The sequence below is a fragment of the Lolium rigidum genome, chromosome 4 (assembly GCF_022539505.1).
Source record: "Lolium rigidum isolate FL_2022 chromosome 4, APGP_CSIRO_Lrig_0.1, whole genome shotgun sequence".
In the NCBI taxonomy this organism is placed as follows: Eukaryota; Viridiplantae; Streptophyta; class Magnoliopsida; order Poales; family Poaceae; genus Lolium; species Lolium rigidum.
Genome location: NC_061511.1, coordinates 145,744,563 through 145,816,651, shown reverse-complemented (window position 1 = coordinate 145,816,651; position 72,089 = coordinate 145,744,563). Strand labels below are relative to the sequence as shown.

General features: G+C 45.0%; 1 protein-coding gene and 1 non-coding gene across 2 annotated transcripts; both read right to left on the bottom strand.

Annotated features, from left to right (window-relative positions):
- Positions 1–18,745: 18,745 nt before the first annotated feature.
- LOC124708610 (aquaporin NIP3-1-like) lies at positions 18,746–23,512 on the bottom strand. Its single transcript, XM_047240292.1, has 4 exons — positions 22,755–23,512; positions 19,572–19,997; positions 19,429–19,490; positions 18,746–19,343 (listed from the first exon to the last, which is right to left on the bottom strand). The coding sequence occupies exons 1-4, from the start codon at positions 22,968–22,970 to the stop codon at positions 19,148–19,150; spliced, it is 900 nt and encodes a 299-aa protein (XP_047096248.1). The 5' UTR covers positions 22,971–23,512; the 3' UTR covers positions 18,746–19,147.
- LOC124650793 lies at positions 20,176–20,396 on the bottom strand. The gene has a single exon (XR_006987207.1). It is a non-coding gene; the product is annotated as a small nucleolar RNA U3 (small nucleolar RNA).
- Positions 23,513–72,089: the final 48,577 nt, after the last annotated feature.

Here is a 72,089-nt window from a genome sequence, read left to right as displayed (position 1 = left end):
GTTTGGAGCCGCCGCTATTTGCAGATGTTGTCGATTTGCGTCCGTAATCGCGGGAGGGGGTGGAAGGTGGATTTCACTCCTTGGCCCTTGAGGGATTCGTTGTGCTGCCTGCGCGTTAGCGTGCCCTGCATATCTGTTCAACGCCTGAAAAGTTCGACAATCCTTCTGTAGATGTCCTGACTGCCTCTTCCCATTGTTGTCGAGATAAAAATGCATTTGACATGGTCCGTTCATCATATCTTCGGGAGATATATATGGCCTCTGGAACCTTGGACCGCTATTTTGTCTGTTGGGACGGGAGCCGTCCTTGTAGTCGCTACGCTGCTCACCACTTTTTTGATAATCATCTCGATTGTTTCCACTGCTATTTCCTCGAAATACAGCCGATATTTGGCCAGGAGCATCGTGATCTGAAACTGTCGAGGAAACCGTCGCCTATTTTGAAAGTTTCGGCTGCGGTCCTCCTCAGGCGACCTATGCCTCTTATTGTGAACAACATCTTCTCCATCTGCCTACTGATTCGCTATTTCCATCAACGCTGATATTGTCTTTGGGTTGGTTCTTCCCAAATCCTCGACAAAGTCTCTCCTTCGAATACCAGCTACAAACGCATCTATTGCTCTTTCGTCAGATATGTTCTCTGCCGAATTTTTGATTATATTCCACCACTGGATATACTTTCTCATTGATTCGTCGTATTTCTTCCTGCAAGCCCTTAACTCCTCCAATGATGCTGGTTTCTTGCACGTGGATCGGAAATTCTTCACAAATATATCCTCAAAGCTTTCCCAGCTGTCGATAGATCCCGGAGGCAGTTTCTTTATCCATGATCGTGCGGCTCCACTCAGGTGTACTTGGATGCTCTGCATGGCTGTTGCTCTGGTTCCACCTATCAGTTTTACTGTCTCGAGATAATCAACTAGCCAGTCCTCGGGATCTTGCAGGCCATCAATTTTTTTGAAATTATCGGGCAACTTAAATCCTAACGGAACTCTGGTTTTTCGAACTCGTCTCGTAAAGCACGGGAGTCTGATACGTCTCAAACGTATCTATAATTTCTTTTGTTCCATGCTACTTTTATGATGATACTCACATGTTTTATACACATTATATGTCATTATTATGCATTTTCCGGCACTAACCTTGACGAGATGCCGAAGAGCCAGTTGTTGTTTTCTGCTGTTTTTGGTTTCAGAAATCCTACAAAGGAAATATTCTCGGAATTGGACGAAATCAACGCCCAGGGTCCTATTTTTCCACGAAGCTTCCAGAAGACCGAGGGAGAAACGAAGTGGGGCCACGGGGCGCCGCCACACTAGGGCGGCGCGGCCTAAGGGGGGGGCCCGCGCGGCCCTAGCGTGTGGGGCCCCCGTGCCTCCTCCGACTCCGCCCTTCCGCCTACTTAAAGCCTTCGTCGCGAATACCCCAGTACCGAGAGCCACGATACGGAAAACCTTCCAGAGACGCCGCCGCTGCCAATCCCATCTCGGGGGATTCAGGAGATCGCCTCCGGCACCCTTCCGGAGAGGGGAATCATCTCCCGGAGGTCTCTTCATCGCCATGATCGCCTCCGGATCGATGTGTGAGTAGTCCACCCATGGACTATGGGTCCATAGCAGTAGCTAGATGGTTGTCTTCTCCTCATTGTGCTATCATGTTAGATCTTGTGAGCTGCCTATCATGATCAAGATCATCTATTTGTAATGCTACATGTTGTGTTTGTTGGGATCCGATGAATATTGAATACTATGTCAAGTTGATTATCAATCTATCATATATGTTGTTTATGTTCTTGCATGCTCTCCGTTGCTAGTAGAGGCTGCGGCCAAGTTGATACTTGTGACTCCAAGAGGGAGTATTTATGCTCGATAGTGGGTTCATGCCTCCATTGAATGCTGGGAGTGACGACAACCTCTAAGGTTGTGGATGTCTCTGTTGCCACTAGGGATAAAACATCGATGCTTTGTCTAAGGATATTTGTGTTGATTACATTACGCACCATACTTAATGCAATTGTCTCGTTGTTTGCAACTTAATACTGGAAGGGGTTCGGATGATAACCCGAAGGTGGACTTTTTAGGCATAGATGCATGCTTCGGATAGCGGTCTATGTACTTTGTCGTAATGCCCTGATTAAATCTCATAGTACTCATCATGATATATGTATGTGCATTTTTATGCCTTCTTTATTTGTCAATTGCCCAACTGTAATTCGTTCACCCAACATGCTATTTATCCTATGGGAGAGACACCACTAGTGAACTGTGGACCACGGTCCATTCTTTACATCTGAAATACAATCTACTGCAATACTTGTTCTTTACTGTTCTTCGCAAACAATCATCTTCCACACAATACGTTTAATCCTTTGTTTACTGACAAGCCGGTGAGATTGATAACCTCACTCGTTACGTTGGGGCAAAGTACTTTGATTGTGTTGTGCAGGTTCCACGTTGGCGCCGGAATCCCTGGTGTTGCGCCGCACTACACTCCGCCACCAACAACCTTCACGTGTTCCTTGACTCCTACTGGTTCGATAACCTTGGTTTCTTACTGAGGGAAAACTTGTTGTTGTACGCATCACACCTTCCTCTTGGGGTTCCCAACGGACGTGTGTCTCACGCGCCATCAAGCATATTTTCTGGCGCCGTTGCCGGGGAGATCAAGACACGCTGCAAGGGGAGTCTCCCACATCCAATCTCTTTACTTTGTTTTTGCCTTGCTTTACTTTATTTTATTTACTGCTTTGTTCGCTCTTATATCAAAAACACAAAAAAATTAGTTGCTAGCTTTACTTCATTTATTGTCTTGTTCTCTATATTGAAAACACAAAAAAATTAGTTACTTGCATTTACTGTATTTAGTTTACTTTATTTACTACTGCTAAAATGGGTACTGTTGAGAATACTAAGTTGTGTGATTTCACTAGCACAAATAATAATGATTTCTTATGCACACCTATTTCTCCACCTGCTACTACAGCAGAATTCTTTGAAATTAAACCTGCTTTACTAAATCTTGTTATGAGAGAGCAATTTTCTGGTGTTAGTTCTGATGAAGCTGCTGCCCATCTTAATAATTTTGTTGAACTATGTGAAATGTAAAAGTATAAGGATGTAGATGGTGACATTATAAAACTGAAATTGTTTCCTTTCTCCTTAAGAGGAAGAGCTAAAGATTGGTTGCTATCTTTGCCTAGAAATAGTATTGATTCTTGGACTAAATGTAAAGATGCTTTTATTGGTAGATATTATCCTCCCGCTAAAATTATATCTTTGAGAAGTAGCATAATTAATTTTAAGCAATTAGATAATGAACATGTTGCTCAAGCATGGGAGAGAATGAAATCTTTGGTAAAGAATTGCCCTACCCATGGACTGACTACTTGGATGATCATACAAACCTTTTATGCAGGACTGATTTTTTCTTCGCGGAACCTATTGGATTCAGCTGCTGGAGGAACCTTTATGTCCATTACTTGGGGGGGGGGGGGCAACAAAGCTTCTTGATAATATGATGATAAATTACTCTGAATGGCACACGGAAAGAGCTCCACGAGGTAAGAAGGTAAATTCTGTTGAAGAAACCTCCTCCTTGAGTGATAAGATTGATGCTATTATGTCTATGCTTGTGAACGGTAGATCTAATGTTGATCCTAATAATGTTCCTTTAGCTTCATTGGTTGCCCAAGAAGAGCATGTTGATGTGAACTTCATTAAAAGTAATAATTTCAACAACAATGCTTATAGGAATAATTCTGGTAACAACTATAGGCCATATCCTTCTAATAATGGTTATGGTTATGGTAATTCTTATGAGAATTCTTACAACAATAATAGGAGTGTACCCTCTGGTCTTGAAGCCATTCTTAAAGAATTTATTAGTACACAAACTGCTTTTAACAAATCTGTTGAAGAAAAGCTTGATAAAATTGATATTGTTGCTTCTAAGGTTGATAGACTTGCCTCTGATGTTGATCTTTTAAAATTGAAAGTTATGCCTAATAAGGATAATGATAATAAAATTGTTACTACAGCAAACGCCATCCAAGTTCGAATTAATGAAAATATTAGATTGATGGCTGAATTGCATGCTAGGTGGGAAAGAGAAGAAAATGAAAAACTTGCTAAAGAGAATAATGTAGCTAAAGTTTGGACTATTACCACCACTAGTAATGATAATGCTTCACATGTTGCTACACCTCCTACTATCAATGGTAAAATAATTGGTGTTGGCAATGTTTCTACTCCTAGTGCAAAGCGTGCAAAATTGCCTGAAACTGCTAAAACTGCTGAAACTGTTTGTGATAAAACTGCTGATTTTTTTTAAAATATTGGGGACAATGATTCCATTGCTGTAGATCATAATGGTTTAGATTTTGATGATTGTCACATCTCTGAAGTTATAAAGTTCTTACAAAAACTTGCTAAAAGTCCCAATGCTAGTGCTATAAATTTGGCCTTTACAAAACATATTACAAATGCTCTCATAAAAGCTAGAGAAGAGAAACTAAAACTTGAAACCTCTATTCCTAGGAAGTTAGAAGATGGTTGGGAGCCTATCATTAAGATGAGGGTCAATGATTTTGATTGTAATTCTTTATGTGATCTTGGTGCAAGTATTTCTGTTATGCCTAAGAAAATCTATGATATGCTTGACTTGCCACCATTGAAAAATTGTTATTTGGATGTTAATCTTGCTGATAATGCTATAAAGAAACCTTTGGGGAGGATTGATAATGTTCGCATTATGGTTAACAATAACCTTGTCCCCGTTGATTTTTGTTGTCTTGGATATTGAATGCAATGCATCTTGTCCCATTATATTGGGAAGACCTTTTCTTCGAACTGTTGGTGCTACTATTGATATGAAGGAAGGTAATATTAAATATCAATTTCCTCTTAAGAAAGGTATGGAACACTTCCCTAGAAGAGAATGAAGTTACCTTATTATTCTATTATTATAACAAATTATGATGTATTAAAGGAAGGTAACCTTGACAATACTTGATTCACACTTTCTGCGCCTAGCTGAAAGTTATTAAAGAAAAGCGCTTATGGGAGACAACCCATTATTTTACTTCTGCACTTTTGTTTTATATTTGAGTCTTGGAAGTTGTTACTACTGTAGCAACCTCTCCTTATCTTTATTTTATTGCATTGTTGTGCCAAGTAAAGTCTTTGATAGTAAAGTCAATACTAGATTTGGATTACTGGGCAGAAACAGATTTCTTGCTGTCACGAATTTGAGTAGAATTATCTGTAGGTAACTCAGAAAAATCTGCCAATTTACATGCGTGATCCTCAGATATGTACGCAACTTTCATTCAATTTGAGCATTTTCATCTGAGCAAGTTAAGTGTCCCAGAAAAATTCGTCTTTACGGACTGTTCTGTTTTGACAGATTCTGCCTTTTATTTCGCATTGCCTGTTTTGCTATGTTTGATCGATTTCTTTGTTCCATTAACTTTCAGTAGCTTTGTGCAATATCCAGAAGTGTTAAGAGTGATTATGTCACCTCTGAATACATGAATTTTCAATTATGCACTAACCCTCTAATGAGTTTGTTTTGAGTTTGGTGTGGAGGAAGTTTTCAAGGGTCAAGAGAGGAGGATGATACAATATGATCAGGAAGAGTGAAAAGTCTAAGCTTGGGGATGCCCCCGTGGTTCATCCCTGCATATTTTAAGAAGACTCAAGCATCTATGCTTGGGGATGCCCAAGGCATCACTTCTTCATCGACAACTTATCAGGTCACCTCTAGTGAAACTATATTTTTATTCCGTCACATCTTATGTGCATTACTTGGAGCGTCTGTTTGTTTTTGTTTTTGTTTTTGCTTGAATAAATTGGGATCCTAGCATTCTTTGTTTGGGAGAGAGACACGCTCTGCTTTTTCGTATGAACACATTTGTTCTTAGCTTTATTCTTAATGTTCATTGCGAAGGTTGAACTACTTCATTCATTGCTATATGGTTGGAAACAGAAAATGCTGCATGTGGTAATTGGTATAATGTCTTGAATAATTTGATACTTGGCAATTTTTGTGCTCATATAGATCATGTTTAAGCTCTTGCATCATGTACTTTGCACCCATTAATGAATAACTACATAGATCTTGTTAAAATTTGGTTTGCATGATTGGTTTCTCTAGAGTCTAGATATTTTCTGGTTAAGGTGTTTGAACAACAAGGAGACGATGTAAAGTCTTATAATACTTACAATATGTTCATATGTGAGCTTTGCTGCACCGTTTTATACTTGAGTTTGCTTCAGACAACCTTGCTAGCCTAGCCTTGTATTGAGAGGAATTCTTCTCATCCATCCAAATCCTTGAGCCAAAAACTATGCCATTTGTGTCCACCATACCTACCTACTACATGGTATTTTTCTGCCATTCCAAAGTACATTACTTGAGTGCTACCTTTAAAATTCTATCCTTTGTCTTTGCAATATATAGCTCATGGGAAAAATAGCCTTAAAAACTATTGTGGTGAAGAATATGTACTTATGTATCTTACTAGCAAAAGTGCCCGTGCGTTGCACCGGGAGAAAGAAATACCATTATGATAAGGTGTTGCCAGATAGGTGGGCTTCCTCACCACCATCGGGGTGAGGATTTCACTCGAAGTGGTAGGTTGGCGGCGCGAGGATTTCCCTCTAGCTAAACTGGATGGCTCGTCGCTGTTCGCCGGCGTGAGGATTCCACTCCAGCTTCAGCTTGATGATCTTGCACCATCGTTGGTCTTCTCCTAAGAGGCTTTTCAAGCGCATGCACACACGCGCTTCATCTCCATGGATGCTCTCTGCGCCCCTCTCCTCTCCACCTCCACCATCTCCGTGTGCTTCATGGCGCGCGCGACGACGCGTGTGCTACTCTCAGCGCCCAAAAAATTTAGGCATATAAACTGATGGATTTCGTTCTATGAGAGCGAGGTGGGACTATTAATTTCCTGTCTTAGCCAGCGCCGCGATATTTTTGGCCAAAAAAGCCCAGTAGCCTGTTCGCAGCCCTCTCGAGGGAAAGGATGAACCGGTAGCCTGGCAGAACGAAACGGTACAGTGGCAATTTGATGTATTATGGGACTTGGTGGGAGGGCAAAACGGTCCAAAAAAAAGCGTTGACGAAACTTTTTGGCAGAAACCTTAGCTCCTTTATTATTAGGTATAGATAGGACAATGCCCGCGCGTTGCCGCGGAAGAGGAAAATATATTAACTTTAAAATACAAATCAAAAAATTGTTCTAGCAACATGGTAGAATAAGCTAAATTGTTACAGTTTCACAAATAAGAAAGCTTATAAGATTACTGTAGAAAAAGAACAAAAAATGCATACATAAACCTGAAAAGATAATTCAGATCAATGAGATGGATCATGAACAATGTTAAAAAAAAGGGGGAAGAGAAAAACCTCAACCGGTCCAGTCCAGCAAGGCCAGACCCCAGCTCCAAACCCTAGCTACAACCGGTGCTACCTCTGGCGTTTTTGCGTTCCCAACCCCGTCACCGGCACCTTTTCATTTCCCTCCTTGCTCCTTTTTCTTTTCCCACGCATCCTCGACCAGGATAGATCGAGCCTTCTCTTCTCTGAGCTCCCCTTCTCCCTTCTTTGACCCAGTTTCGGGATGTCGAACACTCGAACTTGCGTGCACCATCGAGGCGTCCATTCTTCCTTTCAAGTAAGTGATGTCTACGCACGCTTCTATTCTTGTAGACAGTGTTGGGCCTCCAAGAGCTGAGGTTTGTAGAACAACAGCAAGTTTCCCTTAAGTAGATCACCCAAGGTTTATCGAACTCAGGGAGGAAGAGGTCAAAGATATCCCTCTCATGCAACCCTGCAACCACAAAGCAAGAAGTCTCTTGTGTCCCCAACACACCTAATAGGTGCACTAGTTCGGCGAAGAGATAGTGAAATACCGGTGGTATGAATAAGTATGAGCAGTAGCAACGGTGCCAGAAAAGTGCTTTGCTGTCCAGGATCGGCGTGTGGTTGATGGTGGTAATATTGCGAGCGAGTATAAATGCGGTAGAAACGAGTAAACAAGCAGCGATAGCGATATTTAGGAACAAGGCCTAGGGATCATACTTTCACTAGTGGACACTCTCAACATTGATCACATAACAGAATAAATAGATAGATGCTAGACTCTACACCCTCTTGTTGGATGATGAACACCACTAACTGTGTAGGATTACACGAACCCTCAATGACGGAGTTAACAAGCTCCACAATATTCAATGTTCATATTTAAATAACCTTAGAGTGCATAACAGATCAACATAACCAAACCAAGTACTAACATAGCATGCGCACTGTCACCTTCACACTACGAAAGGAGGAATAGATCACATCAATACTATCATAGCAATAGTTAACTTCATAATCTACAAGAGATCACAATCATAGCCCACACCAAGTACTACACGATGCACACACTTGTCACCATTACACCGTGCGGGAGGAATAAACTACTTTAATAACATCACTAGAGTAGCACGCAGATAAATTGTGATACAAAACACATTGCAATCATAAAGGGATATAAATAAGCACTTCACTATGCAATTCATAACGAGTGAATAAGTATTCTGTGAAATATAGCCTAAGAGACCCACACGGTGCACACACTGTCACCTTTACACACGTGGGACAAGGAGTCTCCGGAGATCACATAAGTAAAACCCACTTGACTAGCATAATGACATCTAGATTACAAGCATCATCATATGAATCTCAATCATGTAAGGCAGCTCATGAGATTATTGTATTGAAGTACATAGGAGAGAGATGAACCACATATGGACAAGCGCTGCTAACGAATAAACTCGATCCGTTTCTTTTGACGTGTTTGATTCATATGGACGAATATACCAGCACGTTCGGGCGTTCGGCAACGCGGCATCAACTGCTCCGGCCCACACGAACAGCCCAAATTCTGATCCACGCGGGATGTGCTGGCCTGGAGCGGGTTCGCGGCTTCGTTCGTTCGATGAGAGAAGAAAAGAAGAAACATAACGAACGAACCGGTATGATGGTAAAAGTGTGTAATATGCATTTTGGTGGGAGGGTAAAACGGTCCAAAGAAAAAGCGTTAACGAAACTTTTTGGCAGAAACGTTAGCTCATACGGACCAAACCGAGGAAACGCTTCTCCCTTTATTATTAGGTATAGATTTCTTAATAAGTTGCTTGTTGAGCGGTAACCATGTTTCTGGGGACGCCATCAACTTTTACACCTTTGTTGAATATCATGTGAGTTGCTATGCATGTTCATCTTGTCTGAAGTAAGGGCGATTTTCATGATCAAATGGTTTGAGTATGCATATTGTTAGAGAAGAACATTGGGCCGCTAACTAAAGCCATGATTCATGGTGGAAGTTTCAGTTTGGACAATTAATCCTCAATCTCTTATGAGAATTTTAATCGTTGTTGAATGCTTATGCATTAAAGAGGAGTCCATTATCACGTTGTCTATGTTGTCCCGGTATGGATGTCTAAGTCGAGAATAATCAAAAGCGAGAAATCCAATGCGAGCTTTCTCCTTAGACATTTGTACGAAGCGGCATAGAGGTACCCCTTTGTGACACTTGGTTGAAACATATGCTATGCAATGATAATCCATGTTAATCCAAACTAATTAGGACAAGGTGCGAGCACTATTGGTATACTATGCATGAGGCTTGCAACTTATAAGATGTCTTATACATAACACATATGATTTATTACTACCGTTGATAAAATTGTTTCTATGTTTTCAAAATGAAAAGTTCTAGCACAAAAATAGTAATCCATGCTTCTCTCTGCGAAGGGCCATTCTTCTACTTTATTGTTGAGTCAGTTTAATTATTCTTTCTATCTTAGAAGCAAACACTTGTATCAACTGTGTGCATTGATTCTTAAATGTTTACCTATTGCACTTGTTATATTACTTTGTGTTGACAATTATCCATGAGATAAATATGTTAAAGTTGAAAGCAATTGCTGAAACTTATATCTTCCTTTGTGTTGCTTCAAAGCTTTCTACTAAGAATTTATTGCTTATGAGTAACTCTTATGCAAGTCTTATTGATGCTTGTCTTGAAAGTATTATTCATGAAAAGTCTTTGCTATATGATTCATTTGTTTACTCATTATCTTCATCATTGCTTCGAATCGATGAATTCATCTCATATGCTTTACAATAGTATTGATCAAGATTATGATAGCATGTCACTTCAGAAATTATCCTTGTTATCGTTTACCTACTCGAGGGTGAGTATAGGAACTAAGCTTGGGGATGATTGATACGTCTCAAACGTATCTATAATTTCTTATGTTCCATGCTACTTTTATGATGATACTCACATGTTTTATACACATTATATGTCATTATTATGCATTTTCCGGCACTAACCTATTGACGAGATGCTCGAAGAGCCTGTTTTCTCGCTGTTTTTGGTTTCAGTAAATCCTACAAAGGAAATATTCTCGGAATTGGACGAAATCAACGCCCGTGGTCCTATTTTTCCACGAAGCTTCCAGAAGACCGAGGGAGAAACGAAGTGGGGCCACGGGGCGCCGCCACACTAGGGCGGCGCGGCCTAGAGGGGGCCCGCGCGGCCCTAGCGTGTGGGGCCCCCGTGCCTCCTCCGACTCCGCCCTTCCGCCTACTTAAAGCCTTCGTCGCGAATACCCCAGTACCGAGAGCCACGATACGGAAAACCTTCCAGAGACGCCGCCGCCGCCAATCCCATCTCGGGGGATTCAGGAGATCGCCTCCGGCACCCCGCCGGAGAGGGGAATCATCTCCCGGAGGTCTCTTCATCACCATGATCGCCTCCGGATCGATGTGTGAGTAGTTCACCCCAGGACTATGGGTCCATAGCAGTAGCTAGATGGTTGTCTTCTCCTCATTGTGCTATCATGTTAGATCTTGTGAGCTGCCTATCATGATCAAGATCATCTATTTGTAATGCTACATGTTGTGTTTGTTGGGATCCGATGAATATTGAATACTATGTCAAGTTGATTATCAATCTATCATATATGTTGTTTATGTTCTTGCATGCTCTCCGTTGCTAGTAGAGGCTCTGGCCAAGTTGATACTTGTGACTCCAAGAGGGAGTATTTATGCTCGATAGTGGGTTCATGCCTCCATTGAATCTGGGGGAGTGACATCAACCTCTAATGTTGTGGATGTGCTGTTGCCAGTAGGGATAAAACATCGATGCTTTGTCTAATGATATTTGTGTTGATTACATTACGCACCATACTTAATGCAATTGTCTGTTGTTTGCAACTTAATACTGGAAGGGGTTCGGATGATAACCTGAAGGTGGACTTTTTAGGCATAGATGCATGCTTGGATAGCGGTCTATGTACTTTGTCGTAATGCCCCGATTAAATCTCATAGTACTCATCATGATATATGTATGTGCATTGTTATGCCTTCTTTATTTGTCAATTGCCCAACTGTAATTCGTTCACCCAACATGCTATTTATCTTATGGGAGAGACACCACTAGTGAACTATGGACCCCGGTCCATTCTTTACATCTGAAATACAATCTACTGCAATACTTGTTCTTTACTGTTCTTCGCAAACAATCATCTTCCACACAATACGTTTAATCCTTTGTTTACAGCAAGCCGGTGAGATTGACAACCTCACTGTTATGTTGGGGCAAAGTACTTTGATTGTGTTGTGCAAGTTCCACGTTGGCGCCGGAATCCCTGGTGTTGCGCTGCACTACACTCCGCCACCAACAACCTTCACGTGTTCCTTGACTCCTACTGGTTCGATAACCTTGGTTTCTTACTGAGGGAAAACTTGCTGCTGTACGCATCACACCTTCCTCTTGGGGTTCCCAACGGACGTGTGTCTCACGCGCCATCAGAGTCCACACATATCTTCTTCATCAACTTCTGGTGAATGTCGACGTTCTCTTCTGTCTTGTCGCGCTCTATCCACCCTTGCCTAAGTCACTGCATCTCTTGCCCCACTCGTTCTCGCGGGATCCTGCACTGCTGCAGTAGGTCGTGGACTATTTTGCCTTGCAGATCCTTCGGGAGGCGTATTTGCGAACGCTGTCCCCATGGCTCCAACGCCTGCCATGGCCATGTTATACAGTGCTTCTCTTGGAACTCCGGGAGGTGGCCAGGATGCCAGGATGAAGGCTTGTGTCACCATGTATCCAGCTTCTGTTGTTTTGGGAATAATATTCCCCCTCGTGTCGATCGACATAAAGGACATGTCGAGATTTTGAATTAAATTCTCCTCGTCGGCCTCGGGTATATTTTGCGTACCGAGATCTTGCTCTATTTCAAGCTGCTCTATGACTATCTCCTCCCGAAGTACCTGATTGTCGACTTAACTCAGCTCTTCGCCTGCTTGACTCAGAAGCTGCTGCTCTCCTCCTGTTAAGCTCGGCTGTCTGTTTCTCGAGTTCTCGTCCTACGCGGGCAAGTCTATATTGATACGCTTGCAACTCTTCGGCTGTGGCAGTCACAGTCATTGGCTCCGTACCATCCATACCTCTTGCAGCTCTATCCCAAGCTGATTGTGGAAGTTGTACCATCTCTCGTGTTCCAGTCCCGATATATTTGGTTCCCAAGCCTCGAGTAAGATCAGCGGGATCAACGTATGGATTCCCCGCGTTATCGAAGTTCTCCGATGTCTCCTCCTATGGCCGGCTTGTGTCTCCAATTGCATAAATTTGATGATATTTTGAATTTTGATGTTTGTCAAAACTGGTGACACCGTCGTATAGATCGGTGAAGACCTCTCCAACAATAGTGGATCTGTCGATGAAGCTGAAGTTGTCGATGCTGTCCGAGTCGCTGCTTATATTGGAGTCCGCATACGACTCGAAGGACATGTCGCCGAAGATCTTGACGAGCTTTTCGCTTGCCGTAGTTTTGATGAAGCGTGGCGGCGAAATCTCTTCATCACCAGTCTCGAACGACGATGACTAGTCCGAAAAATCGGGATCGACTGCTAATAATCCCGACGAGATCGGAACCTCGAGACGATACAATCCTTCCTTCTCGACGCGGAAGTGGAATCTTCCGAACGTCATCTCCATAGGCTCCTCCAGATACGCATATGCATCCAAACGGGAGGGCGGGTGAGGAACAAAATCGACGAGATCAGTTTCGATCTGTTTACCTCATCCATCGCGTTGCTTGCTACCGAAGAAGTCGACGATCTTGAACGTGCCATCGAGATCAGCTCCTTGTCGCCTCTAATTCCCACAGACGGCGCCAATTGACAAGGGATTAACTTGTCAATGCCTACGGATTGTAGACTAGGGTTTAGTTGGAAGTAGAGGGCAAGTAGATCTCGAGGGTTTCAGCCGAAAAAGTACTCGACTGCTTATGAAAACTGGGGTTGCGCAAACAATGATTCGATCCTCTCTTTCTCCCTCGACTCCCCCTTATATAGGAGGTGGAGTTGAGGGTTTCGTATTACACAAGTTTACAGATTCGGGAGACTCTCTAAGTTCAACCCGTGAAGTTACAAATCTCTACTTTCCTAATACAACTCTATCTTTCCTTAATAACTAATTGGGCTTCCGAACTTCATATTATTCGACCTGTGGGCCTTCAGTAAACCCCGGGTACCATCTTCGGCATGCCCATTGGGGATGCCTATGTCAGTTAGGGTTTGGTTAGGGTTAGAACATGTACTTATCGATTTAAATATATTGCAGAAACAATGGATCCAATTCCATCGAGACTTCGAACATGAAGACTTAGTCGAGGACATAATCCGCGCAGCCGTTCTAGAAGGCGACCGAGAAGCCGACGGCTCCGGTGATGGAGAAGCTGAATTCTTTGTTGATGGAGAAGACCACGGCTCCGGTGATGGAGAAGCCGACAGCTCCGGTGATGGAGAAGCCGACGGCTCTGGTGATGGCGAGGTATATGATCACTAGATCCATTAATGGAATTCTATATGTACATGTATATAAATTAATTAATTTTTATTCTCTTAGGCCTCCCAAGATAAGTTGGACAAACAAGGCCCGGCAAAGAAGTTGGGCAAAAATGACCACTGGACAATTACATGTATATCACCTAAATGCCAACCGGTGGAACCCGCAACTGCCGCAATGTTATTTAAAAATGAGTGCGGAGTTATGGTTAGGGATCGCATACCGATCACTGTTAGAGAATGGAACAAGAGCAAGAAGGTGCCCGAAAGTGAGGTTGCCGATAGGTACAAAGACAAGCTTTTTGATGACCTCATGGCACATTTCACCTTGCCAGAATTGGAATCGCAGACTGAGATGGACAAGCAGAGGGAGCTAGTGAAGAAGTGGGCTCTTCAGAAGATGGGGAACTTTTCCAGGCGTGGAAGAACCGGTTACGGGCAACTTATAAGGAGGAGAACAAGCCTCCAAAATTCTAAGGCTATCTATCGAAGCAGGAGCATAAATGGGATGCATTTGTGAAGTACAAGAGCTCAGAGGATGTTGTGGCATTGTCAAAGAAATACAAGAAGAATGCAAGCGAAAAGGTATATCACCATCATACGGGGCGAGGGGGCTACCAAGTAGCCATGCCTAAGTGAGATCAACAAGAGGCTGAGATGCAGCGGAATGGGATCATTCCAGAACCCATCCAAGAAAACTAGGACTTGAGGGCTCTAAATTGGTTCCTTGCGCATGGCTGTGAGTATGACATTTCTTTCAGGGGACCTTGTTCAAAGTGACAGCAAGGTTAAGATACCCAGGGAAAAATGGCTTGAAGTGACGGCAAATATTAAATCGGGAAAATTGAAGTTTGTTCCCGATAGAGAGAAAGACTTGCTGACGGTTGTCCTCGGTAATCCTGGAAAGGGAGGACGAACAAGAGGCCTCGGCCCTAGTTATCCGTGGTCGCTTGGGTTTCCGAGCGACGCGGAGACTTATAGAAGCCGAGCGAGAGAAAAACAACGCCAGCTGGAGGTGCAGAATGACCGGTTGACCGAGTTCCGACGCCGACTTGACCATCAGCAACGGGAGATTCAGCAGTAGCAGCGGGAGATTGACGAACTTAAAGGATGGCGCGAGCCAGATAATACCGCTGGTATATCTCAGCGGCGAAGCAGCAGCGTGGCTGACTCGGAGGCCTCGCCTGAATGTACATGGACGATAAATGGCGGTCCTAGCTACCCCATGGATGAAATCAAGGAGCAGACACATTGTGATCTCCATGAGGTGTTCAGGAACATATCTCTTAAGGTGGCGGTCGGCTATGTTTTACCTGCATTAGGACCTGAAGGTGAGCCCGCACTATGGCGTAGCAATGAGACTCCAGCTGGCTATGCTCGTGTCGGGGTGGATTCAATTGTACCGACGTTTGAGTCATTGCAGCTTGAAATCTCGGGAGGTGAAGGTCAGGTTAGACTCGAAGACGTACTGGGTGACCTCATTCTTTGGGATAAGAAAAACATCAGGCTTCTAGGTTGGGTACCCCCTACTAGTCATCGCAGGTCACCATCACCTCCTCCAAGTGATCGCAGGTCACCATCACCTCCTCCGAGTGGTCACATGCCACCATCACCCCATGAGTATGACCACCACATCCCTAGTCCATCTCCATCTCCATCTCCTGCGCCGCCGCCTGCGCCCACTTAGACTCGGCATGCACCCAAGCGGAAGAGTTTCAAGAGTCCTGTCCGCCGACTATCGCCCCTTCCAAGAGTACCAAAGGTTCCTCCCCCCGTCCTTACGATCTTACTGAAGAGGAAACTGATGCCGTTGTAAAGAAACAAATGCATGAGCATTTTCATAAGGAGAAACCCAAGCCCCCAGCACCATATACAGAGAAGCAAAAAGCATATGCACACACCATCGCAATATGACTTACACGAGAAGAAGGATGACTATACACACACACACTTGCGAAGGTAATTGAGCAGAGCAAAGAGAAGGATAGTGCTAGCACGAGCAAATCATCAACTAGAAGTGTAGCCGGGAAGCAATCAAGTGCACCCCTCAAGGCCAAGCAAGCGACAACAAGTAGGAAAAGAAAGAAAGTTCCCCAGTTCGGAGAACAGACCAAACAATCGATCCCACCCCTCAAAGTGTTAGATGTTCCCAAGATGCTGCACTATCCATTGCTGATATAGCCCCTAAATTTGTCTACGGGGATAACTTGGTCAACAGAGAGCGGCAGCATCAACTGCCAACGCATATGCGGAATTTGCATCAGTGGTACCTTGATGTGTGCAAGGAGGACACAAAATTGTTCGTGGCGAATATCCCAGAAGAATATTACTTCCGAAGGGAGGATCTCCATATTGAGATTTCCGAACTCTGGCAGTTATTCAATTTAGACTCCCTCGACAAATCTCTCATGAGCTGCTATTGCTTGTAAGTTGTTAACTACATATAAGTTCATGTTCATTCAGTTGTTCATGTTCATTGCATATACTCACTATATCTTATGTACTCTCTTATGCAGATCGATGAATGCAGAATAAAGAATATAACCAATATTGGGTTTGTTGATCCAGATCATAACACGGTAAGGGATAAGACCCAAGAAACGGGGGGGGGGGTCTCTAGCAGAGCCCGTAAACCACGCCGGAACCGTATTTTTCCGGCCGATTTACGGGTTCGGGTTGAAAGTGGCGCAGAACAGAGACCGAACTCGCCGTCCGGCCAAAAAAAAAATTTCTGGGGCCCGAAATTTTTTAGACTCGACCCCTACTAATACGGACCAAAGGGTGGTTTACATGCCCAAAACTGAACGGACTTCTCTAGCGCGCTGTCCGTACAATCGCCTCCAGCTGCCGATTTCTGGCTGCTTTGCTAAAATTATTCGACGACGACCGAGTTCGTGGCTGCATGCGAGACTTGCGGCGGACGTACACAGCAGGCTATGGCGCGACGTGATGGCAAATAGACTGCACAGCGTGGCTGCATACGCGAGTAAGAGCAGCAGCTACCAGCTGCATACGGGGCGCGGCCAAGAGCTGGAGCTAGCAGCTGCATAAGCGCCGGCCAAGAGCTGCTACCTGCGGCAATCAATCTTAAGCAATCATCAATTTCAGCTTTGGAGCAAGCGGAGCGGCAGCAGCAATCTCGGTTGTGTCCGGCCGCGTCCGGCCGGACGGCCGGACCTACGCCTCATCGAGCTGTGCGCAACCGTCCTCGCCTCACCCTTAAGCTCGCGGCTGTAGTCGGGGGCGTGGCCGCCGGTCTGCACGGGGAGATCTAGGGAGCAGTCCGGACAGTTCTTGTGAAGAAGATGATGATTTTTCAAATATTTTGTTTTTCGGTTTTAGTTTACGGGCTCTGTTCTGCGCGAGCAGTTTTGCGACCCGTAAACACGTTTTCGGAAGACTGAACTCGAGTTTTTGGGTTTGCATTTTTACGGGCTCTGCTAGAGATGCTCTAAGGTTTATAACGGAGCAACATTTCTGTGATTCAGTACTGTTTCCTTGCAACTACATGTGAGAGTCTTACTGATCTGTTGTACACATTCAATTTTTCTTACTCGATGTTAAGTGTAATTCATGACGTATATATATATAAACATGTGCAGTGTGTACTGGATTCTTCTATACATTCAAGTTGATAAGGGAATAGTTGAAGTAAGGGACCCATTGAGTAGAAGCCTGGAAGGGTTCTTTGACTTGCAGAACTTGCTCCAGAGGTAATTTCAATCATTAATTGCCGCGTTATTTCTTTCGTGAGATATCAATTAATTATACACTCATTCAAACATTGTTTTGCCTGGCAGGGTTTGGAAAGTTTTCAAGAAACACAATAAGGGTAACTTCGCAGAGAAGCTAACATTTACTCCTGTACCGTGCGGCCAGCAGCCACAAGGGACGAATCTATGTGGATACTACGTTTGCGAGTACATTCGCATGTTAACCACTGAGAAGAACGATAATAGATTCAACGTAAGCAATAACATTCACAACTTTAATTTGTTATCATCAATATTTCGTATCAAGATTGATATAGTCATATTCATTTTCCTATATAGGTCGAGTTCATGAGGGAGAAGCTCAAACCACGCGAACACCTACTAGGAATTGCGGAGGAAGTGGCGATGAGACGAAGCCAGGTTTACTCAAAATAGGAAATGGTCATGATCCCCTTGTAATAGTTTGAATAGACGACGAGCTCTAGTCCCAGTAGTCGTGAGCTCAATGTATATGTAAAGAGTCTACTAATAGACTTTTGCTTCGAATGTTTGTTTGTTCGATCTATATATAATGCATGAACGTGTACTACTTGTTTAGTAGCGTTCAAATATATGAGAATTTTATTTTGAAATGAAAAAATGAAATAAAACGGGGCGGTGGCGGGAGGGGGGTTGCTGTACCCCTCAAACCCTAAAGGAGGAGCGTCCTGCGGGCGCCACATAGAGGGCCTTTTGTCGCGGGCTGTATTACCACCCGCGACAATAGGGGGTGTCCATGCGCGCCCCGCGGCTGCCACGTGGTGGACCTTATGTCGCGGGTGGTAAACGACCCGTGACAAAAGGTTGGGCCTTCGTCGCAGCTGGCCGCCCACGATATTAGGCCTGTTTTCCACTAAGCGCCACGGTGCGAGTTCCGCTTGTCAAGTATGATGTCAAACTAACTAACCTAATACTCCCGCTGATCTATAATACTTGATGCGAAAATGGATGTATTTAGATGCAGTGCAACGGTTTATCCAGAAGTTATGGTCCTCCGTAAAAAAAATCATAAATTAGTACCTTGCTCCAAAACTTGATGTTTCGTGCAACTTACTCCATAAAGAAAGAGAAACCGTAGATGGATACAGACATACAGTATACCACTTAATCAAAGGAGTCTTTGGTTCAGTACATTCACGCGGCCAGATGCCCGCCAGCCGGCGCATCGGCGTTTATTTTGACACTGAAACTGACACTACACGACCGAGCGGCGAACACCGCAGATGGTTCACAAATTAACTGAAACACAAGTCCACGTCGTTCTGAACGAAGCAGAGCGACTCACGGTATGAAGGCAGTCTCACTGGAAACTGGAAACTGGAAATCGTAGTAATGGACCGATCATACCTGATCGTAGTAATCGTAGTACTGTATGTAGTAGTTGCAGCTCGCCAGAGAGATCGTAATAAGTAAGCGTTGATCAGCATTCAGCGACCAACCGGACACGCACGGATGGGATCGGAGTTGTGTGCGCGCATCGATCAGCGCCGGAAGCTCCGCTGCGGGCGCGGGGTCTCGCCGTTGACGTCCCTCAGCTTGACCGCCGTGTACACGCCGGCGCCGGCCACCGCGCCCAGCGTCGGCGCCACCAGGTATATCCACAGCTGCCTGTAGTTCCCCGCAGCCACCGCCGGTCCCAGCGTCCTCACCGGGTTCATCGACCCTCCCGTCGTCGGCCTGCAAGACAAGCACGCACGCGTCAGGATGGGCTACCTCGGAAAACTCAGTTCACATATGGTGCAAGTTGCGTTGCGCAGCTTACCCGGCCACAAGGATGTTTAGCGTCACGGCTGCTCCAACGGCGATCCCGGCGAGCTCGCCCACCTGCATGCCACAACGGGAAGAAATTGCAGATGAATCCTTGAAGAGAGTGGAGAAGAGGATGTGGGTCGGTCAGTGACGCACGGCTCGGGTGTCGGTGGCGACGGCAGTGACGACGAAGAGGAGGTTGAAGGTGATGATGAACTCGGTGAAGAAGGCCTGGGCGGTGGAGATGGTGACGTCGGGGACGGTGACGCCGCCGGAGAGGAAGGGGTGGAAGACGCCCTTGAGCGCGAAGCTGGCGCAGATGGAGCCCAGCACCTGGACGGCCACGTAGGCGGGGACCTGGAGCCAGGGGAAGTGGCGCAGCGCCGCGAACGCGATGGTCAGCGACGGGTTCAGGTGCGCGCCGGAGATGTGCCCCGTCGACAGGATGATGGTCGTCACTGCCAGCCCCGCGCACGCCGCGTTGCCGAACGGCGAGATCGCGCCGCCGTACTTCTGGTTCACGATCGGCGCAGCCGTCGCGAAGAAGATGAGGATGAACGTGCCAACAAACTCAGCGCCCAGCTGCACAAATGCCATTCGTCAGTTAACGCATTGCTCATGTCTCATTAGCAGGCAACAACGAGTACCCTCTTCACTTAAACACAAGCTGGCAATGCAGACATGCTACTACAAAGTTCAGGCTCCTACTGCTCCGTGTGCCATTGGCACCATTCGTCAAAAAAGCAAAAAAAGAAAGGAAAGTCTGTCAGACAACCTCTAGGCCGTAATGCCCAAGCCGGAGCCAGGCAAGAACGATCATCTACAGCCACCGGATGAGACTCCATCAGAGGCACCCAAGCCGTTAATCACGCTCTGGTCTAGAGGTCAGAATGCATCAGCCAGACTGAAGTGCTTGCCTCCTTATTGGTAAGGATGCAACGGTACGATCCTATAGAATAGATCCTGTCTAAGTAAGGTCGTGTTGCAAATGTGGAATCATCGCCTTATAAACTGGTTCTTCGGCTTCTAAACTGGCGGGGTGGTACTAAACAAACAGCCACACTTCGTCGTACGCAGTGCTCAGTTTTAAGGACCCATGGTTCATGGCCTATGTGCTGTGACAAAGAAGGAGCGAGGCCCAGCCCGTCTAGAAAATATTTCGGTACTATTTTGTGGCACGCAAACACAACGCTGAAACGGAAAGATAAACAATATAAAACTAATATTGCTAAATAAATCATGAAATATATTTATGCGATATGCATATACCATTATGGTTGTTGATAGTTCTTTTCTATAATCACTTGTAAAAATTTGCATTATTTGACTTTTGAAATTAGTTATACTCGTTATTTTCGGAAACAAAGGAAGTAGTTCGTACATGTTTTTCACAACAGAATCCAGTTTGTTAATGGGTGACATTCGAGTAATGGAAATAATGTGGAGGCGGAAATTTATTGAATTCGAAAGTTTAGTGTAATGCACATGTTGTCAAATGTGTATAACCTTCGTATTCAAATATAATGTCATCACATTGGAACTCTTTTTGGATGCTTTGTTCAAAATTTTAGCAAGCTAGCACAATTTTGATAATACTATAAAAAATAATATACTACAACAATCCGGAAACCATCATTGTAGACTGAGCTACATGTAGCTCGGTTTTAAAAAAATTCAAAGTCAGCAGTTTAAAGTTTCAAAAATCTGAAAATAAATTTCAATGTCAACAATGTTGTGCTATACCATGGTGTAAAATTTCAACTTGAAATACCTTATACTGTGGGATGCACAAAAATGAAAAAATCTGACATCTACAGTAGTGAACAGTGCAAGGTTTCAAAATCTCAAAATATGTTAGATTTTGTTATATTTATGCAGCCCACAATAAACGGTATTTCAAGATGGCACGTATGCAGATCACAACATTGTTTACATCAAGATTTTAAAGACTTTTTTGAAACCTTAAAATATCGTTTTCAAATTTTCAAAAAAAAAAAACGAGCTATGTGTGCCTCGAGCTACAAAAATCCACACTCTAAAACCATCATATTTTGTAACAAATTATTGTATATATGGGGTGGCAAATATTATCGTTAGTCATAGTTCCGTGGCCAAGGAATGAAAAACAAGTTTTTTTAATACCTTATGGGAGAGTCATCATAAGTTAAATGCTCTGTTTACATGAATTCACGTTCAAGTTTATTTTGTCAGTGTTTCTTTTTTAAAAACAAATACTAGTAAGCGAAAAGTGGGTTTAGCACCCGAGCTCTTGTGAGCTCGATTTAAAAAACTACAATTTTTCTCTATAAAAATTCCTAAAATTGGCAAGTGCATACACATGTCTAGTATGTATGACCAAATTTGAATCAAAAATCATTTCATATGTCATCTTCACAAAGAAGACAAATATTTGAAGAAAATAGAGTTATTTTTTTGCCATCTCGATGCCACGATTTGTGGTTTTTGTGTAGCCGGAGGTACAATGTATTATTTATCAAAACTATGCAAACATGTATAGAACTTGTGCATTTATCCACCTTAATTTATTTTAGATTTTTTTATGAAACTTTAGAGTATTGTTTTTGAATTTTTAAGTACCAAATTCACTTAAGCTCAGGAGCGCAAACACTGCACTCTAGTAAGGTGCTATTAAGAGGTTAGACATTCTATTAGGATATAATCTTTAGAAATTCAATTTCATTACAGAGACCATAGGGAACTGTTTTGGCAATTTCAGCACCACTCACGAAAATCAAAACGGATCCAAAGAGTGCAGCATACGAGCTTGCAAAGCATTTCAGGACAGTTCAAAATCAGGCAGTCTATTAGTTTAACTTCCTGATTCTATCTTTCATATAATTGAAGAAGATTGTATTTCCCTTGACCTTATATACATGAACAAAGCTTCTTCGTCTTGATCTGACAAAAATCAGGCTGTATTTTTATCTATCGGTTGCATAAACGCTCTCCAACATATTTCCACATAAACCTATTTTACCTAGAGAAGTGTTTTTATTAAGAAAAATCCGGAAGAACCAAATTATGAAATTGGGGTTGGTTGGTATTATTTGCTGACGTAATTCAGGTGACTTTGAGTCAAACACGTGTGGGGCTGCATCGGACGGCTCCATATGTGAGTGACTCAAGGTCGCCGTGCATTCAGTTAGAGGATTATACCATCACGCACTACACATTATGCGGCACCTACCTACTTGAAAAAAAGGCCCCGTGCACAATTTCGGAAAAGAAGAGAAATCCATTTCCAGAAACGCAAGAAGGAAGAAGAGGGGAAACTCATCCATGGCGAGCAGCGCGCAATGTGCACAGTGCATGGCGTACCTTGCGAGTGAGCGAGATGTCCGGCGCGGGGATTTCCAGGACGCAGGCGTTGGGCGCCATCCACGCGTCCACCGGCAGGCACTTGCACCGCGGCATCGACTTGCGGTCGTACGACAGCGAGTCCACCCTCGGCCCCGCGAACAGCGGCGCCGGCGTGCCCGGCGTCGCCGGCGTCGACAGGTTCGGCGTCTCCGCCCCCGTGGTGGCCGCCTCCATCACAGCACCTCGCGGCTTAAGCAGCCAACTCTCTCTTCTATTTTTTTGGTTTTTTCTTGGCGAATGTGGTGGAATGGAAATAGGGGGATGCGCTGCACTAATTACATGATTTGATGGTTTTTTCAGGGGTAATGCTACGGCTGTGGGAGGATTGGCTCCAGGATCACGAGACCGGACTGACGTCTACTGCTAGGGAAACATGATTGGATTTTCTGTCAACTTTTTTTGGTGTTTTTTGGTCTGGGTGGCAAAGCAAAGATGGTGGACAAATTTACATGATCTGGAGGCTTTTCTAGATTTTGTGCTAAGGACTCAGTGGGGATAAATCCAGCCTAGCTAGGTATGCAACTCTGCTACTTCTGAGGGACTACGAAGGAAGTGATTTTTTTGTGGTTTTTTTGGTGGATCTGAATCGATGCTTGAGACGGTTTGTTCTACATGCTTCACAGGTTTTTTCTCAAGGTTTGGCTAAGGGATGGGAAGGGGAATGGTGCCCAGCTCTACCTCAAGAAAAACTCCGATCTTTCTCGGATTTGAGGAGAGGGAAACGGTGCATGTGGATGGCAAGAACAGGAGCAGGGAGAACAGAGTTGTGCTAGATGCAATGCAGGATGGATGTGATCAGCTGGAAGGCAAGGATGAGGAAGGAGCAGTGGGATGGGAGAGATGGAGTTGGTGTGGGTGGAGCTGTGTATATAGCCGAGAGCTAGCACATGAGTCGATGGATCGAGGTCAATGCCTTCCTCCACTTCTCGAGGCATCTCTCTTCCAAGTTCCAACTGCTCTGCTACAATAATGCACGCCGACTAATGGAAAGCCAGGCAGGGAATCGGTCGATCGCGTCATCACAAGCTCCTGAATTAAACGAGCGACAATAGCAGCAGCATTATTTTGAAGGCAAGCAAACGAAATACAGAGTGGAGCAGGCGATTCACATAACATAAACGATATAAACGCCAAACTAAGAGATATATTAGGATGTACCGATTATGTCTAGGCCACTCAAAATCATAACATCTTCAGCAAGTTTCCGAAGCCGTCGCTCTCAGTCGATCAGACCATGCGTGCATGACACCCTGCATAGAAGAATCGTTTGAACATACATGCTGGCCCTTTGCTATGTTATTATACTGATGCGATATTTATCATTGCCCTTTGATTAATTAGAACCCCGGTCAAATGGAGCTCTTGTTAGAATATTGCAGGATATCGCCCAGTGTTTGAGCTGTGCATGTGCAGTCTGATCGAAACGATACAAGATGGGAGTATTAGCCGGTGTCGGACATGCATGTTACGACTTAGGACACCAGATCAAGTGACCTCAATCTGCTGAATCCGAAGATTCCTAATCTTACTCTATACAAGGGAGCACTATAAATTACTATGTAGTTAGCACATGGAGCCACTGTCTTTGACCCAGAGATGCTTTGAGAGCTGATGCACTTACCACTCAAGTGGCGCCAAGGATTGTCAGGGCTGTCATTTCCTCCTCCTGGTGAGAGTGAAGACCTCAATCTGCAAGATAAAATACTAAAGGAAAATAGAATTCAATGTGCAAAAAGGAAAATAAAAGAGTTAAGACCTTATTACAACGAATCTTGTGCCAGGACCTCCGATGTCTACATCGCGTTCCACCCTTCTAAAGCAATCCTTGATTGCATCTGTCGTCAAATCCCGAAGACACTGACTTAGAACAACCAACACGAAATGCATGGATAAATGATCGATCATGCACACTGCTGACAGTGGCTCTATGTCTTAGTTTGGCTAGCCAGCTAAGATAGTTAATATGATTACGCCGTGAATTTAAAAATCCAGTGATGGGAGCTTGTTGGCTCTCTATCACAATTGGTTGGCTAACACTGAAGTCTGAACAGATAGCAGCCGAGCGTGCTGCAAATTGAAAACCAAGTGTTTCCATTTCGACCAGACAGTTTGTATGTGTGTGCTACCACCAACCATTATTTCGTTCGCGATGATACCATCAATCATTCCGTGGCTAACTAATATAGCAAAAGCCGCTTAATTCCTTAAATGCTTCGCGGTCCATGATGAAGAATCATCCACCTAAAGCGATCGATGCCCGGATTGCTACCTCAGCCTTTCCCCGAGCGCAAGCCCTTTTAGCCGCTAACACCACAACAAGTAAGATTAGGACCTTTCCAAGAACTAAAGAAGATTGTTCGCAGGAAAAAAGAACTAAAGAGAATTGTGCTGGCAACGTGAGCCAACAGATGAGTTAGAAGCTATTGTAGAAGTACGACTGTTGTCTACGCAAGAGATTAAACTAAAAAGTCGATACAATGTGCATATTGCTTGCCTTTTGTGTTAAGATAAACTTAAATGGTACCAACTTTAAAAGCACAATTTATTTTGGAGGAAGATTTAAATACAAGATACTTTCATAGTACTGCAAATGGTAGACACTAGAAGAAATTGGTTCAAGAAAAAGGCAAGGTCGAAATACATGAGAAACTCAAATCATACATAAAATGTTATTATAAAAATCTGTTTTGGGAACCTGAAGAAATAAAATTCTCATTGGACGAATCCCAAAAAGATGGCATACCCCAAGTTTCCGAGGACGGGTAAAAGAAGGCAGTTTTTCAAATGGAACACAACAAAGCCCCATGGAAGGATGGCTTTCCACCTGAGTTCTATCAAAATTTAGGAGATCATTAAATCAGACTTGCTAGAACTGTTCACCATTGTTCATGCTGGACATTTAAACCAATTCCTCATAAATTTTGGTGAGATAATTTCGTTGCCAAAGGTTAATGAAGAAGAATGGATCCAACAATACACCTATGTATCTTCTTAACGTGAGCCTCAAATTTTCACAAAAAACATAACTCTAAGGCTGAATTCGAAGGCTGGACATGTTGTTCATTCCACTAAGATTTATTATGCAAGGAAGGAATATCCTAGATGAGGAAGTAACCTTCCATGAAACAATTAAGCTTCATCCAAAAAAATTAAATGGGTTGATAAAGATTGTTGTCAAAAAAGCTTATGTAAGGGTATTTTACCCTTATCCATTATTTTGGTAACAATGACACTGTAGCTAGAGTATTGGACTAATGCTTATCTGCAACATTATTTCTAGGTTTTAGTCCATCAAGCATATTGGTGTATCAGTGGAACTGGAAGGAGAAGGGAGACCTCCCATTTCGATGAAAAGAGGGGACACATTGTTTTACATGTGCAGGTTGAAGATGACCCCGGTGGACCAGCTGTCTCACTGGCCAGTCCAGCACACGGCCCGGCAGCACCGGCTGGCCTGGCGCCAACCGGCTATGGTGCCGGTGCACACCGGACAAGATCCATGGTGCACTCAGCACTTGCCCGGTGCCGGCCTGGCGCCCTGTCGGACGGCTTGGCACAGGCCGGCTCCCACCCCGGTGCACACCGGACATGTTACAGTAAGTCTTCAATGTTCGCCCGGTGTCGGCCCGACGTCTCTCCCGGAAGCTATCAGCAGACCCGGTCTGTGGCCCGGCAGGACCGGGCGCCTCACCGGCTTGTCTGGTGGCACACCCGGCAGACCGGCCACCTCGACTAGATGCTGAGCTGGACACTCCCCAACGGCTGGATTTCGACCTGGACTATAAACACCCATTCACCTACTTCAGAATAGTTAGGCACTACAATATACTATGTTCTTGAGCTCTCTCTCATACTCCATTGTTGCAAGCACCAACAGCTTCAGATCTCCCTCCTCCTCCACCCAAACTCAAATACCTCCAGGGAATAGCTAGAGGAGGTCTTGATCTACAGTCTAACCAAACCAAATCTTGTTCCCCTTGTATTCTTCAAGATACCCGCTCTCTAGGGTTTCTTGGAAACCCTAGGTGGGCAGAATCGTCCGGAAGCATACGGGCTATGGATTTGCTCCTCACAAAGATTGTGAATATTTGGAGGCTACCTCAAAGTCTACCACAAGTGGAAGGGCTATTCCTTCGTGGGATAAGCTTGGAGAAGAAGGTGAGCCTTCGTGGCGCTTGGGAAATCCTTCGTGGGATCCCTCACCTCTTCGAACGTGACGTACCTTATTGCAAAGGAAGGGAACACGGGAATACATCTTCGTCTTCGTGTGCTTTTGGTTATCTCTAACCGAACTCTTTACTTGTGTTATTTATCCTGTGAGAGCCTTCGTGCTTGAGCTACTTGCATTATCATCTAGGTTGCCTCACCTAGTTTGTATTAGGCTCACATTTATATTTCGCAAAGCCTAATACTACAAAGAAAGAATTAAAATTTGTAGAAACATATTCACCCCCCTCTATGTTTACCATCTCAGACCTTTCAGCTTATGATAAATTCAAATGGTCTTTTTGTTGGAGATATGCCCAAGAGGCAATAATAAAAGTGTTTATTGTTATATCTTAGTGTTTATTATTATATCTTAGTGTTCATGATAAATGTTTACATCCCATGCTATAATTGTGTTAACCGGAAACATTAATACTTGTGTGTTTTGTAAACATAAAAGGGTCCCTCGTAAAGCCTCTTGTTAAACTAGCTTTTTGATTAATACATGATCATGGTTTCCTGATCATGAACATTGGATGTTATTAATAACAAGATCATATCATTAGGTGAATGATGTGATGGACATACACCCATAGTAAGCGTAGCATATGATCAAGTCATTAAGTTCGTTGTGCTTCAAGATTTGAGATACATAGTAACCTAATCCTTCGCCCATGATATCATGTTAATCACCTACATTGGATGGATGCTTTGATGACACCAAACACTACTTCGTAAATGGGTAGTTATAAAGGTGGAATTAAGTGTTCGGAAAGTATAGGATGAAGCGCGTGGATCAATAGTGGGATTTGTCCATCCAAATGACGGATAGATATACGTTGGGCCCTCCCGGTGAAATGGCATCCAACTAGCTTGCAAGCATGTGACTCGATCACAAGGGATATCATATCACGGTACGAGAGTAAAGAGTACTTATCGGTAACGAGGTTGAACTAGGTATAGAGATAGCGACGATCAAACCTTGGATAAGTAAAGTATCGCGCGACAAAGGGAACCGGTATCGTATGTAAATGGTGAAAGGATCGTATGCCGCACCTAGAGGGGGGGTGAATAGGTGCTAACCAATTTTTAGTTCTTTTTCAATTTAGGCTTGGCACAAAGGTAAATTCTCTAGATATGCAACTAAGTTAATATACCTATATGACAAGGATATCAACTAAGCAAGATATAGCTACGCAATAGGAGATAGAGTGGGATAGAGGTAACCGAGAGTGGAGCACGCGATGACACGGAGATGATTCCCGTAGTTCCCTTCCTTTGCAAGAAGGTACGTCTACGTTTGGAGGAGTGTGGTTGCTACGCAAGCCAAACCAACAGCCACGAAGGCTTCACTCAGATCTCCTGTGAGCAACGCCACGAAGGCCTAGCCCACTTCCACTAAGGGATTTCCTCGAGGCGGAAACCGGGCCTTTACAAAGTTCTTGGGGCACACATCCACAACCAAATTGGAGGCTCCCAAATCTGTAACAATACAACAATCAACAACAACACATCAACAACAAATCAACTAGGGAACCAAATAGGAACACTAGCATGAGATCCCTCAAACAAGTGAGGGGGGAATGAAGAACGCTTCGGTGAGGATGTAGATCGGTGTCTTCTCCTTCGAATCTCCAAAGATCAAGAGCTTTGGTTGGGGGAGGAAGGAGATCTTGCAAATCTTGTGTTCTTGAGGTGGCTCTAATGGTGGTGAAGTTTGGCAGATTTTTCTTGCAATGATTGAGCAACTTGTCCCTTTGGAGAAGAAAGCTATTTATATGGGTGGAGCTTTCAGATCTGACCGTTGGGGACGAAATTCACTTACACCGGAAGTTCCGGCCAGGACGGCCGGAAGTTCCGGCTTCCACCGGAAGTACCGGCCATTTGGGCCGGAACTTCCGCTTCTGATAAAAATCCTGCAAAGCAAAAGAAGGGGCGGAACTTGGGCGGAACTTCCGGTTCCGGCCAAGTTCCGGAATTGCTCGAAAACCTTACTGGACTATACTGAGCCACAAATCTGCATTTCCGGAACTTGCCCGGAAGTTGGGCGGAAGTTCCGCCGACCGGAACTTCCGGCCAACTTCACCGGAACTTGCGGTCAGGAAGAAAGGAGCTGTGGCCAAACTGCGCTGAGGAGCTTCTGCTGAATAAGCCGGGCGGAACTTCCGCTCGCTGGGGCCGGAACTTCCGCCAGTCACAGAAAAACTGCAGAACTTCAGAACAGCTAAAGCAATTCACCGATCCAACATAATTTTTGATAGCTTGTACCTGTCTACATCAACACACATAAAAATATACATAGTGTTGACGTCAAACACACAAAACCCAAAAGGGCGGGAAATGTTCTTTCAATCTCCCCCTTTTTGGTGTTTGATGACAACACAAGTATTTGCAAGGAATGGATAATGTAAACAACAATGTGAGAGATATAGAGGAGCTCCCCCTAGATATGAGCAATGGTACATAAGAAGCTCCCCCTATATCTTGCATCCGTCTTCCAAGGGTTAGCAATACAACATAGTGATAAGCATATGGATAATAAGATCATGCACACATAGATAACCAAGGAAGACTCACATACGGAGTTTACCATACACAAATAAGGTTCCAAGCATACAGATAGAGTTTACAAACCAAATAGCTAAGACATAGTTCGACACCATAAAGATAAATAGAATCACAAGCAATAAAAACCAAAGCCAACACGAGCTTGTGACTCCCCCATGCAAATACCCACCGAAGAGCAACCTAATAAGGTCTCATTCTCCCCCTTTGGCACCAAAGCACCAAAAAGGAAAAAGAGAAACTACGCGCCCCAAGGGTCGGCGTTAGCCCAGCCGGGAGGGAGGTTCGATGTAGCGTCGGGGTAGGGAGGAGTGTGCGGAGGAGACTCGATCTCAAGACCATCCGGAGGAAGAGGGACACCATAACTAGAGACCCACTCAGCTTCCGGAGTGACATTCTCCTCGGATCCGGGGGGAGACACTTCCACCTCAAGGGCCCTCATGATGCTCTTCTGATGCACCCTTGACTTATTGGCTTCAACATGCTGCTGATACTGACGGTGGTTGACTGCAGAGGTGAGGCAAAAGATCTGTCTCATGCGGCGTGCTAGCTTGGAGGCCCAGCTAGGTGGCTTCTCATCCATGGGGTTAACATCTTCAAGAGGAGAGTTGTGGCGCTTGGCCCTCAACGACTTCACTTCATGGGATGTGAGAGTGAGTGGAATGGATTGAACGAGTCTAGCCTGACAAGACTCCATCCAAGTGTCCTCAATGAGCTTCATAATGTACAGAGCATAGGCGGGAAGCTTCTTCTCCATCACACATGACCACATCTCATGATAGATGTAGTCCATCACATCAAGCTTCTCACCGGTGCCCTTCTTAGCAAAAGAGTTGGCCATAAGATCCACTTCATAAAGATGTAGCTCATCAAGGTTGCCACCCTTCGGTCCAATGGTTTCCCGGTAGACTCTAAGCATGATATCCCAAGTAGGGAGAAGATCCGCATTCTTGCCCGGTACACCCCAGCCGGGGATGTAGAGGTGCTCCAAGACCTCCCTTGTTTGAGCCCATGAGCTATCATGGCACCTCCAACCATTTGCATCAACGCCCGGTAGCGAGGATATCCAAGGGCGGCTCCAAACTTTGCCAAGTTAGACTCAAGGAGCCTCTCATGAGTCATCCACCGAAATGTTCTTGCTTCATCTTGCTCAAAGTGGACGGTGGCATAGAATTGTTGAATCAACCCAACATCATAGTCCTTGTTGAGCTCCATAATGGGATAGAGCCCAAACTCTCCACACATGCTTATTAGCGGCCATCTTCCCGGTGTCAATAGCATGTTGAGGGGCTACCCCCTTCTTGAATGGTATGTAGATCTCATAGAATATCTCCTCTTGGGTCTTGTTGTGGAACCGCTTATCCCCAACCCTATTGTTCCGAGGGGTGAGGTAAGGGTTCATGTCACGGAGCTCCTTGTACTCATTATATTGCATGCCCTTCACGGATATATGTATGTTCTTCCCACGAACAGCCGGTGACTTGTGCCTCTGAGCAGGCTGCAGCTTGCTGGCGAGCGGTGAGCTTGGATGGTCGGGTTTGCTCAAGCTCTTCCTCAACCTCATCCACATGATCCTTGCCTCTCTTCTTGGAACCACCTGATAACGAAATCAATATGATAGGAATGATGAATGAGTGCACATAAGCAAGGAGGCCAAAACACCAGAGCATGCACAGGATATCGGGTAACAGCAGAAAAAATCGCTAGGCCGGAAGTTCCGGTGAGAACCGGCGGAAGTTCCGCCCCGGGCGGAAGTTCCGGCGTGAAGGACCGGAACTTCCGGCTGTTCGAAAACAGCGGCAGTTTCTCACCAGATCTGAGGCAATGGCTAAGAGGACCGCATTACCACGACATCCTAAACACGATCTAGTAGAGGAAAGGCATCTAGAGGATTTCTACCATAGCTTTGCCTAGAGTATGCCCTATATTTCATCTAGTGAGGTCTACCCACACATAGAGAGGGAGAGGGCACAAACCGGGGGGAGCCATGGAGGAGAAGGGGGAGAGGATGCCGATCCACGGAGACGATCCGGCGGGGAGCGCCGGAGGAGGGAGATCCGGCCGGAGGAGCAGCAGCCGTCACAGGGGAGGAGCACCACCAAATAGATCTTGGAAAGGGGAAAAGTGAGGAAGATGGAACTCGCTCACCCGTTCGGCCCGAGCTTATATAGTGGCCACTTAAGGCCGGAAGTTCCGCTCGTTGGAGCCGGAACTTCCGGTCTCGCAGAACCACCCGGGCTGGTCACGAACAAGGCCGAACCGGCGAAAGATACCAGCCGGAAGTACCGGTCGAAACGACCGGAACTTCCGGTGGAACATGAAACTGTGCCCAAAAATAGGATTTTGACACGAACAAGGTGCACTTGGAGAAGGTGAAGGATATGTCTTAGATGAGATAGGCTTAGGACAGATACGCCAAACAGTGAGATGGTACATGATCACTCATTTTTGCAAATAATGCAAATGAAGGCCAAAAATGAGTGATTTCCCATAAACAAGGAGATGTCAATAAAATCCAATGAAAATCCAAACAACTCCAACTCTTCACGAAGAAGAGTGCGGTGGCCTAGGCCACCATATATGAGTGTTATGATATGACACCGCGAAGATATATCTTGGGTTCAAACCACTACTCATCATTTAAGCTCACATATCAACATATGATATAACGAGAATGAAATCTTTAGGGATTTCTATTTTCGTGCCCTCGGGTCCTTAGTTGTACTCAGTTTTCCCCAGCTCCTTAGTTTTTCCTCAGTTTTCCCCAACTTCTTGTCTATAACCCGCAGAAAGAGCTCGGACGGAAGGAATCCCGTTTAGTTGACGTTGGTTGGTGCCGGCAAGTGGGGCCGCTGTTGGTGCCCCGCAGTGGACACGTCTCCACTTATCCAGCATCATCATGGGACCCACAACTTGTCCACGTGAGCGCGCCGGACCCACAGCTTACCCAGGTGACCGTTGCAAAATGGGAGCCCGAGCTAGCCCCGCGCCCGTGCCCGTGCCATTGCTTCCCCTTTCTTTCTCCGCGCCCCATTGTTCTTCTTCTCGCGCCGGCAGCCCTTCTCCGGCACGCGGGTGATGTCTAGTTTCTCTTCGACCTCCCGTTCTTCATGGCCGCAGTATGGACCCGTGCCTTTGACAAGATGCCCCGACCGCCCACGCCAGAGCCTTCGAAGCGGTCGATCCGTAAGACGGACGAGAACGGCAACCGTGGACGTGAGTTCGTTGCATGCGAGAGCTTGCCATATAGAGAGGGGGATAAGGTTAGATCTCGCTCCAATTTCTCTGTTTTCTCTCGATTTTCTTGTTATTCCCTCGAATTTGGGATTTAGGGTTCACGTTGTTGTTTTCAGATCTTGAAGAAATGCAGGCATTTCGAGTGGATCGATGTGTATGTTCGGAGGCTTCAGTTGCAGGAATCAATTGGCGCTATTGGGGGGCGCAATTTGGGAGGGGGGGGACTTGCTGTAGAGAATGCGGCGGAGAGAGGAGCCGTTCCGATTAGGGACCTTCCGATTATGCCTAATGCTCCCAATGCAGAACTGGTGGAAGTGAAGGGAGAACTGAAGAAAATGAACAAGCAGTTAAGGCAGCTGATCGAGTTGAAGAAGCAAGCTAATCCGATGGCTGGTTGTTTTTTTTGTTGTATAATTACGATCGGATTCTTATCATTGCTCACCAGGCGCTAGAAGTTGTTACACGGGATACCTAGTTACAAATCCATTATTCAGTTACATGTACTTGTAGTTGTTTTCAAAGTTAGTGTGTGCATTCACCGAAATTACCAAACTATATTCCCTAAAAGAAAAGGACAGCTAAAGATAGTTGATAATTATTAGAGGGGTGACAAATAATGCAATCGCCGAAATTCGCAAAAATGTATGCCTCATGTTTATAACAAAATTATACCACTTTTAGGCCGTTTCAAAATACCAATACTATATCCCAAACTATATTCCCTAAAAGAAAAGGACAGCTCAAGATAGTTGATAATTGTTAGAGGGGTGACAAATAATGCAATCCCCGAAATCCGCAAAAATGTATGCCTCATGTTTATAACAAAATTATACCACTTTTAGGCCGTTTCAAAATACCAATACTATATCCCAAACTATATTCCCTAAAAGAAAGGGACAGCTCAAGATAGTTGATAATTGTTAGAGGGCTGACAAATAATGCAATCACCGAAATCCGCAAATATGTATGCCTCATGTTTATACCAATACTATATATTAAGTGGCAAACTCGTCATTTCATTCTCCACCGACAGAGAGAGAGAGAGAGATGGGTGGCCACGAAGAGAGAGAGAGAGAGAGAGAGAGAGAGAGGTTGCCACGAAGAGACGGATAGGGGTATACTGCCCGTTAGATCGCTGGATCAACGGTTCGTGGAGTCGATCCGTGTGACAACGGCTCAACCAATCAGGATAAGTTTGGGCTTCTCGCAGCATTTGTGACAGTACTTGAGGGCAAAACTGAGTAGTACTAAGAATCCAAGGGCACATAAATAGTAAATAGACTAAGGGATTCAAACAAAAGAATTACAAAATGAAAAATGTGTGTTTTGTACAATATAATTCATATTGGGCTACATCAAATTATTTGCAATTCAAATATACATGAGTGTGACAATTATGGCATCATTTAGACAAACTATGTTTTGGGAAAGATGTTTTGCAAAGGGGTTTGGGTGGAAAACCATGCATCTTCATAGCTACACTAGTGATTCCGAGAAGTGGCAATTTGTGGTAAAACTTGATTTATATATGTTTGTTAAGGTTTTCTAGGTGGCAGGTTGCGTAGGAAGACTCCATGAGTAGTTGCCACTATGTTTTTATTTTTTTGGATTTTTTTGCGCATGAAATGACTCAATTAGCTATGTTAATCTCATTTGTTGACTCTCTCGTTGACCAGCTACTTGAGGGTAAAACTGAGTATATTGCACTTGCCGGTCTAAGTCCTCGAGGGGAAAACTGAGTACGTATAAAATTTCTGTATAAGGCATGAGGTTATAACTGAGTACACCAAACGTCCCAGGGTTAGACTCGGGTAGCGGTGCACGCTGCAGCCGTGCATAGCGGACGCGTGTTGCCGTGCATAGCGGACGCGTGTTGCGGTACACGCCACCTTCGTCTTTATAGAGCCCCTCTTTCTCTCCCTCGACGCACGTTCTCACTGGCTCACTGCAACCGCCTCCCATGTCCCATCATCTTCTCCACAACCGAAGAAAAAACCCCGAAGAAAACCGCCGGCGATGGAGAAGAATGAGATGCCCATTGTCGGCACATCAGCCGCCGCCCCCGTCCAGGCCCCCGTCGTCTGCTTCCATCATAGCAGCCGGCGCATCGGCCGCCGCCCCGTCCGTGCCCCCGTCGCCGCTTCCAACGTAGCAGCCGGCGCATCGGCCGCCGCCCCGTCCAGTGCCCCCGTCGCTGCTTCCAACGTAGCAGCCGGCGCATCGGCCGCCGCCACCGTCCAGTCCCCCGTCGATTTGGACCCGTACGAACCAAGTGCAGTACGACGCGCCGGAGAACCCCTACGACACCACCATCGTCGACAACGAGCCGGAGGTAACCCTTTGTTCCCTTGTTCTTATCTCATTTCAATCATTTTGTGTTAGATCTACCGTTATTATGGTTCGTCTGTGTATAACGAATTTTTGTACCGAAAATTCATATTATGAATATATATTACCATGTCATTTCTATAACATGTGGGTCCCACAACATACTAAATATTTATGGGAGCATATATGTGTGATACTGGACTCGTTTTATAGGGTTCGTCATCTACATCATCATGGTGCAAACAGACTGCGATTTGGACAAACGGTTCAGATTATATAGTCTCCCAAAGATTTGGAAGATAGATGAGCTAGCTAGTTTGTTAAGCAGCACAATCGATGGTTGCATGCATATATGCAACGATTGAGCACTACGTACCGTATGTGTTCCGCAAAAAACGACACCACACGTGCGTATGCCAAGCTGGAAACAGAGAACGGTCCCATATTGCGTAGATGTATCGTGCAGTACGTCTTGCGCCGGTACATCCGTATAATCTACTGCTGACCTCACGGATGACATCTACTACAGAGAAGATAGAGTAGAATTCAGTTTAAACGATCCACGCGTTTTCGGCCGCGGGACGTGATCAGCAAGTTGGTGACGCCTATATAAGGCCAGCCATCCTCGCTCGACAAAAGGGCACATACGCACACACCCGGGAAAAAGAGAGATCACGCGGACGCGGGGAGGAAAAAGGGCAGGATCTCGCCACCCTCGCGCCGCGCAAGTTCATCGTTCTTGCATCAGAATTTTGCAACGACGAACGCCACACTTACACCCACCAAATTTCGAGATGATTGCTGCGACGCTAGCCGTGCTTATGGCAACTACTATGGGGCCAGGAGGAAAGCGCGTCTTTGACGGTAAGCAATAAATTTTGGCATCTTGATACTTCTTCCTCAGAGTATTTTTTCTACGATCTATATGCATCCTCCGCCATTGATTGAAGAGGCAAGATCAAGATCAAAGAAATTATAGATTCCGCCATCGAAGCGAGGCTATAAATCATGGCCTCCCGATGTGATGGAATCGGCGATCGAATACATGAGCGCGGGACGACTATCCCCACGTTGTTGGTTTATCCCTACGATTGTGGATTACCTCAGCAAGGGTGGTCGACCGTGGCTCTACCATAGTTACAAGTTCTACCATCGATGTGAGGCTAATGATCAAAGCTTCCCGATGTGATGGAATCATCTTCCAAAATATATGAGCGCGTGATCTATCCTATGTGGGTGGTGAACTCGCGGCTTCGTGCAAATTATGATGAGCGCACGCGACTAAGTTCATGTGCGAAGAAGTCCAATTATCAAAAGATCTTGATCCTTACGAGGGAGCATGATTGATCATATTTACATCTACATCGCCCGTCACATGGAAGCGAGATCGTATATACATGATATTGATTTTGCTCCTACAAGGAAGCGAGATTGGTATATTTTTGAGCATCATCCAACATACATATGTGATACTATTCGACATCGACACCTTGGCCAAGTGTCGACGAGACAATGGCTACATATCATACCATCATGTCTAGTGCCGACGAGGCCAGACGAAACTATGGCCAAGTGCCGACGAGGCTAGGTCACCATTATTATCGACATGTCCCAAACCTACGGGATAGGACACATTGTTGCTTGGCACCGACGAGGCGATAGCAACACATACACATGTCCGTGTCCGATGAAGTCGTGGCGTTACATGACCGGGCACCGACGAGGCGAAAGTCATCCCCTTCATCGACATATCCCGTTGGTCATACCAACATGGCGATAATACATGTGACTCGGGTTTCTGGTGAAACAAAACCACCCGCACACATATTTTCCATGAATATCACATGCATATGGATGAGCAATCCAAACATGACGACGACCATCAGCGCAGCTTAATCGGAGGTATTCTGTGAGGCTTGACCCTGCAGATGTAATTAACCGGATGCTTGCAAAGGCACCGGGAATCAATGAACTACACAATCTCCTAAGTCAGATACTCCATGAGCGCGACGCAGAAGGCAAAAAGGATATAGTCCTATTGGAATATGCAATATGTATTTGTACAATGCAATGATATGAATAAAGTGCTGTGTTCCTTATATGGTGTTTTGTCTTTCTTTGTCTATTTTATTTTATTTCTTGTTTTCATTAAGCAAGATGGCACGCCCGCATATTTGTACTCTCATGTACGCATCTAGCAAAACCCCTACATACCCTAGGGGAAAGTTTCGCTACTTTTTGTCGAAACAAAATTGGCACGCCCAGTGGGACTTGGTTCTCCTCCCATCTTTGCTGCGCTTCGAAGGTCGTCAAAAGTCTGGTTACGTTGATCATATGGACGGTGCATAAAAAAAATGCAAGTCCTGCTTGAAGCACCTTGACTAGTGCTAAAAACCATCTCTTATTTGGTGGATTATGCTCATGGAAGGAAAATTCCACGTCCAGCTCAAAGCTCATGGACTTGCATGCAAAAACAAATAAGGTCCATTACTTGTGGTGGATAACTTGCTAGTGCAACTTGATCGTATTGAACTTAACAAGTTCTAGTGCATGGCGATGCACTATATATCATGGATTCCCTATCGTGGGTGAGTCCTTTCCATCAATCATCAGTGCATGCAAACAAGATCTACAATGCTCCCTACATACCCTAGGGGAAAGTTTCGCTACTTATTGTCGAAACAAAATTGGCACGCCCGGTGGGACATGATTCTCCTCCCATCTTTGTTGCACTTCGAAGGTCGTCAAAATTCTCTATTCTAGTGCTCATCAAAAGGCATCCTGTGGTGCATGAAAAGAAATGCAAGTCCCACTCAAAGTGGTCGACTAATGCATGGTAAGAAAAAAAATCATCTCGTGCCATGGATAGATTGCTCTTGTCAGAATCGCACCGTTCTACTCAAAGCAAATTGACCTGTACTTCTGATACAATGAGGTTTACAAAGGCCGGTGCAAGAATAAGAAGTGGATGAATTTTCCCACATACCCAATGACGTTCTTGATTTATATCTGGACGTGAGTGGTGCTACATAAAATGGCATGCACCATACCTGATGTGAAATACCAAGTACAACCGCAGTCGCAAAGATAGGCCGATGCCAATCTTCCAATTAAAAAAAAGGGTTTGCATCCAAGCCGTCATCAACCAGTTACTATCGGTGTATCCACCAACCAGCACACATGTCAACATAATTTTATTGACACCAGCTTATCGGGTGATTGTTCCGCCAAGCAACACCTTGGTGCACCATGCTGCATGCATCATGTCAAATTCTAATTTTCACCCCTGAAGATCATATATGTGCTACTATGCATGCGCTGAGATCTTCTTTCTTCTCCAACTTCATGAAAATATTGAAAATACTTCAAAACCTTGGAGTCCTAAGAAACGCCGAGGCAATGTAACAAATGGAGATTATGCCAGGGTCTAAGGTGGCGCTCACACATCTTTACCGGTATATTACATGTTATTTCTGCTGAGAGCACCTAAATTATCGATCTATTTGCCCTGCTATTCTCCTCCTCGAGATGGGTTAATACCCGATAATGAAATACCTGGCGCGACTTGATGGATGCCTTGCGGTTGTTTTTTGAAGCTTGATCAAAAAGCTCATGATTTTTATATATAACATAGCGGTGTATGGATCAGGCGATTTTCTCCAGCAGGCTGAGTTATTCCGCCGCCAGGCTAACACCATGCCCCGATAAATATCATTGTAAAGTCTTACAAGGCTTCGATCGCTGCCTAAAATGGCAGTTCTAGAGCATCACATTTAACAAGGGCGAGGTACATATAGATGATGCCAGTTTCGAATGTCTTACGGTTGTTCTCTTTGAAGATCGACTATGGAAAGTGCAAATCTCTATATGCACATGTAAAAAGTGCTCCCGCAGCTTCCCCAACTTGTGCCAATAAGTGGATGATTCTTCTGCCCACGTACTTGTGCACTGCTTGAACCGTGACGGCTAGCCATGCTGCATAACAACCCGCCCATGCCTGGTACAATGTGAAGAGATAGTCGACCAACATCGACAGTGTTGACACGTCCAAGTCTATCTTGTACACGCACTGCATTGAACAAAGAAGCCATGACGCTCCCATGGAGGCGCCTCTGGGGACCATGGTAAAGCATGATAAATGCTAGCCTGTATATGTGCTAATTATCAGGCTTAAGAGCCACACATGATAGCTAGCTAAGGCGGACAACGCCCAACACCATTTCATGCTAAGATTATTTGTCTAAGTTTGACTGCCTTAATGTTTGAAACAAGGCTAATCAAGTCAATGGCAACAACACCACTAAATTGACGAGCATTATCTCTCGTCGTTGTCAACTACCCCTCTTGAGTGAGTTCAGACAGTACACACGTACTGTTGAACCTCACACACGTACTGTTGAACCTCCACTCCGAGTTGGGGCCAAGGCAGGATACCATGCCTCCCGCTATAGGTTATGGTCAAGCACCTGAATCATCGTGACATGTTGATGCAAGGAGTTATGCACGTAATATTTCACCCTCAACATGATCGAAGCCCACCGCTCCCTCATGGAAGTCTCCTCTCCCTCCAACACATCAGTGGAGGCAGTCACACCCTCCACCTTGTTGGAATTACTTGGTCACGCCAAGGATCGATGGTGGCCCAAGTCCCAAAAAAAAATCAAGAACATGGTGGTAGTGAGAATCACCCTCCTGATGTTGATATAGCCACAAAAAAGATACAAAAGGTCTAATAGTGACCCCCACTTGGGACACTATAAAGTAGATACGAAGTTTCGAACCACTATCGAGGATGCCAGGCTAATAAATAATGTAACATTTGCTCCCTCAAGAGGATTTTTTTTAAGCTCAATAAATGGCTTGTACCTTACGACCTCACATATGAATGCCTAGGGGCAAAGAATATGGCATGACCATAGTCATCGTCGGATGCCACCAAGATTTGTGAATGGGTAACAAGGAGATGAATCATTTTCCTGACCAGGGCTACCACTTCCTTTCTTGGCACTTTATGCCTCGTACATGGGGACGGTCCCCCGAAGTTACAAAAGTGGGGGCATCCAAGGACGTTTTCCCTCCCTCTTTTTTCTAGGCAACACTTCCCCATACATTATTCAAGAGGCATGCCATGACGATGCAAAATATTGTTTCTCTAGTGGGGAGCCTCAAACATAACAGGGCCGCGTAGCACCGCTGGCCGATGTTCTCATCACTCTGGGCTCAACTATTTCACCGGACAGTGAGCCTCAATCAAGTCGACACTCTTATAGGCGGAGCCAAAGTCAAGAAGACAAGGGTTGGGGGCATGGGAGAAAATTTTCTCCTCCCACCCACAAGCATAGTTACACAGCCCACCAAAAAAGGGAATGTGCTACTGCTACTATGAAATCACCATCGATATTGCTGAGTGATGAAGCTACTCCTTCGCCAGCTCCACTCATACTAAGGATCTTCAAAAAGCCTTACCACATGTGGCTCATCATCCCCTATCGTACTGGAGACGCACGCTAGTCCAACGACTAGAAGCATAGAACATCCACAAGGAACAGTATGAAGAAGGGTGGCTGAGATAGAGGAACTACAGGGTGCTGCACCTAAGCAGCCCCCATCGATGTACCTCTCCATAGCAATGTCGTTGCAAGTCTTGGTGATCCCAGAAAAAATTATGGGTTTCCGCCTACTCTCTTCTATAAGGTCCCGCATGTTGCCATCACCACCCGCCATATGCGAAGTGTGGTGGGGTCAAGCAGAAAAGATCATCAAGAAAAATAAAAAGAAGGTCCAACCAAGATATGGTCTGGGTTACATCCGCTCAGAGTCTTCTGAAAGTGAGGATGAAGGGAATGATAATCCACAAAGGGTCACATGCCACATGGCATTTGTACATGATCCAAGTGAGATAGAGGAACTCCATTAGGCTAGTAATGTCCTTGATGGAAATTGATATTACTTATGTTCCACAAAAAGAAATTAAGGGGCAAGCCTTGGCTGATTTTCTCGCAGCACACTCCGTGCCAGATGACTCTCCGCTCGTGGTAGAGCTGCCCGATGAGGAAGTATTTTTCGTCGAGGTCGAGCCCCCATGGGAGCTATATTTTGATGGGGCCTCTCGCATAGAGACGGACCCAGATGGCGCATCAACAAGGAGAGCTGGGGCAGGAATAGTATTCAAGACTCCGCAAGGAGGAACTATATACTACTCTTTCTCCATCCTGAAGGAGGAATGTTCGAACAATGAAGCAGAGTACGAGGCTCTCCTATTTGTCCTCCTACTAGCACTCTCTATGGATATACGAGACCTCCGGGCTTATGGGGACTCACAACTCATCGTTCGACAAGTTAATGACATATATGAGGTACGAAAGCCTGAGCTAGTGCCATATTACAAAGCGGCTCAAAGCCTTATGAGAAAATTTGAGCATATTGAAATTTCCCATGTGCCGCGAAGTAAAAATGCTTCGGCAGATGCCTTGGCCAAACTTGCAGCAGCGTTAGTGCTTCCCAAACGGGAGCCCGCTCATATAGGAATTGAAGAAAGATGGCTCCTACCGGCCGTCCTGGAACTAATACCCGATGAGTGTGATGTACATCATGTTGTCGCCACCGTCATACAGGAGGACGATTGGCGCAAACCCTTCCTCGATTATTTTTTGTCATGGGACTCTCCCTAATGATCTTGTAGAAAGGCGTAGGTTGCAAAGGCGCCTCCCTTCATATATTTATATGGCAAGGACCTTGTATCGACGTTCATTCAGTCAAGAGCTCTTGTTGCGATGCGTGTCTAGAGATGAAGCTGATAAAATACTACAAGAGGTCCATCATGGCATTTGTGGAGGCCACCAAGGTGGACCCAAAATGTACCATAGCATAAGGATTGGTGGCTATTATTGGCCCGGAATCATGAGAGACTCGCCTAGAGGTAGCAAGGTCATGTCACAATTGTCGGATTCATGGTGTTCTCAAACACCAACCTCCTCGTTCCCTTACATCCCACTCGTGCCCTCATGGCCTTTCGATGGATGGGGTATAGATGTTGTTGGCCCCTTTGACCCTCCATCTTCCGGAGGTCATGTCTTTATCCTAGCAGCGACTGATTATTTCTCCAGAAGGGCGGAGGCTGTTCCCCTAAGAGAAGTAAAAAGTGACAATGTGATCAATTTCCTGGAGCATAATATCATATATCGCTTTGGAGTCCCTCGTCGAATCACCTTTGATAATGCCAAGGCCTTCAAATCACATAAAATGCTGAAATTCATTGCCAAGTATAAAATTCAGTGGAATTACTCCACTCGGGTACTATCCTCAAGCTAATGGGTTGATTGAAGCTTTCAATAAGACCCTTGGACAAATATTAAAGAAGACGGTCCACAAGCATCATCGTGATTGGCACGATCGCCTCTATGAGGCCTTATGGGCATATCGTGTCACTGTCCGAACGCCTACCCAAGCAACACCATACTCACTGGTGTTCGGGACTGAGGCGGTTCTTCCGCTTGAAGTAGAGCTACCATCTCTAAGAGTGGCTATTCATGACGAAATTACCCAAGATGAGCAAATCCGACTGCGATACCAAGAGTTGGATTCCTTGGAAGAAGATCGCCTTAATGCGCTTCAAAATCTTGAACTCTATCGCCAAAATATGGTTCGATCATATGACAAACTAGTAAAGCCTCGAGTCTTTCGTAAGGGAGATTTGGTCCTAGTACTTCGGCGCCCCATCGTGATTAAGGGTAAAGTCAAAGGAAAACTCGAACCCAAATGGGAAGGGCCTTTTGTCATTGAACAAGTATATGATGGTGGTGCCTATCAATTGATTGACCAAGAAGGGGATCGCCCTATGCCACCCATCAATGGGAGGTACCTGAAAAAGTACTTTGCGTGATCTGCTGCACGCAAGTCGCCTTTTTTTTTCTTCCTTTCTTTTGTGTTTATCTTTATTTGGATTTTCTTTTTAACATGGACATCAACGTCCTACAATAAACGGCTTTCCCTAAAACACACCATGCTAGTAATTGAAGTCTTGGTCACCCTTGGTCTAGTCTGAAGGTGGCACATGTGGCATGCATTAAAGTGGAGCGACACCTATACCCACTACACACGACACATGCCAAAGTGTATGCTTTCAGCAGGAGTGGTGGAAATTACTTGGGCTACTTCTGTGCACTGAGGTCCCATACTCTTCATGTTTCTTGCCATGTTTCAGGCTCCCGGAGGCACGACGCCCTGGGGTAACCCATAGGAAAAAAAGAAATATCAAGCCCCCGGGGTGTTTCTCCCACCAAAGCCAAAATGCCTGTGAGGGTTTATGTAGTCCACAGAGGTGCGCGTCTGCTCTTCAAATTCTGAAGATGAGTCCCCTAGCAACTGCCGAAGAAGGGCCTTCAAGGAATCCAATCAAATCCTCTCAAACCAACGAGGAAGCTCCATCAAAAGTTCACAAAGTTCAAGCAATCCTCCAATCAAAAAAAAAAGTAAAAAAAAAAAGAAGAAGCGAGAAGGAAAATAAGCCAATCAAAGAAGCAAGTCTCCACCAAGCAAGTCATGATCCGTAGGGGACTCATTGGAAAGAAGGAGGGGAGTAGTCGTGCACCGCCCCTCAACTAGGCCATGAAAAATAGCCAAGCCATTTATCCCATAACCATTTACACAAGTCACCCTCTCCTACGTCTTTGTGTTCTTGAGACATGTGCAAGGGGCATGATGAAGTTGTGGGGCTACTCAGTCACACGAAGTCTACGGTAAGAATTCCCATCCTTCTGAAAGCATCATGGAAGCATACGGTCTTTCACATACACTCACGAAAACTAAATTATCAAGTTGCAACTGTCATGGTCCTTCGACGGTTCCTGATGATTATCCCTTGGGTTACCATTTCTAAGCTCACGTTCATAGCTGGTGTTACAAGGAAAAGCCAACATCCCAAAATAAAATAAAATAAAAAACTTTGTTTTTCTTTTTTTATTCTTTTCTTCTTCCTGCTTGGTTAATTTTGTGCCGCCATGCGGCTCGTTTCCTCGCTTGCTCTTAGAGAGAAATATATATTTCCTCGATCTTTATGCAGCCTTATATGCCACTAATGCATATGCGTGACACCGCCCATCGTGCATAACGTCACCAATATTTTTCCAACGACGGGCATTCCGCATCAACTAATGCATCACTATTGAGGGCATCATCCATATTATGGCCATACGGGTGACACTGGGGGCATCAACCCTTTGGTAGTCATACCACCAACACTGGGGGCATCATCGCCTCCTAGTTCATCTACATCGTCGATGGCATTCCGACATTTCAAATATGGGAGCAGCAAGACACGCCAGTGCGGTCAGTGTTAAGCTGTGAAACCCAACAAGTATACGATGGCTGGCACCGTAGTTACTTCACGGTCGCATCGAGCTTGATAAAATTGTTATTGCGGTTCAAGGCTTAGAATCGCTCATGGGTATAATCCATTGGCTGGCACCATCAACTGGTCGCAGTGGAGCCCAATATCCATTGGCTGGCACCACCAAGTTGGTCGCAATGGAGTGTTCAATATTCATTGTCTGGCACCACCAAGTTGGTCGCAATGGAGTTTCAAATATTCACTGGCTGGCACCACCACCTTGGTCGCAGTGAAAAGAGAAAAAATGGAACATATTTTCAAGAATAAGAGATGTGAATCGTTTAATACTTTTCATCTCACCTATCCTAGTTAAAGTTGCGGCCGTACAGTCGTTGTCGCATTTATTCATTCAGAATTGTAGCTCCATGTGCTACGTCCTATTAACAACAGCCTTTGCGCCAGTATGATCATGTATACTTCATTATGTATCCAAGGGCTGTCCTCATATTGTATGACCAAGACAAAGGAAAGTAATACGGTGGAACCATAAGTCTGTCAAAAAACAATTTCATGCCAAATATGCCGTCTTCGATTGGTCTAAATAAAGTACCGGGACTTCTTTTCGGTTAAAGGCAAATGACTTCAGCTAAGCACAGGAGACTTGTGTCCAATTCATAGTCGCCCTGATCAAGGTATGCATATGTCGTGTGCAAACATAACTACAGAGTTCAGCACTAGTACAACGCAGGATCGGGCATTCAGAAAATTCGTCCACCTGTTTAAATTATTTCACCGAGTTTAGTCCATGTCGCTTCGCGCATGAACTATACTCGGCGAGGGGCATTTGTATAACGAATTTTTGTACCGAAAATTCATATTATGAATATATATTACCATGTCATTTCTATAACATGTGGGTCCCACAACATACTAAATATTTATGGGAGCATATATGTGTGATACTGGACTCGTTTTATAGGGTTCGTCATCTACATCATCATGGTGCAAACAGACTGCGATTTGGACAAACGGTTCAGATTATATAGTCTCCCAAAGATTTGGAAGATAGATGAGCTAGCTAGTTTGTTAAGCAGCACAATCGATGGTTGCATGCATATATGCAACGATTGAGCACTACGTACCGTATGTGTTCCGCAAAAAAACGACACCACACGTGCGTATGCCAAGCTGGAAACAGAGAACGGTCCCATATTGCGTAGATGTATCGTGCAGTACGTCTTGCGCCGGTACATCCGTATAATCTACTGCTGACCTCACGGATGACATCTACTACAGAGAAGATAGAGTAGAATTCAGTTTAAACGATCCACGCGTTTTCGGCCGCGGGACGTGATCAGCAAGTTGGTGACGCCTATATAAGGCCAGCCATCCTCGCTCGACAAAAGGGCACATACGCACACACCCGGGAAAAAGAGAGATCACGCGGACGCGGGGAGGAAAAAGGGCAGGATCTCGCCACCCTCGCGCCGCGCAAGTTCATCGTTCTTGCATCAGAATTTTGCAACGACGAACGCCACACTTACACCCACCAAATTTCGAGATGATTGCTGCGACGCAGCGGTGCTTATGGCAACTACTATGGGGCCAGGAGGAAAGCGCGTCTTTGACGGTAAGCAATAAATTTTGGCATCTTGATACTTCTTCCTCAGAGTATTTTTTCTACGATCTATATGCATCCTCCGCCATTGATTGAAGAGGCAAGATCAAGATCAAAGAAATTATAGATTCCGCCATCGAAGCGAGGCTATAAATCATGGCCTCCCGATGTGATGGAATCGGCGATCGAATACATGAGCGCGGGACGACTATCCCCACGTTGTTGGTTTATCCCTACGATTGTGGATTACCTCAGCAAGGGTGGTCGACTGTGGCTCTACCATAGTTACAAGTTCTACCATCGATGTGAGGCTAATGATCAAAGCTTCCCGATGTGATGGAATCATCTTCCAAAATATATGAGCGCGTGATCTATCCTATGTGGGTGGTGAACTGCGGCTTCGTGCAAATTATGATGAGCGCACGCGACTAAGTTCATGTGCGAAGAAGTCCAATTATCAAAAGATCTTGATCCTTACGAGGGAGCATGATTGATCATATTTACATCTACATCGCCTGTCACATGGAAGCGAGATCGTATATACATGATATTGATTTTGCTCCTACAAGGAAGCGAGATTGGTATATTTTTGAGCATCATCCAACATACATATGTGATACTATTCGACATCGACACCTTGGCCAAGTGTCGACGAGACAATGGCTACATATCATACCATCATGTCTAGTGCCGACGAGGCCAGACGAAACTATGGCCAAGTGCCGACGAGGCTAGGTCACCATTATTATCGACATGTCCCAAACCTACGGGATAGGACACATTGTTGCTTGGCACCGACGAGGCGATAGCAACACATACACATGTCCGTGTCTGATGAAGTCAGGGCGTTACATGACTGGGCACCGACGAGGCGAAAGTCATCCCCTTCATCGACATATCCTGTTGGTCATACCAACATGGCGATAATACATGTGACTGGGTTTCGGTGAAACAAAACCACCCGCACACATATTTTCCATGAATATCACATGCATATGGATGAGCAATCCAAACATGACGACGACCATCAGCGCAGCTTAATCGGAGGTATTCTGTGAGGCTTGACCCTGCAGATGTAATTAACCGGATGCTTGCAAAGGCACCGGGAATCAATGAACTACACAATCTCCTAAGTCAGATACTCCATGAGCGCGACGCAGAAGGCAAAAAGGATATAGTCCTATTGGAATATGCAATATGTATTTGTACAATGCAATGATATGAATAAAGTGCTGTGTTCCTTATATGGTGTTTTGTCTTTCTTTGTCTATTTTATTTTATTTCTTGTTTTCATTAAGCAAGATGGCACGCCCGCATATTTGTACTCTCATGTACGCATCTAGCAAAACCCCTACATACCCTAGGGGAAAGTTTCGCTACTTTTTGTCGAAACAAAATTGGCACGCCCAGTGGGACTTGGTTCTCCTCCCATCTTTGCTGCGCTTCGAAGGTCGTCAAAAGTCTGGTTACGTTGATCATATGGACGGTGCATAAAAAAAATGCAAGTCCTGCTTGAAGCACCTTGACTAGTGCTAAAAAACCATCTCTTATTTGGTGGATTATGCTCATGGAAGGAAAATTCCACGTCCAGCTCAAAGCTCATGGACTTGCATGCAAAAACAAATAAGGTCCATTACTTGTGGTGGATAACTTGCTAGTGCAACTTGATCGTATTGAACTTAACAAGTTCTAGTGCATGGCGATGCACTATATATCATGGATTCCCTATCGTGGGTGAGTCCTTTCCATCAATCATCAGTGCATGCAAACAAGATCTACAATGCTCCCTACATACCCTAGGGGAAAGTTTCGCTACTTATTGTCGAAACAGTCTGTTCCTAGTTCAATCCTTTTTTGTTAGATCTTGCGTTATTACTGTTCGTCTGTTCCTAGTTCGATCCTTTTGTGTTAGATCTTGCGTTATTAGTGTTTGTGATTTGCTTTTGTTTAAGATTTGTGCCGATGATGATGAATATTTGGGCATAAATTGATTCAGGGTTTGGTCAGTAAACAATTGGTGTGTAGAAATTTGTTGTGCATGATCTTTGGTTTGCTGACTCAAATCCTGGATATAAGTGTGTCCAATGTAACTGAGGCTACCTCTTTTTTCGAGCCCATATTATCATGCATGATTTTTTGTTCACTCTCTGTTCCATCATCGTTGCAATTGACTCCGTGTTTTTTGCACGATCTTTGGTGCTACGTGACAGGTGCAGAGCAGCGACGTCGACGGCGACGACGAGTCCTTCCACACCAAGACTCGTCACGTCCTCAGGAGGCTGCAGTCCGGCCATTACGATGGCCCTTTTGCTCGAGGCATTTACAAGTGCCCCTTACGCAACGAGAAGCTCCGCGCCACCGACTTCAACTCCCCGGTGAACCATGCTGAATCCATTGGCGGATGTGGCGCTAGAGTTGGAAGGACCGTGAACGTGCATGCGTACATGGCCAAACACAAAGCACTTGGGATTCACTCGCGCAACCTCCAAGCGAGTCACACGCGCTACCTGGAGGCGTTGAACGTGCCTCATCGCACTCTTCGTATGTGACTGCTCTATCTGTAGAGCAGCTTAATTTCATGTAAAATGTAGCTTATGTTGGATCTATCGGTACTACTTTTGGATCTGTCCTGAATATATCTATGCTATGTTGGTTGTTGTATGCAGCTTATCCTATATTTTTTCTCTGGATTTGTGTCCTAGATTTCCTACCTGATTGGGTAAAAACGAAGGCATAAAGAAATGAATGGCGTTAAAAAACGAAGGAGAAGCTGCTCTAGATTTGCTACCAATTTGGGCTATCAAATATGAATGAGATCGAGCGATAGAGAGGAAAAAGGTACATTGAAAACTGCTAATCTGGGCGAAAGAGACAGAAACCACTCGTGCCCCCGTCCCGGACCCACACGGCTCCACACGCTACGGCCCCACACGCTACGGCCACACAAACACGCCTCGTCCTGTCCCACGCGGTCCCTTCCTACCAGCCCCACACGACGCGGTCCCACACGACGCGAGCCCACAAACGACACGACCCCACTCGTCAGCACGGAACGGTCAACTTAACGGATTCCTTCCGTCCGAGCTCCTTCTGCGGTTCAGACAAGGGCTTGGGGAAAACTGAGGAAAAACTAAGGAGCTGGGGAAAACTGAGTACAACTAAGGACCTGAGGGCACGAAAAAAGAAATCCCAAATCTTTAATGTTGGCATTATGGGGGGAGGGATAGCTCAATAATTTAAACCGCACTCCCCCTATTTCCATGCCCACATCTAAACCAAATAAAGTTTTGAGACAAAGGTGTGTTTGCAAGATGGTCAAGCTATACTCCTTGAATCAATGATATTTAGCTCATTCCTCAAATAAGAGAATCTTGCTTCATCAAGAGGCTTCGTGAATATATCGGCAAGTTGATCTTTGGTTGGAACATAGATAAGCTCAATATCACCACGGGCAACATGATCCCTAATGAAATGATTCCGGATCTCAATATGCTTCGTTCTTGAATGTTGCACCGGATTATAGGCAATCTTGATGGAACTTTCATTGTCACATAATAGAGGAACTTTGTCACAAATGACACCGTATTCCTTTAAAGTTTGCCTCATCCATAACAATTAAGTGCATCCACTTGCGGCGGCAACATATTCGGCTTCGGCGGTGGAGAGAGATATACAATTTTGCTTCTTAGAAGACCAACACACCAAGGACCTACCAAGGAATTGGCAAGCCCCGGAAGTTGATTTCCTATCATCCTTGTCACCCGCCCAATCCGCATCGGTATAACCATTGAGAATAAAACTTGAGCCTTTGGGGTACCAAATACCATATCTTGGGGTATCAACCAAATATCGAAAGATTCTCTTGAGAGCTATCATGTGGCTCTCCTTAGGAGAAGCTTGATACCTTGCACACACACCAACACTCAACACTATGTCCGGTCTAGATGCACAAAGGTAAAGCAAGGATCCAATCATGGAGCGATATACCTTTTGATCCACCTCTTTACCATTGGGATCTAGTGCAAGATGACATTTGGTGACCATAGGAGTGGCCACACCCTTCATCTCGGTCATCTTGAACCTCTTGAGCATGTCTTGGAGATATTTTGCTTGGTTGATGAAGGTTCCTTCCCTCAATTGCTTGATCTCAAAACCTAGGAAGAACTTCATCTCTCCCATCATAGACATCTCAAACCTATCGGTCATAAGCTTTGAGAATTCATCATTGAAAGATTTGTTAGTAGACCCAAATATAATATCATCAACATATAATTGGCAAACGAAAAGCTCCCCATTGACCCTCTTAGTAAAAAGAGTGGGGTCGATTAGCCCAACATCAAACCCACGGTCTACCAACAATTCCTTAAGGTGCTCGTACCAAGCTCTAGGAGCTTGTTTGAGACCATAAAGTGCTTTATCAAGCTTGTAGACATGGTTAGGAAAGTTGAGATCCTCGAACCCCGGGGTTGCTTAACATAAACCTCTTCATGCAAAGGACCATTAAGAAAAGCACTTTTCACATCCATTTGTTGTAACTTAAAGTTATGATGCGAAGCATAAGCAAGAAGGATACGGATGGACTCAAGGCGAGCCACGGGAGCATAGGTTTCTCCAAAGTCAATTCCCTCAACTTGAGAGAACCCTTGAGCCACCAATCTTGCCTTGTTCCTCACAACATTTCCAAACTCATCTTGCTTGTTCTTGAAAATCCATTTAGTGCCTATAACATTGCGGCACTCCTTTGGCTTCTTAACTAAAGTCCATACTTTGTTGCGCTTGAAGTTATTGAGTTCTTCATGCATAGCTTCCAACCAATCCAAATCTTCAAGGGCTTCAAATACTTTCTTGGGTTCCACTAAGGAGATATAAGCATGATGATGGCTAAAGTTCGCCAATTGCCTTCTTGTGGAAACCTTTGCCCTTACATCACCAAGAACCTTGTCATGAGTGTGTCCACGAAGTTCGAGGTTCCTTTCTCTTCTTGCTAGACGACGGGCCTCGATCTCCTCCTTGGTCTTTCTAGGCCTTGGAGGTGTCACTTGATCAACTTGATCATTTGGGTCGCCGTCTTGACCTTGAACTTGAGCTTCCTCAATTGCTTGGGGTTGCTCAATCTCATGTGCTTGATCTTGAACACTATTCGGAGAAGGGCAAGAGTTGATTGGATCCTCATTGGAGCCATTATGAATGATTGGTTGATCTTGACCTTGATCTTGTCCTTGATCTTGCACATAAGAGGGAGGGTCTTGTTCTTGTTCTTGGGTTGGTGCATCATTTGCTTCACTAGGTAGGGTTTGTTGATGTTGAGAAGATGAGGGCTCCACCGTGGTAGAGCATAGTTCTTCCCGAGACGCCACACCGTGTCCCTCAATGGGGCGGAAAAATCCCACACCCATTCTTACTATGGCATCTTGAGGTATTTCATCACCTGCACAAACATCAACTTGCCCCACTTGGGAGCCATCATTTTCTTCGAACCTCACACTACAAGATTCAATGATAATCCCGGAGGCTATATCAAAGATTCTATAAGTGTGAGACTCGGCACCGTAACCAACAAATATACCCTCCAAAGCTTTAGGAGCGAATTTAGATAAACGAACTCCTTTGATTTTGTAGAAACACTTACACCCAAACACCTTGAAGTATGAGATATTAGGCTTGTTCCCGGTGAGTATTTCATATGGAGTCTTGTTCAAGCCCTTGCGGAGATAGAGCCGGTTGGAGGAGTGACAAGCGGTGGAGATGGCTTCGGCCCAAAAGTTATAGCGGGATTTATACTCCGCCATCATAGACCTTGCCATATCCATAAGAGTCCGATTCTTCCTCTCCGCAACACCATTTTGTTGAGGGGTGTAAGAAGCGGAATATTGATGACGAATCCCCTCATCACTAAGAAAATCATTGAGTGTGTAGTTTTTGAACTCGGAGCCGTTGTCACTTCTTATTGCCATAATGAGGAGGTTGTGTTGGCGTTGCACCTCGGTAGCAAAGTCAATAAATATTTGTTGAGTCTCATCTTTCGTCTTGAGAAAGTAGACCCAAGTGTATCTTGAGTAGTCATCGACAATCACCAAGCAATGTTTCTTCGCACCAAGACTTGCATGAGTAACGGGGCCAAAGAGATCCACATGAAGGAGCTCCAAGATCCTCTTGGAAGAGATAATGGTCTTGCTTGGATGCGGAGAGTCATGCATTTTGCCTTCAACACAAGCCCTACAAACACGATCTTTGGCAAAAGACACATTTTCCATTAGTCCCACAATATGGTTCCCCTTGTGAAGACTTTGCAAAGTTCTCATGTTGACATGGGCTAGGCGGCGATGCCACAACCAACCCACGTCCGCCTTTCCGAATAGGCACATCGCACTTGTCGTGGTGGTCCCCGAAAAGTCCACCACATACAAGTTGTGTTCGCGATACCCAACAAAAGCGACTTTTAGAGTCTTGCTCCACAAGAGGACCACAATATCATTATCAATAAAGACGGCGAAACCCATCTTGCCAAGGGCGGAAACGGAAAGCAAATTGTAACCAAGGGTTTTGACAAGCATCACATCCACAAGAGTAATGTTGTGTGCAACCACAACTTTGCCAAAACCCAATACCTCGGATGTAGAATTATCGCCAAAGGAGACGGTGATATCATTTATGTTAGGCCTCAACTCCTTGACGAGGTTCTTGCCGCCGGTCATATGACTTGTACATCCACTATCAAGTACCCATTTTGAACCTCCGGCGGCATAGTCCTACACGAGATCAATTCTTGGATTTAGGTACCCATTTCGCAATGGGTCCTCTTTTGTTAGCAACAAGGGTCTTTGGGATCCAAATAGACCAAGCAACATAACCATCATATGGGCCAACATATTTATCATAAACATCACCATAATAATCTTTAAATAAAACATAGTGAGGGTTAGCAATTCCCGCATCATCATCATTCATGGTTTTGCCCCTGGAGGCTTCACCATTAGTGACGTCTTTCTTCTTCTCTTGTGCGGGCTTGGCCTTTTGCTTGTTTGCCTTCTTTGCCTTGGCATTATAACCAAGGCCCTCCTTCCCATTGTTTGATCTTTGCTTACTCAAAAGATCATCCAAAGAAAGTTTACTTTGGGGAGAGGAGGCCTTAGCAAGTTCATCCTTCAACCTAGCATTTTCCTCAACAATATTTGCATGATCACATAGAGGAGTAGAGGAACTAGGCACATCATATGAAGCAAGCCTAATTTGAAGTTGCTCATAGGATTTGGATAGGAGAGTGAATTCACTCTTCAAAGCTTTGTGAGCTTTGTCTAGTTCATCTAGATCCTTCACAAGTTTCTCATGATCAACCTCAAATTGGGCCTTTTCCTTTTTAAGCACTTTAGACTTAGCCCTAGCAAGATCTCTAGCTTTAGTGAGCTTGTTAATTTTATCTTGAGGCTCTTCAAGAGTTTCTAGCCTCTCCTCAAGAGAAGCTATGGTTTCTTGACTTTCCTCAAGAGCATTTTTAAGAGCATGGATTTCGAGAGAGTCTTCTCTCTCTATTTGACCCTTTTTCTCAAGCATATCACTTTGTTGAGCTAAACGAACCATGAGGTTTGAAACATGCTTTTTAGTGTTACCTTGTAGGTTGAGAATGAAATCATCAAAATCTAGCATTTCTTGTTTCACTTTTAGACTAGCATCATCAACCCCTAGATCACTAGATATGTTAGGCATAGAGGGGCTAGGAGATGATACCTCGGAGGATTGAGCCATGAGGCAACTTTCTTCATCCACATGAATGACCTCATTGGGGAATTCACTTGGTGATGAAGAGTTAGTGGAGAGGGAGGCAAGAGCGACCAATCCATTAGAGGTTGCATCTTCTTCATCATCAACATCATCATCTCCGGAGGTATACTCTTCTTGAGTTGATAGCACAATAGGTGTGTCCAAGGAGGACCTTGCCATGAAGCAATGTGCATTCTTGATATGAGGGTTCTCATTGGGAGATTCAAAGAGAGATGAAGAGGGTATGTTGGTGGTGACGATGGCGGCCAATTCCTTTGAGCTTTCTTCATCTTCATCACCACTAGAACTTTCAACTTCATCGGATGAATATTCTTCCCTTGTTACAAGCACAACTCTTGAGGGCCTCTTGCCCTTCTTGGTCTTGTTGTTGTAGAACTTCTTGTTGGGGGCTTTTGAATATTTGCCCTTTGTGTCCTTGCTCTTGTCCTTGGGAATGAGCCTCCCATTATGAAGCTCTCTATTCTCATAGGGGCATTCGGCAATGAAGTGGCGCTTGTCATCACAATTGTAGCATGATCTTGTCCTTGGACCAAAGCTAGTGAACCCACTTTTGTTGTTCCTCTTGATGTTGTCTTCCTTGGCCTTGGAGGGATCAACCCAAAAGGATTTTGCATGGAAGGCCATGTGATCATGGTAGTGGCATTGCAAATCTTCCGGATAGGACATACTCCAAGATGCCCTATAAGATTCTTTAGGAATCACTTCTTCAACGGAGTTGACCACCAAGGCAAGGTTGGAACCTTTTGCCATCCCAAGAGCACGATTGCGAGAATCATGAGAGGTTTCCTCAAGCACCTTGAGAGCTTGCATCTCGTGCACGACTTGTTGAGAGGTGAGAGAGGAATAGCATTCCCTCCCCACAAGAGTCTTGACATCAATGGGTACAAATGGCATCATGCATTCAATGTACTTCTCCTTGATCCAAGTGTCATTGATGTGGGTGGCACCAATAAGCCGGAAGGCATCGGCAACGGTGAGAATTCTTCCATACATGACTTCATGATCTTCATCTGGTAGCCTCATGAACCCTTCGGCTTTATTCTTAAGAGCATTATACTTGTTCCTCCTTGTGCTCTCACTTCCAATGCAACTAGCGGCCAAGCCATCCCAAGCTTCCTTGGCGGTGGTGTAGTTCCGGACACGATGCAATTCCGGTGTCCCCACACTAGTTTGAATCATGTGTAGGGCGGTGTTGTTGAGTTGACTATCAATCGCTTCTCTTCTAGTCAACTTGTCGGGGTTGTATGGCTTGAAGCCCTCCAAGATGATTCTCCATAGTTCATTGGAGGCACTACAAACATGAGAGCGGAACTCAAATTGCCAAGTATCGAAATTATCAATAGAAAATTTAGGTGGGTCGCCCCGAATGTTCAAATGGGGATGGGGAACCGGTATATCGGGAGATAGGAAAGGTGGAGCTACTCGATTGTAGCTTTCACCTCCACTAGTTCCCCTAGGAGATGTGATAGTGTTTAAGTTATCACCTTCCACGGGTTTGGTAGATGAGGGTAAGTCCGAAGCCTCTCCCTCATCTAACGCACCCTTGTCTTTTACCTCTACACTAGGAGCCTTGGGAAGGGCCGGAGCCAAAAGCTAGGCAATCATCTTTTTCATGCTTTCCATTTGGGCTTCCATGGAGGACTTCAACGAATTGAAGTCTTCCATGGAGACCGTCTTGGCGGCCCCTTCCGAGGACTCCTCGTCCGGCATACTCTTAGGCGGTTAAGCCCGAAATAAGAGCCGAGGCTCTGATACCAATTGAAAGGATCGTATGCCGCACCTAGAGGGGGGGGGGTGAATAGGTGCTAACCAATTTTTAGTTCTTTTTCAATTTAGGCTTGGCACAAAGGTAAATTCTCTAGATATGCAACTAAGTGAATATACCTATATGACAAGGATATCAACTAAGCAAGATATAGCTACGCAATAGGAGATAGAGTGGGATAGAGGTAACCGAGAGTGGAGCACGCGATGACACGGAGATGATTCCCGTAGTTCCCTTCCTTTGCAAGAAGGTACGTCTACGTTTGGAGGAGTGTGGTTGCTACGCAAGCCAAACCAACAGCCACGAAGGCTTCACTCGGATCTCCCGTGAGCAACGCCACGAAGGCCTAGCCCACTTCCACTAAGGGATTTCCTCGAGGCGGAAACCGGGCCTTTACAAAGTTCTTGGGGCACACATCCACAACCAAATTGGAGGCTCCCAAATCTGTAACAATACAACAATCAACAACAACACATCAACAACAAATCAACTAGGGAACCAAATAGGAACACTAGCATGAGATCCCTAAAACAAGTGAGGGGGAAATGAAGAACGCTTCGGTGAGGATGTAGATTGGTGTCTTCTCCTTCGAATCTCCAAAGATCAAGAGCTTTGGTTGGGGGAGGAAGGAGATCTTGCAAATCTTGTGTTCTTGAGGTGGCTCTAATGGTGGTGAAGCTTGGCAGATTTTTCTTGCAATGATTGAGCAACTTGTCCCTTTGGAGAAGAAAGCTATTTATATGGGTGGAGCTTTCAGATCTGACCGTTGGGGACGAAATTCACTTACACCGGAAGTTCCGGCCAGGACGGCCGGAAGTTCCGGCTTCCACCGGAAGTACCGGCCATTTGGGCCGGAACTTCCGCTTCTGATAAAAATCCTGCAAAGCAAAAGAAGGGGCGGAACTTGGGCGGAACTTCCGGTGACCGGAAGTTCCGGCCAAGTTCCAGCCAAGTTCCGGAATTGCCCGAAAACCTTACTGGACTATACTGAGCCACAAATCCGCATTTCCGGAACTTGCCCGGAAGTTGGGCGGAAGTTCCGCCGACCGGAACTTCCGGCCAACTTCACCGGAACTTCCGGTCAGGAAGAAAGGAGCTGTGGCCAAACTGCGCTGAGGAGCTTCTGCTGAATAAGCCAGGGCGGAACTTCCGCCTGCTGGGGCCGGAACTTCCGCCAGTCACAGAAAAACTGCAGAACTTCAGAACAGCTAAAGCAATTCATCGATCCAACATAATTTTTGATAGCTTGTACCTGTCTACATCAACACACATAAAAATATGGGATTTCTATTTTCGTGCCCTCGGGTCCTTAGTTGTACTCAGTTTTCCCCAGCTCCTTAGTTTTTCCTCAGTTTTCCCCAACTTCTTGTCTATAACCCGCAGAAAGAGCTCGGACGGAAGGAATCCCGTTTAGTTGACGTTGGTTGGTGCCGGCAAGTGGGGCCGCCGTTGGTGCCCCGCAGTGGACACGTCTCCACTTATCCGGATCATCGTGGGACCCACAACTTGTCCACGTGAGCGCGCCGGACCCACAGCCTACCCGGGTGACCGTTGCAAAATGGGAGCCCGAGCTAGCCCCGCGCCCGTGCCCGTGCCATTGCTTCCCCTTTCTTTCTCCGCGCCCCATTGTTCTTCTTCTCCGCCGGCGGCAGCCCTTCTCCGGCACGCGGGTGATGTCTAGTTTCTCTTCGACCTCCCGTTCTTCATGGCCGCGAGTATGGACCCGTGCCTTTGACAAGATGCCCCGACCGCCCACGCCAGGAGCCTCCGAAGCGGTCGATCCGTAAGACGGACGAGAACGGCAACCGTGGACGTGAGTTCGTTGCATGCGAGAGCTTGCCATATAGAGAGGGGGATAAGGTTAGATCTCGCTCCAATTTCTCTCGTTTTCTCTCGATTTTCTTGTTATTCCCTCGAATTTGGGATTTAGGGTTCACGTTGTTGTTTTCGGATCTTGAAGAAATGCAGGCATTTCGAGTGGATCGATGTGTACGTTCGGAGGCTTCGGTTGCAGGAATCAATTGGCGCTATTGGGGGCGCAATTTGGGAGGGGGACTTGCTCGTAGATAATTCGGCGGAGAGAGGAGCCGTTCCGATTAGGGACCTTCCGATTATGCCTAATGCTCCCAATGCAGAACTGGTGGAAGTGAAGGGAGAACTGAAGAAAATGAACAAGCAATTAAGGCAGCTGATCGAGTTGAAGAAGCAAGCTAATCTGATGGCTGGTTGTTTTTTTGTTGTATAATTACGATCGGATTCTTATCATTGCTCACCAGGCGCTAGAAGTTGTTACAAGGGATACCTAGTTACAAATCCATTATTCAGTTACATGTACTTGTAGTTGTTTTCAAAGTTAGTGTGTGCATTCACCGAAATTACCAAACTATATTCCCTAAAAGAAAAGGACAGCTAAAGATAGTTGATAATTGTTAGAGGGGTGACAAATAATGCAATCGCCGAAATTCGCAAAAATGTATGCCTCATGTTTATAACAAAATTATACCACTTTTAGGCCGTTTCAAAATACCAATACTATATCCCAAACTATATTCCCTAAAAGAAAAGGACAGCTCAAGATAGTTGATAATTGTTAGAGGGGTGACAAATAATGCAATCCCCGAAATCCGCAAATATGTATGCCTCATGTTTATACCAAAATTATACCACTTTTAGGCCTTTCCAAAATACCAATACCATATCCCAAACTATATTCCCTAAAAGAAAAGGACAACTAAAGATAGTTGATAATTGTTAGAGGGGTGACAAATAATGCAATCGCCGAAATCCGCAAAAATGTATGCCTCATGTTTATAACAAAATTATACCACTTTTAGGCCGTTTCAAAATACCAATACTATATCCCAAACTATATTCCCTAAAAGAAAAGGACAGCTCAAGATAGTTGATAATTGTTAGAGGGGTGACAAATAATGCAATCCCCGAAATCCGCAAATATGTATGCCTCATGTTTATACCAAAATTATACCACTTTTAGGCCTTTCCAAAATACCAATACCATATCCCAAACTATATTCCCTAAAAGAAAAGGACAGCTAAAGATAGTTGATAATTGTTAGAGGGGTGACAAATAATGCAATCGCCGAAATCCGCAAAAATGTATGCCTCATGTTTATAACAAAATTATACCACTTTTAGGCCGTTTCAAAATACCAATACTATATCCCAAACTATATTCCCTAAAAGAAAGGGACAGCTCAAGATAGTTGATAATTGTTAGAGGGCTGAAAAATAATGCAATCACCGAAATCCGCAAATATGTATGCCTCATGTTTATACCAATACTATATATTAAGTGGCAAACTCGTCATTGCATTCTCCACCGACGAGAGAGAGAGAGAGAGATGGGTGGCCACGAAGAGAGAGAGAGAGAGAGAGGTTGCCACGAAGAGACGGATAGGGGTATACTGCCTGTTAGATCGGTGGATCAACGGTTCGTGGAGTCGATCCGTGTGACAACGGCTCAACCAATCGGGATAAGTTTGGGCTTCTCGGAGCATTTGTGACAGTACTTGAGGGCAAAACTGAGTAGTACTAAGAATCCAAGGGCACATGAATAGTAAATAGACTAAGGGATTCAAACAAAAGAATTACAAAATGAAAAATGTGTGTTTTGTACAATATAATTCATATTGGGCTACATCAAATTATTTGCAATTCAAATATACATGAGTGTGACAATTATGGCATCATTTAGACAAACTATGTTTTGGGAAAGATGTTTTGCAAAGGGGTTTGGGTGGAAAACCATGCATCTTCATAGCTACACTAGTGATTCCGAGAAGTGGCAATTTGTGGTAAAACTTGATTTATATATGTTTGTTAAGGTTTTCTAGGTGGCGAGGTTGCGTAGGAAGACTCCATGAGTAGTTGCCACTATGTTTTTATTTTTTTGGATTTTTTTGCGCATGAAATGACTCAATTAGCTATGTTAATCTCATTTGTTGACTCTCTGTTGACCAGCTACTTGAGGGTAAAACTGAGTATATTGCACTTGCCGGTCTAAGTCCTCGAGGGGAAAACCGAGTACGGATAAAATTTACGTATAAGGCCCGAGGTTATAACTGAGTACACCAAACGTCCCAGTGGTTAGACTCGGGTAGCGGTGCACGCTGCAACCGTGCATAGCGGACGCGTGTTGCCGTGCATAGCGGACGCGTGTTGCGGTACACGCCACCTTCGTCTTTATAGAGCCCCTCTTTCTCTCCCTCGACGCACGTTCTCACTGGCTCACTGCAACCGCCTCTCATGTCCCATCATCTTCTCCACAACCGAAGAAAAAACCCCGAAGAAAACCGCCGGCGATGGAGAAGAATGAGATGCCCATTGTCGGCACATCAGCCGCCGCCCCGTCCGGGCCCCTGTCGCTCGCTTCCATCGTAGCCGCCGGCGCATCGGCCGCCGCCCCCGTTCAGGCCCCCATTGCTGCTTCCAACGTAGCCGCCGGTGCATCGGCCGCAGCTCCCATCCAGGCCCCCGTCGTTGCTTCCAACATAGCCGCCGGCGCATCAGCCGCCGCCCCCGTCTAGGCCCCCGTCGATTGGGACCCGTACGAACCGAGTGCGATACGACGCGCCGGGAGAACCCCTACGACACCACCATCGTCGACAACGAGCCGGAGGTAACCCTTTGTTCCCTTGTTCTTATCTCATTTCAATCATTTTGTGTTAGATCTACCGTTATTACGGTTCGTCTGTTCCTAGTTCAATCCTTTTTTTGTTAGATCTTGCGTTATTACTGTTCGTCTGTTCCTAGTTCGATCCTTTTGTGTTAGATCTTGCGTTATTAGTGTTTGTGATTTGCTTTTGTTTAAGATTTGTGCCGATGATGATGAATATTTGGGCATAAATTGATTCAGGGTTTGGTCAGTAAACAATTGGTGTGTACAAATTTGTTGTGCATGATCTTTGGTTTGCTGACTCAAATCCTGGATATAAGTGTGTCCAATGTAACTGAGGCTACCTCTTTTTTTCGAGCCCATATTATCATGCATGATTTTTTGTTCACTCTCTGTTCCATCATCGTTGCAATTGACTCCGTGTTTTTTGCACGATCTTTGGTGCTACGTGACAGGTGCAGAGCAGCGACGTCGACAGCCGACGACGAGTCCTTCCACACCAAGACTCGTCACGTCCTCGGGAGGCTGCAGTCCGGCCATTACGATGGCCCTTTTGCTCGAGGCATTTACAAGTGCCCCTTCCGCAACAGAAGCTCCGCGCCACCGACTTCAACTCCCCGGTGAACCATGCTGAATCCATTGACAGATGTGGCGCTAGAGTTGGAAGGACCGTGAACGTGCATGCGTACATGGCCAAACACAAAGCACTTGGGATTCACTCGCGCAACCTCCAAGCGAGTCACACGCGCTACCCGGAGGCGTTGAACGTGCCTCACTGCACTCTCTCGTATGTGACTGCTCTATCCGTAGAGCAGCTTAATTTCATGTAAAATGTAGCTTATGTTGGATCTATCGGTACTACTTTTGGATCTATCCTGAATATATCTATGCTATGTTGGTTGCTCGTATGCAGCTTATCCTATATTTTTCTCTGGATTTGTGCCCTAGATTTCCTACCTGATTGGGTAAAAACGAAGGCATAAAGAAATGAATGGCGTTAAAAAACAGAAGGAGAAGCTGCTCTAGATTTGCTACCAATTTGGGCTATCAAATATGAATGAGATCGAGCGATAGAGAGGAAAAAGGTACATTGAAAACTGCTAATCCGGGCGAAAGAGACGAAACCACTCGTGCCCCCGTCCCGGACCCACACGGCTCCACACGCTACGGCCCCACACGCTACGGCCACACAAACACGGCCTCGTCCTGTCCCACGCGGTCCCTTCCTACCAGCCCCACACGATGCGGTCCCACACGACGCGACCCCACAAACGACACGACCCCACTCGTCAGCACGGAACGGTCAACTTAACGGATTCCTTCCGTCCGAGCTCCTTCTGCGGTTCAGACAAGGGCTTGGGGAAAACTGAGGAAAAACTAGGGAGCTGGGGAAAACTGAGTACAACTAAGGACCTGAGGGCACGAAAATAGAAATCCCTAAAAATATACATAGTGTTGACGTCAAACACACAAAACCCAAAAGGGCGGGAAATGTTCTTTCAAATGGTTCTTTCGATCACGAAGTCATCGTTGAATATGTGGGAGCTATTATGGATCTCCAGGTACCGCTATTAGTTATTGATCGGAGAAGAGTCTCGATCATGTCCGCATAGTTCACGAACCGTAGGGTGACACACTTAAGGTTCGATATCATTTTAAGTAGAATGGGATATGGAATGGAGTTCGAATATTGTTCGGAGTCTCGGATGGGATCCAGGACATCACGAGGAGTTCTGGAATGGTCCGGAGAATAATATTCATATACAGGAAGTCACATTTCAAGTTCGGAAATGGTCCGGTGAATTTATGGAAGGTTGTAGAAGGTTCTAGAATCATCCGAAATAAATCACTATGGCAGGTAGAGTCCCGGAGGGACTCCACCAGCCCTAGCCAACCCACCAAGTGGAAAGGTGGTGTCCATGGTGGACTCCACCTAGTTGGCCGGCCAAACAAGAAGGAAAGGGAGAAATCCCTTTCCATCTAGGTTTCCAATTTTGGTAAGTTTGGGAGTTGGACTCCAAAGTGGTTTTTGGGGAACCATACGTTTTCCACCTATATATAGAGGAGGAGAGGGAGGGAGCTGAACACATCAAAGCCAGCCGCACCACTAAGGGGCTCCTAGGCCGGCGCCCCAAGTGCCCCCTCTGTCAAACCCTAGCTACTCCTTCCTTCCTCTTTCTCCCGCAGTGCTTACGGCGAAGCCCTGTCGGAGATCTCCACCACCACCGTCACCACGCTGTCATGCTGACGGGATTCCTAGGAGGATCTACTACATCCGCTGCCCGTTGGAACATGGAGAAGGACGTCGTCATCAACACCGTACGTGTGAACGAGTGCGGAGGTGCTACCCGATTGTGGTACCATTTGAAAGCGGCAAGTGATCGACTACATCAACCACGAGATTTATCTCGTTAACGCTTAGCGATCTTCGAGGGTATGTTGATCTTCAACTCGTTGCTACCATCTACTAGATTAGATCTTGGCTTGTTATTCGTTCTTGTGGTAGGATTTTTTTTTGTTTTCTATGCTATTAATCCCAAAGTGGTATCAGAGCCATGTCTATGCATAGATTGGTTGCACGAGTAAACCACAATGGTTTTATGGGTGTTGATGCTTTTGTTGTCGTTTGCTTATCGTGTATTTTGCATCTTGCGGCATGGTGGGATGAAGTGGCCCGGGCTAACCTTACATGACTGCGTTCATGATACTTGCTCCACGCTTGATATGCAACTTGTATTGCATAAGTGGCTTTGCGGGTGTCAGTTTCTCTCACCATAGTTAAGATCCAATTTACAATTTGCAATTGACAACAATTGTATCAGCGTTGTGGTTCATGTTCATAGGTAGATTGGATCTTACTCGAAAAACCTAAACCACGTAAAATATGCAAACCAAATTAGAGGCATCTAACTTGTTTTTGCAGGGTTTGGTGATGTGATATGGCCATGATGTGATTATGAATATATTTGATGTATGAGATGATCCTTATTGTATTGTGAAAACCGGCAGGAGCCTTATAGTTGTCTTTAATTTTGTTTCAATTCATCTTGTAGTAGTTTTATTTCAAAGTAGTTGTAATAGTTGCTACAAGTGCTAGACAACCATGAATACGGCGCCATGAACCTTGACGCCGCGACGATAATGATGGAGATCATGCTTGTTGATGATGGAGATCATGTCCATGCTTTTGAGATGAAGATCAAAGGTGCACAGATAAAAGGGCCATATCATATCACATTATGTATTGCATGTGATGTTAATTCTTTTTATGCATCTTGTATTGCTTAGATCATGATGGTAGCATTATAAGATGATCCCTCTCACTAAAAATCAAGATAATAAAGTGTTCGTCCTTAGTTAGCATTGTTGCTAAGACTCATTATTTCGAAGTATCACGTGATGATCGGGTGTGATAGACTCAACGGGTGCAAGCCAGATTTGCACATGCGGAACTGAGGTTTAACTTTACGAGCCTAACATGTACATACATGGCCTCGGAACACGGCAAACCGAAAGGTTAAGCATGAATCATATAGATGATATGATGAACATGTCGATGTTTGCCACTGAAGCTACATCATCTCTCGTGAGATCTGACTTGGTGTAGTGGATTTGATTCATGTAATCACTAAGACAACGTGAGGGATGTTGTTTTGAGTGGGAGTTCACCTAGTTAATTTAAGAATTAATAGTAACCTCAATTTATCCTGAACATAGTCAAAATTATATTTGAATTAAACTTTGTAGAATTGATATCCATTTTCTATTTTTCGCTAGGCTTGTAATTGAGATAGAAACACTGTTAAATCTGGCGTGTAACTCGGATTGGTACCGTATCGTTAAAGAATCACGAAATCATTAAGTCCTGTTGTAAATTTTTGGTAATCCTCAAATTGCCAATTCAAAGAGCAATGATTTCAATTAGTATCTGAAATTATCTTGTCTCCGTGAAATTTGATGTTCAAATCAGTTTGATAAAGTAAGGAGCTGAAAAGTATGTTTTTAGAAATAAGCAAGTTGTGAGATATATATGATATCTAAGACCTTCTTACAAGATGATAGAATATAATTTAGTGAGACTGCATAAACTCATAAGTTTTATGGGAATGTACGAAGGTAGAAGTCGCAAGGCATCCCGATACTCCAACTAGTTGGGCACTAACGTTATTCGCATATACATATGAGCCATAGTAGCGTCATCATGAAATTGTCATGATTTGATGGATAAAATTGTGAGTGAAACTGTTCATCACATTAAAAGGTTACTAATACTGAAATGCGGAACACTTGTCATGTGATGGTCAACTTCAAAGTATGAACCTCAAGGTTATTGGTATTTGACCAACAAGCCTAGAAGTTATTGATGTTGAAGTGTTTTCTGAAATATGAGGAAAGTCGAAAGTGAAACTACAAAAAGATTTTGGCAGAAAGAAAGAAAAGACTACAAAGTCTAGCTCAGGTGTATATAGATGATATACATGTTACGAATATATTCTTTGATTGGTCACACAATGAAATTCTTGGGTATTTGTACCATATTGGTTGGTATGAGGTGTCATACAACACAACACAACACAACACAATACAATAATACAATGGACTAAGTGACTGACAAGGAATGTGGTAATAATGCACGTCTGGAACAAAATAAAGTGTTATTGTGTTCGTCGTTGGCATTCTACCTAACTTTTAAGATTTATTATAAAGAACTTAATAATTGGTATTTTGCTCTGGTCAAATGTAAATAATAAGTTGTTCAAATTATGACCATACTCCATCTACGATGGATAAGTTATTATAAATTTTAGTGGTGAAACACACATGTATAACACTGACGCTGAAATATCATAAGGCAAATGATTTATAATTACACTTATTTGTGAAACCGCCATTTAGATCATGTTAGAAAGGAACGCACGAAGAAACTCCATGCAAATGGATTTTTAGAGTCATACGACTTTGAATCGTTTGGCACTTGCAAATCTTTTCTAAAGAAAATGACTAAAATACCATTCATAGGTCAAGAGTTGAACATGCAACTAACTTAGTGGAAACATACATGACGATGTATGTGGTTCATTGGGCATAGTTGTGTGCAGAAGATTCTTCTACTTCATGAAAGCTTCCAAACAATGAATTGAGTGTAAATATATGGATATATTTATTCAATGAGGAAGAAATCTGAAACATTTCAGCATGAAGTAGAAATCATCGTAATAGAAAAGTCAAATATCTATGATTGGATCATGGTAAAAAAAATTTGAATTACGAGTTTTTAGCGAACATCTAAGAGAGTTACGAAATTGTTCCACAACTCACGTTTCTCGAAACACCATAGTTATGATGGAGTATTCAAGAGACGTATCCAAACCTTCTTGGATTAATGGTGAGATAAAATAAAATTATGCCATTATATTTTTGTGGACACACACACGCGCGCGCGCGCACACACACACACACACACGCACACACACACGCGCACGCACACGCACACACACAGCTCATCAGCAATCTAGGGTTCTCATCAACAAGAACAACACATCATCGGACAAATAATTTAAAAATTATTCCAAACAAATTTCAAAAAATTGCAAAATTGAAAATTTCAAAACGCACACTCCTCTGCTCCTGGTCCCCCGACCTCCCTCGCCCATGGTCGCCGTCTGCCACGACCCTCGACCACGCTGCGCCCCTCCCGCCCTCCTCTCCGGCAGCTGCCGCCTCTTCTCCGGCCAGCTCCTCAGTAATCTAGGGTTCATCAACAAGAACAACACATCATCGGACAAATAATTTAAAATGTATTCAAAAATATTTTTAAAAATTGCAAAATTGAAAATTTCAAAAGTGCGCCACGACTATTTATTACTAGTGGCGCATTAGCCCTGACGCACGCCTTGGGTAGGAAAAAGCAGTGCGCCGCGGGTAGTCTTTTTTCTAGTAATATCTCAGTTATGTAAAGGCCATTATGATACTTAAGACTTTTTAATGAATAAAGCCTGGTTGGATGCTAGTGTGAGACTAGTTCTGAGTCTATTGAGAACTAACTTCGGTCTCAATAGAATGGCATCGCCAAATTTCATTTTCAACTCATGTTACAACTCAACATTAGCACGGATCACGGATCAAATCTAACGGTTCGGGAGGATTTTTCGTAGTTGCAATCTCACTTGCAACTGAATTGCTATTTCTCACTGAGAACAAAGCTTAAGCTCAACGGATTCCTCCAACATTGGATTGCATCGTAGTTCGTGCACTTGAGTTACAAGTTAGGTTGTAGCTGAGATTTTTTTTCCAGTTGCAAGTTGAGTTGCAACTAGTCTTGCTAATACCACAAGCCTGGTTTGCCGCTAACATCAGCACAAGTTAGATTATGACATTTCCAAAAACTAAAGAGGATTCTGCTCGAAACGTCGTGAGCCAGCAATTGTTGCAAAAAGAAGGCAGGGAAGTTCCGGCACAGCTCCCTGGTTAGATCCTAACACACTAGGTGTTTGAAAATATTGTTTATGATAGATCACACGATCCTTGGAATAGTTGCCCCACTAATCCACGCTTTACACCTTAGGTTCGCATCGAACAACTGCAATAGTTTACGGAGTAGAAGCATCTGACGCAAAAGCTTGAGAAAAAAAAAAAGCAAAAGCGTAGCAGCGGTGATGTAGCATTAGTAAACGACCGTAGTACGATGTAAACACAAGCCTCTTAAACTAAACAAGTGCTTGATTCCTCTGAAGTTGCGCCAGCGACGAGCCGACGACACAAGTACACACGACCGGGGGTGATCGCATCAGTACAACGACAGCACACGTTTCAGACGATGCCTTCCTTGATCTCTGCCTGAGTGAATGCGAGCTACCTACACTTGGAGAAACCGTAGCTAGGGAGAATACCGTGCGCCCGGCGAGGAATTACCCGGGCGGCAGGCGATCCCGACTCTTCACCGCACCACGAAGGTGTAGATAAGACGGATTCGCATGTCATCTCTGTGGGAGAGAGGCCAGGGACAAGCAAGACCTCACGCACGCTGCTGCTTTCCCGTCGCTTCGTGCTCCAGTTCGTCCAGGAGCTAGCTAGCCTGCGTAGCGCCAGCAGCTAGCAGCTAGCTTAGCTCTTAGCGCTTTTGTGACCTGCAATACACGGATCGATCAATCCATGGGTGGGCAGGCAATCAGGCATAACAGTGGATCAAAGCAGCAACCACTGCTCCTGCACTTTTGTTCAGCGCCACCGGTTTGGCTTCGTCCGAATACCTTTAGCCATGGCAGCAGAGCTCACTGCTAGTCTGCTGCTCCGGCCATTCCTTCGATGCCTCACACGGAGCGCTGCACGATCGATAGACAGTTCGGCCCGCGTTCAAGTTTGTCGGCATACATTGATCGGGAATGCCTCTGCAGATGCGATCCTTCACATCGATCGACCCATACATCTAGTAGGATATCTACCTGGCACTGACGGACCTTGATCGCCGGCGTCAGATAAAAAAGCGAAAGCAATTATGGGCGTTGCTTTTGCTTTCCCCCTGAAAGATCGAGCGGCACGCGAAGAAATAGCTGCTCCCATGTCCACCGCTATCTAGGAGTAGCTAGCTGCATTCATCATTTCCGCTGCTGACTTTGTCCTGCGCCTGGACCCTGTGTAGAAGTACCGTTGCACGAAGGGACCCCTCGGTGGCGCCGGCCACTGCGCCTTGAGAACGAAGTGTGCGGCGAGGAGGCGCTCGCTTCAGGCTCAGGCCATCTCTCTTGTCGATCATGCCCGCCTGGAGCGTGGTGGAATGATGCCGCTCGAATTTGATCGCTGCACACCGCCATCATTTCAGGCTCCTGCTCGATCTGTTCCCCGAGGTGTAGTGAACTAGTGACCCAAACAAACTTGCAATGAACTATTCGGATCGACGGATACGGGACGCTGGGGATGTAGTGTAGACACTGGTCATGCATGCGACTGCTCGGCTCCGTCGGTTCTCACTGTGAGCCTGTGATCTTGTGAGGTTCAGATTTGGAACTCTTTGGCTCCGGTGCCCAAATCATTGAGCCGGGCGCGCAGGGAAAGTCTCCGTGCCTGTCATTCGTGATGTTTGTTTCCAGCAGCGAAAGTGGGCTGATATCTACGCGAGTTAACGCGAGCAGAGCAAGAAAGAGGGTGCAAGGTAGGATCTAGGATGGAAACGCACATGTCGATGGATGAGTAAGACGACAGACGACCTACATGTAGCATGTCTTCTCGTGGCGACGGCATAGGCTCGAGGTTAGGATGATCCCGTAGACATATAATGGTGACGTGACACCGATCTAATTGTTCAGTTTGTCGAGTGCTTCTTCGGTGCCGCGCCAACATAAGGTAAAGTTCATTCAAGTGCAAACTATTCTTGTTTTGCTGGCAGGGTTCAGCTCGAGTTTAGACCATACATGGCCCCTTTCTGTAAACAAAGTTCTGAAGCTATAAGTACGCGTTCAGTATCCTTGTTCTATACTGACTAGTACACTTACTGAACCACCAAAGATCTGACAGCTACAAATACGCGTTCAGTATCTGCGTGAGATGCCAAATAGGCAGCCACCGAAAAGTCTCTCATAAAGCAAGCAAAACTACAAAGGTGCGTCTCAGTTGTCACCAGCAATCTTCGATTCCTCCGGGCAATGATGCCGGCCGTGGGAGAAAGAAAGAAAGGCGGGGAGAATTTGTGCTCACGGGAGGTGCCATATGTTGGTGACTAGACTGATGCATGCCAGGGCCATGGTGCATCACATGGAATGTATTGGCATGCATCGACGATGGATTGTGCAGCAACTTGCAAGAAGGGGGTATATGTTGTCGTGTTGAGGAGGTTAGGGAGTTAGGCAAAAGAGTTGTGCACTCTTATATGTTTGTTGATGCTGTCGATGGTGCATCCACTGTGCAAGGGGCCAGAGATCGCTGGAGCGGGAATATTTTCGCGTCCGAAGCCTGCAGAAATATAGAGCCCAGCAGGTCGGGCACATGCTGACATGCAGATTTCTTTTTTCTTCTGGAAAAGGCATGCATCACCGTACCACATGAACTGGACGCCACTATATGCATGCATATCTGCCATTACGTGAGGCCAGGAAGACTGGAAGAGAGCATCGATTGATTGAAGCGTCGCTGACCTCAAGATTTCCCTTTAGTTTCTTTCCTCACGCCGAGATGAGAGACGAGATCCCCCGTCCAATGGCGTACAAGTCGGGCCGTGCGTACGTTGCGTACTGGGATCGCCGCCGCGCGCCCTGCGCTTTTCTCTCTGTTGATGATCATTCAGCTAGTGGGCGGCAGCAGGGCAGGATCGAGAGGAAGAGTATTTTCTCTGTCGAGGACTGACTGAGAGAACTCAACAGCCGTTCTGGTCCTCAGGTTCAGAGCACCCAGCAGAAAGGTGCCGTATCGATCTCTAATCTCGCAAGGGGACATCCGTTCGCCGACATCGTGATCCCAAGCAAAGATCGCTCGCGGCTGGATATTCCAATCAGTGGCTTGTGGCTATGCCAGTCGACTGAACTCGACGTACAGACGGTAGAGAGGAACAGCGCGATAGAGGATGGGACGAAGCCTGAGAACGGCATCCTGATCTTGATCTACCGCCCCTGCCTAGCGAGCTAGCGGGCTACTCCTACTGATTTTGTTAGATCACGGTCGTCCACTGTTGTGCGTTTACTTCTGGCGATATGATACATTGATACGACGCGGGTCAGGTCTAGTGCCGTGGTTAGCCATGGATGGTGGCCACATGAGGAGCCGAAAGCCTTTCACAGCCGATGCTTTCTTGAGTCATGACCTATGCGAAGCTTCACTTGGAGCGTATATATCGAGGGTGCGATGATTGATCAGGGAGCAGCGGTGAAGTGACGGAGTTTTTTTTTTTTTTTTTGTGAAAACACGCTCACGCCGGAGTGAAACCGAAGGAATGGAATGGTGCGCTTTTGACATGTCCAGCCCAGCTGCTTATCCCAAGTTGGAGTTTCGGCCCTTGTGATGGCCCTCTTAAAAAAAAGTTGAAGTTTGGGCCCTTACGATGGGCCTCTATCGGCAGCACATCACTGAACTAGGACACTGTTTTCCCTCTGACGAAAACATCACTCTGAAAATACGCGTGGCCAAATCAAACGAGACATTTTGCTCTTTTGTTAATTTTTTATCTGTTTTCTTTCTATATTAATTAACTACTCCCTCTGATTCATATTAATTGACTTTAATATAGATGTATCTAGAATTAATATATGTCTAGATACATCTATATTAGAGTCAATTAATATGAACTGGAGGGAGTAGTTATTATTTAGTTTATTGTTTCTTTAAAAAAAATTAACCCCTTTTTATTTTATTTTTTCAATTCATGGGAGTTTGCGGGAGGATATCCAACCGTAATGGAAGGGAGGATATCCAACCCCAATGCAACCTAGTCCAGCGCAAAACATGCGGGCACGTTAACACGAATTAAGGGCGTTCAAACACATTGCGACCTAAAGGTAGTGCAAAATATGTACTTGGGGCAAGGTAAAAGATAACCATAGTGCAACCCTAATATAGTACAACTACAAGTCTGCAATCCATGCACTGAGAGCAATGCATTATTTTGTTTTCCATCAAAACATATCAACATGATATCTAGTTACAAAGACCTCGACACATGTTAGAAATGTGCCTTGGAGATAATCATGTGATGAATGTATTTCCAAATGTATTCACATATTTTTTATATTTTTCTTGAACATCATTAATGGTATGTAATATCAAGCACACAACTTGGTTTCGAAACTATATATTGTATGATAAATTTTTTAATTGTCTCTAGTCGATATGGTTACGTACTTTTTTCTGAGCAGATAAGGCCACAAAGGGCCTGGAATTTTTATTTCATCGGCGGTGGGTGTACAATTACAATAAGGACCAAAGGAAACTGGAAAATTACAACAATGTCCTACAATTTTACATAACACTCTAAAAGAGATTGCAGAAACACAATCAAGATGTTTGAACTCGTCGGCGACGAATAGCCTCCAGGCGCAGCCACCTCTGCTTGAACCGGGGACATGGCCACTTGGTCGAGTAGAACTTGGAGAGGTTGCGCCGATGCTGGAGAAGATCTTCCAGTAAAGAAAGAAGAAGCACATACAACAGCTGCTGCGGGTGGCGGTGGGGTCAGCCCTCTGACCACAGATAGCGATGGCAAAAGCACACGACCGCTTGGTATCCACCGCAGGGAGCAGAAACTCTAAGAGCTCCCGAAGCTAGAGCCAAGGCTTTTCCTCCATCAAGCCAACTCCACCCTCTCCCTCGCCGCGGCAGCTGGCCGAGAGAATGCAGAGAGCTCGAACATGACAAGAAAGGCGGATGCAGCGCTGTTGAGTAGTCTCGCCTCCAGCTTGAGCTACTATTGCTTCCACCACTGGGGTATGACAAAGTACAACTTCGGCAACCGCACGGTGATGTGCTGCACCAGTGCACCAAAGCGGGAGGAGAACTCCAACTAGCTCCAGACCCGCCCGTTGCCGAGTTGAACTTGTGCTCCGGCCCCTTGCATCCACGATCGGCTAGGGACAGAAGACACCACCAAGAAGCAACACAGAGAAGGAAGAAGCCACATACAACCATGGCCTTATTTTCCGATATACTTGGGTAGAAGCCGTCATCCATCGACTTCGGATGTCGGAACACGACGAAGGGCATCAACAACCCAAGGTAGCGCCAGATCTGGCCAAGAGAGATCAACAACCTACTCCCTCCTGGCGGCGAACATCCGAAACACGTAATCCTAATATGTACGCACCAGTAGCCTCTCCTCCTACCACTCTAGCCGATAGAGCCACCGGTGAAGC

What these genes read in the sequence shown, in the direction of transcription:
- LOC124708610 (XM_047240292.1), bottom strand. Translation starts at nt 22,970, where the DNA reads ATGGAGGCGGCCACCACGGGGGCGGAGACGCCGAACCTGTCGACGCCG. An exon ending in ACATCTCGCTCACTCGCAAG is followed by an intron (nt 19,998 to 22,754) that starts GTACGCCATGCA and finishes GCATTTGTGCAG; the next exon opens with CTGGGCGCTGAGTTTGTTGG. An exon ending in TCGCCACCGACACCCGAGCC is followed by an intron (nt 19,491 to 19,571) that starts GTGCGTCACTGA and finishes TGTGGCATGCAG; the next exon opens with GTGGGCGAGCTCGCCGGGAT.